Genomic DNA, 72,089 nt, shown 5'->3' on the forward strand with positions numbered 1-72,089 from the left:
TAAAGACTGAATTAGATGGGGCAAGTAAAAATCAGGAAATGTTGAGAGCAGAATTGGATGTATGCCAAAAAGACATGCAATTAAAATGCAGAGACTTTGATACTCAGTTATCCAAAAGCAAGAAACAATTTGAAGATAGTGAGCAAGAATTGACACACTTAAAAGCCTTAGTGGATCACATTAGGCAGGATAAAGATGAGGTTGTTTCAGAAATGCAGATTTTACAAAAAGAACATTGCGAAAAAGAAGGTGATCTCCAGAGTGTAGAACAAGAAATGATTAAAATGATCCAAGAAAGAGACAAGAGAAGTAAAGAGTTCAATGAATGCCAAATGCAAATGTGCGATATGCAGGAGGCAATTAATAAAATGAGTGATGAAAATAATTATTTGCATGATGAAGCCAACAGACTCCTTAAAAAGTGTAAGGACTTAGAACAGCAAATGTGCATTCCCAGGTCCCAGGAGAGGCGGCAGGGCACCACATTCAATGGAGTGGAGGTGAATTCTAGCTCTGCCCAAAGAGCTAGTGCCCCAGTGACTGGGCCGGTGACTGAACTTGGTTGCAGCGCCCTTGGGGGATTTGATACTCCCATTGGGGGCAGCCACCAATCTCATACACCTGAAAACAGGATTGAATCACAAAATAGTGCAATTCCATGCATTGCAACAAGTAGCCCCATAAAAATAATGAAATCCATTAAAGCCCTGATCAAACCATTTAAAAAGGGAGGTGAATGCTGCATTGAGGATCACTTAGAAGCGGTGCATGACATTTTTAAAGCGCTCCAGATACCTAAGGAACAGTACAGACAATATTTTCATTTAACTTTAGATGCCCCGACAGCCAGCATCATAAGGGGATTAAATGAACAGCAGAATATGACATGGCTGGAGTTTGAAAAAGAAATTAGGCGCCATTTTTCTCCTTTTCAGTCATTGCAGGAGGCAAAGAAAGTTGCGTACACTATTACTGCTGGACCTAATACATCACCTCGCCAATTTTTACAAGACTTAAAAAGAGCATTCTCTCGCTTTGATGTATCTTTTGACTCAAATTCCAATGAGTTTAAAACCGCATACTTCTATGGGCTACAGAAAGACATTATATCCCAATTGGTCCGTGAATTTGACCGTGACAAGTCCCTTGAATGGATTGTACATCAAAGCACCAAGCTATATGAGGTACTCTATTGTCAGGGTAGAGAAAGTGATAAAATGAAAGATACTAGGCCTAAATCTAAAGAACACTCAGCCACAGTAATGGAAATCAGGTCAGCCAAAATGTCCCTTGAGTCTGCTCAAAGCCAAGGTAAAAATAATGTGACACCTGAACAAAGGGGTAATCAACAAAGATCGCCATTTACTGTACCAATATTCCAATCACATGATCCTAGTAATAGAGAGAGCTACATCAGCCCTAGATATTTAGGAGATAGACCCCGGGTAAGATACCGGTCTGATATGGCAGGTATGAACAATAATCAGAGACAAAATCAAGATCAAAGAAATGATGGTCCCTACCAGTCATTGGGGACACAGAGCAGATTTGATCCCAGCACCATGATATATGGTAATCAGGATAGGCCCCGATATGTGGATCGATTTACTGATAATGGAAATCAATATAGGGGCCAGTACCCACAATCTGAGAGACAGGACATGAAGCAAAACGTGAACTACAGTCCACGCCAGTACAATGATTCCCCACCAGGGGACTATAATCAAAGGATGGGTGCAACCCGCTCCCCTCCACAAATGAATCAAGAGTTCAGAAACCATCCCAACCGGTATCAATCACCTGAGAGGTATCAGAATAGATCCAATCAGGGGGAAAACAACCAATATCGACCTAGGCCACAGAAAGAGGATCCTAGAGAGGTGGAAAGGTTCCAATGCCTTGAGGCCCAAGTGAAAATGTTAGCTGAGCAAATAGGAAAGCTCTATACAGCGCAAAAACAACCTTCCAAAGAGGGGGCTGATGGCCATAGCAATGACCGGGGGGCTTCCGAAAAGTGACTAAGTACTCATGATAACTGCAGTGCCAAAATGACAGATTGCTCTGATATAATTTTGCATAACGACTCTGAGATGTCTAATGGATTAAAAATGAAAGTACCAGTAAATGAAATTGTGACAGAAAGTGCAAATACTTCTAAAAAAGAGGTACGGTTTAACTTAGAGCTAAATAAAACAGTAAAGATTTGCACAAATGAAAAAGAAACATTAGGAATTCCAAAAGAACAAAGGGACAGATTTAAGAAAAATGACTCATGCATGGGGAATACCAGTGAACAGGGAGTAAGTGGGGATGCCATAGCTTCTTCCCTGGGCAAGCAAAACAATTACCAAACACAGACAGAAAAAGGAAATACTCACAAGGAGGGTACAAGTCAATCACCTGAAAAATTCTTTGAGCCACATATTTTTGAAGAGGCTGAAAGGGCTGGTATTACACTAAATGATCACAAATGCACAGAATTAAAAAATGACAAATTGCTGAATGATATTGTTACACATGTTCAGTTGGAAGGTTGTAATGTGGTCTCTGATGTTACCCAGATGGATGGGCGAACAGTGGCCACACTCCAAAAAACCTCTGAACATGGAGAAATGAATAAAATATCTCGCACAGAAATGGGTAAAAAGGAGGGAAAAATGTCTTTTCATTTACCAATGTGCTTAGCCAAAAGTGAAAAAGACCTGAGAAAGGTGAGCCCTGAAATCAGTAAGAATTCACATTTCTTATGTGTATTAGAGGAAGTTGAGGACAGATATTATGCACCCATCACTGTAGAAGAAAAATGCCACACCTTTGCTATGATTGACACTGGCGCACAGGCCACAATTATGTCCAAGGAGCTGGTAAAGAGTATCAATGAAGGGAGGCCTCCACAGAGTCAGATCACAGTGAAGGCAAATCAAGGCCCAGTGCATAACTTTAATGGGGAGGAGGTGCCCATCATAGGTGTAACTGAGGTTGACATAAAAATAGGAAAGCACAGAATGAAACAAGAGGTATTGATCACATCTATTTGTGAAATTCCATTTCTGATGGGGACAGATTGCCTGAAAAGATTGTCTCCTCTCATAGATGGGGTGAATGGAGTGCTGTGGTCCTTAACCAAAAAACCATTGAGGCCTAAGAAACTAAAATCACAAAACAGCAATATAAAAGAATGTCACACCGTTGCCAAAACAAATGATGCTGTGGAGGTATATCTCCAGAATAGCTGCATACCTAGTGTCACTGTTATATTAAGGTGTCAAGACAAAGATCAGAGCGACAATGAAAAACTACCTGTACAAATATACTTGGACCCAAGGAAAGATTGGCAGACTGCCATAGACGAACACACATTGCGTTTCTATTTAAAAGAGAATACATGCAAACAGAATATTGTTCCTAAAACAGATTCAGAAAAACACATTACCACTCTGGCAGAGATACACATGGAAGATGAGCAACCATGGGTTCACGCTGGTATAAATGATTATCTTAAAACAATAAAAGCCACTTTAGCGCTTGAACATGAAAGGAGTTTCATTAATGAGAAATTGTTGCAAAAAATTATGGAGAGGGAAGAAATCCCAAAATTTAGGATTAAAAACCAATATGTTTCTGGGTTGGACAGTCCAGACTTTGAAAACCGAATTACAGGCAGATGCATGCTTAAAATTAGCATTGGGCAGAAAGCAATTTACCATAATGTATGGATAGTGAGTGGAGCACAAAATGAATTTTACATGGGCAATGACATCATGCACAGAATGTGTATGGTGTTAGATTTCCTTAATCAAAAAATATGGTCACGCCTAGGTGGGCCGGCGCCTGAATTTGGAGACAAAAGAAGGGCTTATCATTGTGCACAACTAGTTCCTTATGCAGTCGAATTACAGATGAGGAAAAATACTATTGTTCCTGCATTTACAAAACAGTTTGCAATAACACTGAAATGCAAAAATGGACAGCAGATGAAAGGCTCTGATGCATTTGTATGCCTGAATGAATCCATAAAACAGCAAGGCCTGGATTATGAATACATTCCATTGGTAGACATTGGTGAGGGATCTGTAAAAATCATGGTAAATAATAAAGGTTGTCAGGACGTTCATTTAGAGGAAAACTCCCCATTAGGAATGGCCATACAAAAATCACATTATACGGCAGATTTAAATAACATGGTGATTGGGAATATTCCTGAAAAATATGTAGATGCCAGGGGCGAGTTACCAGAACACCTGGACTCTCAGCCCAAAGGAATATTTAAAATTCATTCTGTGTATCCTTATGATGCAAATGAGACAGTGTGCTGCCATCAAGAGGATTGCATAATATTTAATTTAAATGAAAATGAAACAGGAAATCAGCCCATTGAAGTGGAAGCTGATCTGCCAAAATATTTGAAAGTGGCAGCTCTACAAAAAGACACAGCCACACAGTTAGAGGAAAGCGCTGAGATTCCTTTACCAGAAGAGTTTCCAGAATTTTCCAGAATGGTAGAAGAGCAGATCTCCTTAGCGGATGCATGTAACAGCGATGAGGATCGACGCAATCTGAGGGAAATATTTATGGAGTTTAAGGATGTATTTGCAAAAGATGCTTATGATTGTGGTTTAACTGATTTACATGTGGCCACACTACCAGAAGGTTGTAGCAGAAATCCAGTGTTTGTACGCCAGTATAGACTACCGCTGGCATGTTTAGAATCATTGGCAGAGATTATTAAAAATTTGGAATCACGGGGAATAATTAGGCCCATTCATAGCACATCCAATACGCCTATTTTAGGTGTGTTAAAGCCAAATGGTCAATGGCGGCTGTGTGCAGACTTAAGAGAGTTAAATAAAAGAGTACCAGTATCTAGATGGCCACTACCATTCATTGATCAGGGCCTAGCTCAGATACATGGTTCAAATGTATTTACCACGTTAGATCTCACATCTGGATATTGGTGTGTGCCATTGGCAGAGGAGATACAACACCTATTTTCCTTTACATTTGACAGGACTCAATATGCCTGGCTTAGAGCTCCGTTCGGGTACATCAATAGTGGGAGTGAATTTGGCATATTTTTGAGAAAGGCCATGCCGGATGCAGCGGAAAGAGGGACAATAGTTTATGTGGATGATGTCTTGATAAAAAATGAAAACCTTAAAAGCCATTTTGATGAAATAAGACATGTGCTTGGCCAATTGCAGAAAGCAGGCGCCAAAGTATCTTTGCAAAAAGCACAATGGTGCAAGAAAAAAGTGAACTTTCTAGGGCATGAAGTGACTGAACATGGGCTAAATCCACAAAGGAAGAAAATAGAGGCCATACAAAGATTAAAAGATCCTAAAAATGTGAAAGGAGTAAAAAGTTTATTAGGGATGACAGGCTATAACAGAAAGTTCATTGAGAATTATGCAGAAATCACTCAACCATTGACTAAACTGCTTAAACTAAATACTCCCTGGAGATGGGAAAGAGAGCAGTCTGATGCAGTGGCTAGATTGAAGGAATGTCTTGTAAAGGCACCATGTTTAGCATACCCCATAAAGGACAGGGATTTCTTTATAGAAATAGGCTTTTCTGAACATTGTATGTCAGCAGTGTTATCACAAAAACACGATTTGAATCACAAAACCATTGCATATGCAAGTAAGGCATTTTCCCAAGTTGAAATGAAATTTAATGAATGCGAGAAGGCCCTATTAACCACTGTGTGGGCGCTACAACATTTTCGCCCCATTGTTCAGGGAGAAAAGGTGATTATTGAAACAAATCATCAACCTTTGCAATTTTTAGAGAGTAAAAGAATTAGATCAGGCAATCTAGCGCAATCCAGAATCACTTCATGGACGCTGGCATTACAAGGTTTTCCCGTAGAAGTAAGATATGGACAAAATAAAAAGAGCCCAATTGCTCAAGGGTTAGCTGACTTACATGACTGTGCAGCTGAACAAATACCAAATGAAATGGAAGTGGAAGCTAGTTTGCAGGAATTTGAACAATCACCACACAAAGCTTTTGATGAAAAAACATGCAAGGATTTGCCAACTGTATATGTGGATGGTTGTGCTTTTCACATTGAAAATGACAGTAATAAACAATTAGTGGCAGGAATAGGAAATGTCTGGTTGAAATGTGAAGGCGTTCCTAGTATAGGGATGAGGATTGGAGATAGGAGCAGTCAGGTAGCGGAATTGGCAGCCATCTATAAAGCAATTGCTACTGCAGTTGATAAAAAGTTCAGTGAAATTGTCCTGGTGACTGATTCTGACTATGCACGGAATAGCTTTGTGGAGTATTTGCCTGGTTGGAAAGCAAGAGGCATGGTTACATACAACAAAAAGCCACTTAAACATGGAAAAATGATACAAGCCATAGACAAATTGGTGTCAGAAAATAATTTAACAATATACTGGAGAAAAATTCGTGGGCATTTAAAAACACCAGGAGAGGATAAGGAGGGAAATGATAAGGCAGACCATCTGGCTAAGATTGGGGCTGTGATGGGAGAATTGCTACCTATTGATTATTTAATGGGTGAAATACAAATTGATGCAGTCACACGTTCTAAAGCACCAAAGGAGGTAGATCAACCGGTGGTGCAGTGGAGTCATGACACGCCAGACCAAGATTTGATTGAGGCACAAAAGAATGATCAAATTTTGGGAATCTATTATAATCATTTGATAGATCCTGAACAAAATCCTTTAACAGAAAATGATTGTATGGGAAAAGAAGAGTTGAGGGTGTTATTAAAGAACAAAACACGAATTAGATTACAGGATGGGCTCATGATTAGAGAGTCCATAACAGGGCAAATACAGTGGGTAGTACCCCTTTCATTCAGAGGACTAATGCTACACCATGCACACGATGCCATAACTGCAGGCCATAGAGGTTCACAAAAGACATTAGAAATACTAAAAGATTATGCTTACTGGCCACATATGTCCCAAGATGTGGAATTATATACTAGAGGATGTCTAGTATGCGCCCAATTTAAACCTGCTTCACCAATGCATAGAGCACCATTGATGAAAAGAGGCCTAACTCTCCCATGGTCAGATTTGCAAATAGACTATGTAGGTCCTTTAAAAAGGTCGAGCAGGGGACACCGCTATATTTTGAGTGTGGTATGTTTGATGTCAAAATGGATTGAGTGCATTCCCGCACCAGATTGTAGTGCGCAAACAGCAGCCACATTGCTGGTGAACCATGTGTTCTCAAGGTTTGGGTTGCCACAAAGAATTGAGTCAGACAGAGGAAGTCATTTCACAAGTACTCTAATGAGTAAGGTATGGCAAATACTAGGTGTAAAAAGGAAACTACATATCGCATATCGGGCGGCGTCTTCAGGTACAGTTGAAAGAAACAATAGGTCTGTTGTGGACATTTTAAAGAAATTTGTGGCAGAAGCAGGTTCCAGCTGGGATTTGCGTTTACCATTGGTTTTGATGGCAATCAGGTCGACTCCTGCCAAAGCATCAGGTGTTAGCCCCCATGAGGTCTTAACAGGTAGGAAAATGGTGTTACCACAACACCTACTATACAGAACACATGAGCAAACTCTAGTGAGTGCATCCACAGTTCATGAATATATTGATGAACTGAGGAGGCATTTGCAACATGCATTTGCTTTTGTGCAGAGAAATCTGGAAAGAGCTGCTGACAGTGCTAAGTCATATTATGACAAAAAGACATCAGTAAAGGAATACAATGTAGGGGATCAGGTGTACAAGTTTCATTTTGGAAAAAGTAAACAGAAAAATTCTAAATTTCTGGCAGCCTGGCAGGGGCCATTTCGAATTATAGATAAAGTCTCTCCTGTAGTGTATAAAATTTTGAAAAATGAAGGTGAAACAGCAATAGAGCAGTTTGTCCATGTAAATCAAATCAAACCATGCCATCCCAGACATGAGATCAGGCAGCTTGAGCATGTGGAAACGGATAGGGTCCCTTGAGAAAATAAATGGGTGTGATCAGGAGGCAGTGACAAAGAAGTTAAAAAAAAGTTGATTGTTATGATGGCACATAAACACTGTAATTTATGTGAAAATATATAATATAAATAAATAAATAAATAAATAAATAAATAAATAAATGCACATATAACGGAAGCTCGTGGTTGGTGTGCAGAGAGAAAGTGTATTAAATATTGAATGCTGTTTTATATGTGTTTGTTTTCTTTTAACTTGTGTTTAATTTCAGAAAAAAGAAAAAAAAAACGAAGTATTTTTACCAAGCATGTTTTATTTTTGGCAAAAGGATGAAGTTAGTATTGTGCTATGTACTTAATCTGTTTATTTTCTATTTTGATTTAGACGATTAACATTATTTGATCGGAGGTTCCGGGATCAGAGGCCACGGGAGACGATGGAGTCCTGGAGTCCCCTGGATGAAGACCAAAAGATGCCTGCCTCCAGGTGGAGGTGAAGACAAAATAACCGGAATGCCAAAAGAGATGACTACTGTGGATTCAAGATTGCCAAGATGAAAGAGTACTCGAATGAACCGAATAACATCGCTGGTCGGGACATACCAAAAGAGACAAAACAAAAGTTCCGGCATATGAAGTTCCACGTATTTATTATTTTAATTATTTATTTTAACTTGTTATATTACTTATTTGTTTTAGTTAATTGTTTTATTTCATTGTTTTTAATTGACTTGGAAAATTTAAACTTAAAGTAATGCCACTTCCACTGAGAAGGCAAATGTGGAACATTTTATGAACTGATGGACTCAGATGAAATGTTAATTGCAAATTTTCATTGATGCACATGAATATTCATTTTGTTGGATTGCTATATTGTAAAAAAAAAATAGAATAAGTTGTTTTTAGGAATTGGCTTGGATTATAGCCAAGTTCTAAAAACAAAAGGAGGGTATATGTAAGGATATTTGGCACGTTACAGCACAGAGTACAGCACTACAGCACAAGTAGCATTACAGCACTACTGCACAAGTAGCATTACAGCACTACTGCACAAGTAGCATTTTTTTTTCAGCACTACTGCACAAGTAGCATTACAGCACTACTGCACAAGTAGCATTTTTTTTTTTGCAGCACCACCACAAGGGTGCGGTGCATTGCTATATGGGTTAGCAGATTAACAAGGAAAGACAGGCTATTCAGTCAAAAAACGATTTTAACATATAAGATGCAAAGCTATTTTTACAGTTAAAAGCACACGTGTTCATTTAAAAATGCACACTATTTTTCACCTGAAATGCCTATATTGCTAGAGACACATTTGAAAATTAACAGCTAACATATTAACCATTAACCTGACTAATAAAACCTTATTTTATTATAACTCACTAATAAAATGTGTTCTCTACTGCAGAATTAGGCATATTTTGAAAACCAGTTAAATGAGTGTGCAGATTTTTCCTCTCTTCTCTGCATGATTATCCGTGTTGTTGTGCACAGTAACTGCAGGAGGAAGGAAGTCAGATTTGCAACAATTGCAAATGTATAAGCGAAGCTATTGTTTAAAAGTAGGAGGATGAGAGATGATGGATTTCATTGGAACACGTCATAAAGAGGGCTGAGAGGAAAGTTTTAGTGGGCAGTAGCAGGGAAAAAGAGAGGCAGACATCTTTCTGCACTACTGGGGAGAAGACCTGGCTGTGGGGGTGTCCTGCTGCAGTCGAGACTGGGGAAAGCTGAAAGAATTACATTTCCACTGGCAGAGGCTGTCCTATCTGAAAAAGCTGAGAATTCCAGGCAATGACCCCGGCTTGAGAAGGCAAGCGTCCCTTTTCGTTGGAGTTAAGCCAAGAGAGCCACATTCACAGAGAGAATCCTCTAAACAGATAAGGTAATTACCTAACTGGGGGAGCTGTGTGTGTGCACGAAAGTATGCAGTCAGTGTAGAAAAATGAAAGTCCCGTGCGTGTCTTAATCAAGTGCTAATGTTGCAATTTAAGTTCTGTTCTCCGCCACTATAATTGCAGTGTGTCATTGAAAATGCTTTGATTGTTCCCTTTTATTGCTGTAAAAAATGAGATCATGTCTAAATGCAAATTTTATAATACAGAAAATATTTGAAAACAGACGGGTGGTTTATTTTCTATTTACCATTACAATGCCAATGATGTGGAGAGATTTTTAAACAGTGCAATGGTCATTTTAAGACAGATGTGTGTATGTCAGAATCAGTATGAATAATTGTGAGTGACTATAGTATAACTTGTTGGAGGTACATGAGCCAACGGGAAGAGAGACTCTCTGAACATAGCTCCCTACCGTATATAAGGTAGTGGAAATTACCACAAGACTACCACATATAGCTCTCTGTCGTAAATAAGTCAGTGAGTTTGCCCATGGTGGCGCACCAACACTATCCCTGGAAATTGTGGTTTCCCTAGAATGCAGGTCTGAGGTCTCTCTAGTGATCACACGAAAAATCTAAGCGAAGATAAGGGATTCTGGACATTGGGGCCACAAATAAAACAAGGGAATTATGCTCACCAAAATACCACCAACCACGTATACCAAATATGCAGGTCTGGGTGCTGAAATAATGCATGTCCATTGTATTATTGTTGCACATGGCCAAATCTGAATACAAAGAGTGATTATTGCTAAGTTATTTCTCGGCGGTAATAAAATACCGTCAGGCCCCAAATCTCCACAAAATACCCTACAAGACCCAGGAGGGGTCCGAGGGCCGACCAACCACCAGTGAGGGACGTGGTGTGGTGGTGGGGGAGAACCCACAAGTGCTGCAGGTCGTGCTCTCAAGGGGTGTCTCTGGCTGCATCTCCCCCGAGCTGTACTCAGGTGTTGATTCGGATGAGACATACGTGCCGTCGCAGGTGAGTGTTCCAGGGAGGGATTCTGTTCTGTCTCACCCACCTGCACCAGGGTCAGAACCCTCCATGGGGATGTCAGTGTTGGCAGCTACGCCTTTGGTGGTTACGGATGCAGGGTCACACTCCGCGACATCTGATCCTGTTCCTGGGCCAGCAGATCAGAGGGGGAATGCAGTCCTGCAGCCTCAGGCAGTGCCGGCACAGCAAGGCGCAGTTCGCCTTGCCCCAGACAGGTGTGGTGCCCGCCGACGTGGTGGCCGTACGCCACCTGGCAATACCGCATGGGAGCAATCCATTTACGGTATGGCAACCCAACAGGCTGCATCATCCGAGATGATGGCTCAGGCCATGGATAGGGTGGCCAATTCCATTGTCCCCCCAGAAAGGCTGATGGAGCGACTAGAGCAGGCAACCGACTCCATCTGCCAGTCACACAGGGAGGACATGTTGGGGTCCAACAGGGACAGGCGGGCGGCACTGGCGACTCTGCAGGAGGCCATCTCCATTGAGTCCCAGGGCCACAGGGAAGCCCTGAGGCAGGAGCTCCTTCACCTCAGGACGACTCTTGTTGAGCTTGAGGCTTCAACACACCAAAGGACAGAACAGCAGCTGGAGCGTCTCACCTGTACGCTCTCAGCTGAGATGCAGGCAACGAGGGCGGACGTCCGGGCATCCCGTGAGTTGTTGCATGGGGACCTCCGCACACTCATCCTCCAGAACCAGACCTACCACACCCGCATGCTTGCAGCCATGGAGGAGCAGACTAGGGCCTTGCGTGGGCTGCCTCCCATAGTGCAACCACCTCCGGATGCAGCTGCACAGGGTGATAATAGCGACAGCAGTGATACACCCACAACAGGGTAGCCGTGTGGGCCATGAGCCCATGGAGGTGTTTTATTTTCCCAGGATCCACGCAGGTGGGTTCTGGTGTGCATCCTGTCCTCGGACCGCCTGGGTGGCCTCCCCATCCCCCCCGGGCCCATCAATGGCCATTTTTGATTGTTTCTTATTTTTATTTTTAGTGTTATTTATTTTATTCCCTATTTTTTTGGGACGATTTGTTGGCTTCCGTGGTTCCTGTGGGCATACGCTGCATTGTGCCTGGGCACATGCAGGCTTGTAATGTATTTGGTTCAGATGCTTGGGTTTGAGTCACACACAACCCTCCTGCTTCCCGTTTCCATGGGCTTGCAAAGGGTGTGCCCAAGTGACAGTGAATTACACAGTGACGTAGGACTCCCATGAGCTGTGTGGGCAGTCTGTAGTCAATACTGTGTGTACATTCCTAGTGCATATTGCTGTTGTGTTGTACACTGCATGTTGCATTGATGTGTAACTCATCTTCTGTGTCTACCTCCCAATTTGCAGGTCCCTTCCTCATGTCTACACAAGGACCTCTAGTCTGGAGATGGGGTCCATGTTGGCAGCAGTGCACCTACAACTCTACATGGCGCCAACACTGCACAGTTGGTGGTGGTGGGAGTGCAGGCATTTCCAGGTGGTGAGACTACTAATATGTGAAATTTGTGATGTCATGTTAATGGTAGTACGTGCTCAAGTATGTTGTTGGTCCGGCATTGCTGTGAGCATTTCAGGTGTTGCAGGTTTCTAATAGGGACACTGTACATAGTGACACTAGTGTCATGTTGTGGGGATTACTTTGTTTACCTGCAAATAGCATGACATGGTACGGTGTGTCGTGTGGCGGTGCTGGGGTTGGGTTGGCTGACATGGCACTGTCCTCTTGTTGCATTTTGCAAGTGGGTATTCTTTTTAGCTGCTTGAATGTGTAACTCCACAAAACTGCATTGGTGGTGTCTGTGTGGGTAGGGATGCACACATTGTGACACTTCCAGGTGAACAATCTCAGGCTGATATGGTATTCACGGTTCATTCTCCAGACATTCAGGATCAGTGTCAGGTTGAGTCATCATTGATTGTCAGATGGAATGTGCCAGGGCAGTGTGCACTCCACAGGGGTGTGATTTCTATGTGAAGTAATTAGCCACTAGCTGTGTACGGGCTGCCTCCCCACGTGCCCTTTCCCCTCCCATGCGCAGCGGCTGTGCATGTGGTTGGGGATGTGGGGCCACCACCATGTCCACGGCCAGGCCCCGGCGTGTTGCAACGTTGTGCAGGACACATGCTGCCACTATGATCCTGCACACTACTGGGGGAGCGTATAACAGCTGCCCGCCGGAACGGTCAAGGGAGCGAAAGCGTGACTTTAGCACTCCGAATGTGCGCTCCACTATGCCCCGGGTTGTAATGTGGGCTGTGTTATATCTTACCTCGGGTGGCGTGGTGGGGTTCCGAATTGGCGTCATCATGTGGGGGCTGAGAGGGTAGGCACTGTCCCCTGTGGAGGTGGTGATTGGTATCATTGGTGGGGTTGTGACCTTGCTCAGTATCCAACATGCATGCATGTGCAGTGGCATACATACTCACCAAGCAGCCATGTATCGCCATGCCGCCCAGCATCTAGGTCCCGGCATAGGGCGGACATTCGGTAAATTAAGCTGTCGTGGGTGGAGCCGGGATAGTTGGCATATACTGAGGTGATGATTCCCTTGGCATTACATACTACCTGCACGTTGATGGAATGCCAGTGCTTGCGGTTCCTATAGATGTGCTCAGATGCCCTGGGGGGACGTAGAGCCACATGGGTGCAGTCGATGGCACCTAGCACTTTGGGGAATCGTGCCACACCGTAAAAATCCAGGGCGGCAGCATGCCTTTCTGCAGGTGTTCTGTGCAGGTATATGTGCCTGCGGACTGATGGGCGTGCAGTGATGATGTTCAAGACCTGGTGTAGGCCTTCCAGCCATCAACTCTTTTGTTTTGCTAGCGTGACTGGGTGGCCTGTGACACCCCACCCACTATGGCACTTGTCCGCTGAAATGATCCAGTGGCTAAGAAGTGCAGTACATTGAGGACCTTCTCCAGGGGGCTGAGTGCTTGGGAGCACAGGGTGGGTGATGTGAGGTCATCCTCCCACTCACTCACCAGGTCCAGTATTATGTGTGGTGGAAACCTGTACCTTCCATACACCTGGTCATCAGGCATCCCGAAAAGGCTGGTTCTGGGTGTGAATATTCTGGCCCTGACTATCCTCCTCCTCCTCCTCCTCCTTTGGTAGCCCACTGCCACTGCTGCTAGGAACGGTATGTTCATCCTGGCGTCTGGCTTGTTATTGTTAAAGTGCGCAAAATCATGCTTTGCGCGTGTTCTAGGCGAGCGTGTGACCCGCGCACCCCTGGAATCCAGTTCCCAGTCCAATAGCGTGTGGAAATTCACACGCACAATGGGATACAGGTGCGCTGACGTACTTGCGTGTGTAAGTGCCCGCGCACCCCTGAAATACACGTACATAGGCCAATCGCGTGTACGCGCACTTTTGTCCAATTACACGCGATGACACTCTGACGTGCAGTATTTACACGTGTGCTCCGTCATCACGTGCTGGGTGGGGAACACCCGTGCGGGTCACGTCACATACGTGCTTACGCGCTGAGGGACTCTGGACCAATAGAATCGCGTATGCGTGCTTACGCGCTTACGCGCTAAGGGCCTTTCCTCGGATTTCACACTGACGTGCCGAATTTTCACGTGCCAAATCACTCCGTATCAAGCTGGCCACGCGAAAACACACGGAAGACCACGCTCCTGCCCAGAAGGCCGAGTTACTGCCCCCCAGTGCCCCGAGCAGCCTCCCACGTGCCATCTGCTGCTGCCTGCCTGCCTGCCTGTCTGCTGCCACCGTGCCCTGCCATTTGGTGCCTGCACATCAGCCATCTGCAGGGGTCCAGTTGCTGTGTCCACCCCTGCTGGAACTGAAGACTCCCGACTGGGATTACATCGCTCCACAGCCCAGCCCCAGGACCCAGTTGCCCACCCACACCTGCCTCTGGGGTTGCCATGTCGGGCACTTCCACATCTGGCACCAGTGGCAACCCCAGGCCAGAGGGGCAGAGGGGCACCAGCTTCACTGCCACCGAAGTTGGTGTCCTGGTGGAGCATGTCCTGGGGCAGTATGATGCCCTCTTTGGATCGTCCCGCGCCAGCAAGGATGGACGGGAGAGGATCTGGGCCGACTGTGTGGTTGCCATCAACGCGGAGGGGGTGGCAACCCGCAACGTCCAGAAGATCAAGAAGCGCTGGGAGGACTTGAGGTCCAGGACCCTTGTGAAGGCCCGGCGCCTCGTGGAGGGGGGCCAGGGCCGCATGAGTTCCATCCAGATGAGGGTCCTGGAACGCGTACGCCCAGCGCTCCACGCCCAGATCCTTGAGAGGGAGGCCGTCTGGAGTTGAGCGGTAAGTGTCCAAGCATTACTGTGTGACACAGGGCATGTTGCTGTGTGCTGGGTCTATGATACTTGCCTGTATGTGTGCCATAGGCCATGTATGCATGTATGTGTGCATGGACATCATGGTAATGCATGTGCAACCAGTGATGTGTGACCCACATGGTTGTTGCATGTGTTCAAATGCTGCATGGGGACCCCTATGCAGATTTTGAACATGAGAGCATGCCAGTCTCTGTACCGGGACATGGGTGGGGGTGAGGGATGGGTGCTGATGCCAGGTACATATGTGGTAGCCATGTCTGTGTGGCTGACCTGCGTGTCTGTGACTTGTGCATGCCATGGATGCATGACACATGTGTGTGACAATGCACAGATTCAGTGAAGCAGCCAAATTGCCCTTGTATCCGCTGTGTTTGTTGTGTTTGGGGCCAGATGGATGTGACTGAGGTGAAGTGTGTGCATGTGAAACGCATGAGCCATGATGCATGTGAGTTCCATATCATTGAATGTTTCAAGAGTCCATTGGACATGCATGGAAATGTCCATGGCATGCAGCATGCCTGTTACTGTGTGTGTTTTGCCTGGACTGACCCATGTGTTGTGGAGGGACATGATGGAAGTGTATTTTGACAGTGGTGGTCATCTGCTATTGCTACCTGTCTAGGGGACCATTGTACAGTACCCTGATGCTTGTGTTCTTTGTCTCCCTCTACGCAGCGGCTAGTGAAGAAGAGGGCGGAGACGGCGCTGTTGAGCAAGGCGGCGGGGATGCCCCCACGGCTGCAGCGGAAGGGGTGGGTGAGCCCCCACAGGGGCCTGCTACGGTGGGAGACGGTGAGGAGCCATCCAGGTTGGTGGTTTGCACAGAGGAGGAGGAGGCCGCCACTGGGGCACACATGGGGCCTGGTGGGGGCATCCCTGCTGGTGCAAGTGGTGCAGTCCAGGGCCAGGGGCAGGAGGCAGCACAGGTCACCGTGGAGGGGCCTGTGCATGTCGCTGTCCCTGACCCTGTGAGTGCACCACCATGTACCAGCAGGGATGCCCCGTCCCAGGCCCGTCCGCGGGTAGAGGGGATGTCCATGTCACCTGACTCCCCGCCACCTGCGGACGTGGGAACCCCTGGCCGTGCGGAGAAGGTCCTGATTGGGGTCGCGATGCGCACGGCTGTGATTCGTGATGCCGTGCGTGCTTCCCGGGAGGAGCACGCACGTCATCACGAAGTGCACCGTGCCGACGTGGCCCAATTGGGATCGGCCATGTTCGGGGGTTTCCTGCATGTGTTGGCCAATGTGGCGGCCCTCTCCTCCTCTGTGCAGGCTATCCACCAGTCGTTCTCCTTGCCGTCTTCCAGCCCAGATGCCACCAGGGCCCCCCGTGGACCTGCCCCGACCAATGCAGCCAGCTTGGTGGGGATCCCATCCCTGCCACAGTTGGGAGTCGGAGGTCCAGCAGGGGTGGACAACACAGCAACTGGACCCCAGCAGATGGAAGATGTGACAGCATCATCAGGCAGGGCACGTGCACGACGGCGTCGGTGGTTTCCATCAGCCTGGATGCCGTCGTGCTGGCAGAGGCAGTGGCGTCGGAGCCAGCAGCTTGCTCGACGTGGGAGGCATCATGGCTCGGGGCCATCAAGATCAGAGGGGCAGGCATCGGCCGGAGGGCAGGGCAACCCTGGGATGGTGGTGTCTTCCGTGTGGGAGCAGTTGGTCCAGCGGATAGGTGCGGAGCGGCAGCGGGCGGAAGAGGAGCGGCTCGCCATGGTCAGGGCGGAGTTCTCCATACGTCGGGCGTTGAGGCGGGCTGAGTGCCTCGAGGAAGCTCGCAGGGAGTTTGAGCTGAACATGGGGTTATCCCTGCAAGACCTCGGGGCCAGGACAGAGTCCCGCCTCCAGGACATCGACATGGAGTTCGATGATGCCCTGGCCAGCAACATCAACAAGTGAGCCGCAGGACTTGCCCGCTGCCTTTGTATATAGTTATATAGTTAGTTAGTGTTAGGTTTCCTTTATTTGTTTTTATTAATTTGGACCGCTCGGACAATGGCCACTTTTTTGTATATATTTTTTTCATTAGGTAGTAGTAGGTTTCCTTTATGGTGTTGGGCTCATGGACCCTGGTACATTCCTGTATTTAGTTTGTTTTTTGAAGGAACATTTTCTTTTTTCATTATTGTGTTCACCATGTGGAAATGGTTTTTCATTCTTTTCCTTCTACTTGATATTGCTTTGGTCAACATTTGTTTTTGTATTCCTTTTTCTTTTTTTGATTTTTACTTTTGTTCTCCGACATGGACCATTTATTTTGTTATCCACATAGTTGTATGTTTGATTTGTTTACTTATTTTTAATCTTTAATACATTTTTTATTTTTACTTCCACTTGTGTTATTTTGTCTTTGGTTTCATACATGTCATGATATGGGTTTTGACATTCACTTGCAGCCATTGTGTATGTGTGTGTGACGGACATGTGTTCATTTACATACTTGCCATTGGGGTTGTGTCATGTAATTGCATTCACTATATGGGTGGATGCAATCCTTGCCTGGGTGTTTGTGCTGGGTATGCTGCCCATTACTGCCATGATTGTGTATCGTCAGGACCTAGGGGCAGGGGGACATGGGTGGGGGCCTGGTGGAGGCTGCCCCTGCACTGCTGGGCGTGGGGGTGGTGGGAGACATGGGTGGGGGCCTGGTGGAGGCTGCCCCTGCACTGCTGGGGGGTGGGGGTGGTGGGAGACATGAGTGGGGGCCTGGTGGAGGGTGCCCCTGGTGACTGGGGGGGTGGGGGTGGTGGGGGACATGAGTGGGGGCCTGGTGGGGGCTGCCCCTGCACTGCTGGGGGGTGGGGGTGGTGGGAGACATGGGTGGGGGCCTGGTGGAGGCTGCCCCTGCACTGCTGGGGGGTGGGGGTGGTGGGAGACATGAGTGGGGGCCTGGTGGAGGGTGCCCCTGGTGACTGGGGGGGTGGGGGTGATAGGGGACATGAGTGGGGGCCTGGTGGGGGCTGCCCGTGCACTGCTGGGGGGTGGGGGTGGTGGGAGACATGAGTGGGGGCCTGGTGGAGGCTGCCCCTGCACTGCTGGGGGGTGGGGGTGGTGGGAGACATGAGTGGGGGCCTGGTGGAGGGTGCCCCTGGTGACTGGGGGGGTGGGGGTGGTGGGAGACATGAGTGGGGGCCTGGTGGAGGGTGCCCCTGGTGACTGGGGGGGTGGGGGTGATAGGGGACATGAGTGGGGGCATGGTGGGGGCTGCCCGTGCACTGCTGGGGGGTGGGGGTGGTGGGAGACATGGGTGGGGGCCTGGTGGAGGCTGCCCCTGCACTGCTGGGGGGTGGGGGTGGTGGGAGACATGAGTGGGGGCCTGGTGGAGGGTGCTCCTGGTGACTGGGGGGGTGGGGGTGGTGGGAGACATGAGTGGGGGCCTGGTGGAGGGTGCCCCTGGTGACTGGGGGGGTGGGGGTGATAGGGGACATGAGTGGGGGCCTGGTGGAGGCTGCCCCTGCACTGCTGGAGGGTGGGGGTGGTGGGAGACATGAGTGGGGGCCTGGTGGAGGGTGCCCCTGGTGACTGGGGGGGTGGGGGTGGTGGGAGACATGAGTGGGGGCCTGGTGGAGGGTGCCCCTGGTGACTGGGGGGGTGGGGGTGGTGGGAGACATGAGTGGGGGCCTGGTGGAGGGTGCCCCTGGTGACTGGGGGTGGGGGTGATAGGGGACATGAGTGGGGGCCTGGTGGAGGCTGCCCCGGCACTGCTGGGGGGTGGGGGTGGTGGGAGACATGAGTGGGGGCCTGGTGGAGGGTGCCCCTGGTGACTGGGGGGGTGGGGGTGGTGGGAGACATGAGTGGGGGCCTGGTGGAGGGTGCCCCTGGTGACTGGGGGGGGTGGGGGTGATAGGGGACATGAGTGGGTGCCTGGTGGAGGCTGCCCCTGCACTGCTGGGGGGTGGGGGTGGTGGGAGACATGAGTGGGGGCCTGGTGGAGGGTGCCCCTGGTGACTGGGGGGGTGGGGGTGGTGGGAGACATGAGTGGGGGCCTGGTGGAGGGTGCCCCTGGTGACTAGGGGGGTGGGGGTGATAGGGGACATGAGTGGGGGCCTGGTGGGGGCTGCCCCTGCACTGCTGGGGGGTGGGGTTGGGGGGAGACATGGGTGGGGGCCTGGTGGAGGCTGCCCCTGCACTGCTGGGGGGTGGGGGTGGTGGGAGACATGAGTGGGGGCCTGGTGGAGGCTGCCCCTGGTGACTGGGGGGGTGGGGGTGGTGGGAGACATGAGTGGGGGCCTGGTGGAGGGTGCCCCTGGTGACCGGGGGGGTGGGGGTGATAGGAGACATGGGTGGGGGCCTGGTGGAGGCTGCCCCTGCACTGCTGGGGGGTGGGGGTGGTGGGAGACATGAGTGGGGGCCTGGTGGAGGGTGCCCCTGGTGACTGGGGGGGTGGGGGTGATAGGGGACATGAGTGGGGGCCTGGTGGAGGGTGCCCCTGCACTGCTGGGGGGTGGGGGTGGTGGGAGACATGAGTGGGGGCCTGGTGGAGGGTGCCCCTGGTGACTGGGGGGGTGGGGGTGATAGGGGACATGAGTGGGGGCCTGGTGGGGGCTGCCCCTGCACTGCTGGGGGGTGGGGGTGGTGGGAGACATGAGTGGGGGCCTGGTGGAGGGTGCCCCTGCACTGCTGGGGGGTGGGGGTGGTGGGAGACATGAGTGGGGGCCTGGTGGAGGGTGCCCCTGGTGACTGGGGGGGGTGGGGGTGGTGGGAGACATGAGTGGGGGCCTGGTGGAGGGTGCCCCTGGTGACTGGGGGGGTGGGGGTGGTGGGAGACATGAGTGGGGGCCTGGTGGAGGGTGCCCCTGCACTGCTGTGGGGTGGGGGTGGTGGGAGACATGAGTGGGGGCCTGGTGGAGGCTGCCCCTGCACTGCTGGGGGGTGGGGGTGGTGGGAGACATGAGTGGGGGCCTGGTGGAGGGTGCCCCTTGTGACTGGGGGGTGGGGGTGGTGGGAGACATGAGTGGGGGCCTGGTGGTGGGTGCCCCTGGTGACTGGGGGGGTGGGGGTGATAGGGGACATGAGTGGGGGCCTGGTGGGGGCTGCCCCTGCACTGCTGGGGGGTGGGGGTGGTGGGAGACATGGGTGGGGGCCTGCTGGAGGCTGCCCCTGCACTGCTGGGGGGTGGGGGTGGTGGGAGACATGAGTGGGGGCCTGGTGGAGGCTGCCCCTGGTGACTGGGGGGGGTGGGGGTGGTGGGAGACATGAGTGGGGGCCTGGTGGAGGGTGCCCCTGGTGACTGGGGGGGTGGGGGTGATAGGGGACATGAGTGGGGGCCTGGTGGAGGGTGCCCCTGCACTGCTGGGGGGTGGGGGTGGTGGGAGACATGAGTGGGGGCCTGGTGGAGGGTGCCCCTGGTGGCGGGGGGTGGGGGTGATAGGCGACAAGAGTGGGTGCCTGGTGGAGGCTGCCCCTGCACTGCTGGGGGGTGGGGGTGGTGGGAGACATGAGTGGGGGCCTGGTGGAGGGTGCCCCTGCACTGCTGGGGGGTGGGGGTGGTGGGAGACATGAGTGGGGGCCTGGTGGAGGGTGCCCCTGGTGACTGGGGGGGTGGGGGTGGTGGGAGACATGAGTGGGGGCCTGGTGGAGGGTGCCCCTGGTGACTGGGGGGGTGGGGGTGATAGGGGACATGAGTGGGGGCCTGGTGGAGGCTGCCCCTGCACTGCTGGGGGGTGGGGGTGGTGGGAGACATGAGTGGGGGCCTGGTGGAGGGTGCCCCTGGATGCTGGGGGGTGGGGGTGGTGGGAGACATGAGTGGGGGCCTGGTGGAGGGTGCCCCTGGATGCTGGGGGGTGGGGGTGGTGGGAGACATGAGTGGGGGCCTGGTGGAGGGTGCCCCTGGATGCTGGGGGGTGGGGGTGGTGGGAGACATGAGCAGGTGTGCAGGGTAGTCCCCTGTTTTGTGGGCTGCCTGCAGGGGCCGTGGAGGGTGTACAGGGAACACCTGTGAGGACCCACCCAGCCTAATCGCGTGTGTAACTTCCCACGCACCCCTGTAATACACATACCAAGCCAAATCGCGTGTGATAATTCCCGCGCACCCCTGAAATACACGCGCCCAGGCTATTCGCGTGTGGAAATTCCCGCGCACCCCTGAAATACACGTACCCTGCTGTAATCGCGTGTGGGACTTCCTGCGCACCCCTGAAATACACGCGCCCAGGCTATTCGCGTGTGGAAATTCCCGCGCACCCCTGAAATACACGTACCCTGCTGTAATCGCGTGTGGGACTTCCCGCGCACCCCTGAAATACACGCGCCCAGGCTATTCGCGTGTGGAACTTCCCGCGCACCCCTGAAATACACGCGCCCAGGCTATTCGCGTGTGGAACTTCCCGCGCACCCCTGAAATACACGCGCCCAGGCTATTCGCGTGTGGAACTTCCCGCGCACCCCTGAAATACACACGCCCAGTATATTCGCGTGTGGAACTTCCCGCGCACCCCTGAAATACACGTACCCTGGCTAATCGCGTGAAAAACTTCACGCGAACCCCTGTAATACACGTAGCCCGCTCCCCCAGGCCCGATCGCGTGAAAAACTTCACGCGAACCCCTGAAATACACGTAGCCCGCTCCCCCAGGCCCGATCGCGTGAAGTTGTACCCTGCTGAAATAGCATGTGAGACTTCCCGCGCACCCCGTATACACCCCGTATACACGCACACGTATTTTTTGTCAGCGGGTGTCCGTGTTTGTGGGTACCCCTTTGCACGTCATTTGTCCTGGAGGGCCACAGTATAGGACATTCATCATGGCAGTATATAGGTGCTATTTGTTGGCGCACCTTTTGGCGCACATTTCTTACAGCCGCAGAGACGCTACCGCCTGCTTTCTTGTGGCGGTCGTGTTTGTGCCTGTGCGCTGGTTTGAGCGTGCGCTTTTTTGCCCTATTCTATTCCATGAATACGTGTTGTAGGCGAGCGTTTGGGCGTTCCGCGCACTTGTGCCCTGTACTTCCCCCGTGACGCCCACGTTTTTGCAAGTTGTTCCCCATTCCGAGTGTTACGCCCGTGTTTTCCGCCTACTTTTGTTGCGTGCGCCGCGCTATGTGCGAATTTCGCTGTGGCCTGTGCGATTTTCGCTGTGACCTGGCGCACGCTGTTAGATGGCCTGTGCGCCAACGTGCGCGGCGCACTTTTTTATCGCACACCCGCTGGTTTTCTCGCGCACGGACTTCCATGAATCGACGTGCGCTGCTTTTCGTGCGATTTTCGCACTTGCACTGCGATTTTCGCTATTCCACTGCGATTCGCACGTTTTTGCCCACTTGCGCCGCGCTAATTATTCCATGAATCGGCCTCATAGTGTTCAAGAAATAAGACAAGAATTGGACTACTGTGCTGGAATAGTGAAATTCACTATAGACTCACAAGAAGATCCGCAAGAATTTCTAATGGACTTACTACAAGTACTGGAAAACAAAAACATACCTACAAATGAAATCTTCCAGATTTCATACATGTGGAAACATACATGCACTCTGTGCAACAATATGCAACACGAAGAAATCCCTAATGAACTTTTTGTGTATGTATCCATACCTAACTGTGAATCCGTTCCATTTCATCAACTTATATAAAATGCAAACCATAGCAGATTATGTACTGCCTGCAATTCAGATAATCGCTCCACCTTACTAATACAAACACATAGTGAATACGTAATACTAATGCTTCTACGTTACAATGCAAATGGTACTAAAAACAACTGCAAGCTGACTGGATTCACACATGGTCAAGTATCACTTGGTAAGAAAACATTCACAACAATAGGTATAATCTACCATGCAGGAACCACAACCAATGCAGGTCACTAACCTGCATATATAAAAAAAAAAATTGTGGATGGTTCGAATGTAATGATAGTGCCTTTACTTTAAAGCAAAGATTAGCAGCAAATCTTAGAAACGCTTATTTAATATTCTTAAAAACAAAAATTAATTGGGTTGAGCACCTTAACCATAAATACAGGACTGCTACCACAGGCCCTGTCATATATATTCAAGTAAATAACTTTAGTTGCAGGGATGTTAATTTGAGAACGTAATGGAACAAAACCCCTGAAATCCAGCTAAAGCCACCTTAACTTTGCATTCCCTGTTGTGCAGCCTATGACCACAAGGATGACATCAAAGATTGCATCACTGAATACATCACTAATTACATTACAACAGTAACTGACATTAAGCAATGGCCTTCAGCCATGGTCAGTGTGCATGTCAAAATATATTTTAACACATGTATGGGTACTAGTCTCGGTCTTCAGTTATGGACAGTGATCACAACCTTCAGCCATGTGCACTGAATATTTTTTAAAAAATAAAAGGCTAGCAAGCATAGACGTTGATGTTATAATAATTTTATTTTTTTTCTATTTTCCAAAGCTGAGCAATTACAGGATTTTGCTCATTAATTAATTGCCATTCCTTATTTCTTTTTTTAAAAATAGGTATTTCTTGGTGACTTACCGGTAACATGGTGCCGAACAGATGACATCAAACTATTCACGCACCCATCTGGTGTCACAGGCCTTGGAAAGCCATATCTGCACTGAGAGTAGGACTTGTCTTTACTTTTGTATTTCCTCTGACAGTACTTCCACATGAGTGCCTTTGAAATCTGTCCACCTGGTTATGTAGATCAGCATTCACACACTGAACAGGAATGGAACAAGTAACATATTTTCCTATGAACTCCATCACACAGCCATCACTTTATTTACCAAACTAAGGAGCATCTTTAATCGACAACAGCATATGTATATGCAGAACCCTACCTGCCTAGTACTCTTTCCTCCAAATGAAATGTTCCAGAGTGCCTAGTAGACCATTTTCTATATTACATATAAAGTGTAACATGGCTACAAATCTGTGATGAAAGAACCACAATACACTTACAGGGTCCATGGAACACAATTCTCTTGATGTCATGTAATCTATGCCTTTTTTCAGTGGATTACTTTGACAAATCAACTCTGCCAGTTCATCCCACCCATACTTAGCAGCAACTTAAAGTCACAAACCAAGTTGGAGAGCACAAGTTTCTGATCATGCATCTAACCTCAGAGTGTCTCTTATGCCAATATTCATCGGTTCCTCTCATTGTTGCAAGAATATTGGTAAGTTTAACCTCTAAAACTTAATTTTTTTCTTTCACCTGTTGCAGCATCCCACATGCAGAAAGATTTTGAAATCTAGTTCTTGTCTGAAGTGTATGAGCAACAGCATAACATAATGTTGAAAATTCACTTTCTTACAATTAGTGCAAAAAATATATTCAACATCGGTGAGGAATCGGGATTGTTGAGAATGCATTCTTGTACAATGATATTCTGAAGAATAAAATTGAACCTTCTGATTACCCAATATGCCTGCTTTACCAGTAGAAATAAGCATAGGGAAACAAGTTTCTAACATCTTTTCCCAGCCACTGGGCCTCATCACGAGTTGGGCTGTATTCCCGGCTGTAATACCGCCGACTGTAATAGCCCTAGCACCGACCGGTCCGGCTGTATTACCGCCGGATCACGAGTTGGGTGTTAACGGTAAATCCCCATTCCCAATTGGGTCCATTCGATTCAATGGGGTATTTTCAGAGCTAATTATGCGGGCTAATACAGCCGGCGGTAATACAGCGAAAACAGGGGGTTTTCACCTCCAGAGAAAGGCTGGAGGTAAAACAGCCCATTTAGCGCCCAACTTGTGATAGGGCCAGCCCTGAAATGCAGCTGTAATACCGTTACCACCGCATTTAAGGGCTACAGCCCAACTCGTGATGAGGCCCACTGATTGGTGCACATTTCATTGTTTCCATTTGATACAATTCTAAATGTTCGCCCATGACTTCATGTGAGTTTAGAGGATCAATAGTGTTGTGTTTAGACAAACTATTCCCTTCTGCAAAAGATAGACATTGGAACTGACCATCACTGCTTTTGTTGGTTGACTCAACATCAAGCATAGACAAGTCTGGTATAGTCAATCTGCCTTTGTATAAAACATTGTGCTCCAATAGAAACACCAATTAATTTTTCACCTTTCCAATCTCTATAAGCTGTTGCCAAATCTACTTATCTTTAGTGACAAAACCATTTAGTAAAACAAAGAATCTGCAATGTCACGATTCATTCCTAGAGTGCTGACATTTTCTTCAAAATTTAGAGCTAAATACAAAACTTGACTCTCATAGCTTGCACAAACTATTTTTTCAGGCAGGTTTGACATCTTTGTTTGCAATCCAACAATAACTTGAAAAGGATGAAGACAATGCAATGCAATCACTTCAAAAATTTTCAATTGTTGAAGCACAACAATGATATCCGCACTACCGTGTCATTCAAGACACTTCTTTCAGGAATATGTGTTTGATTATAAAACCCAACACAGTGTCTACAAACATAAAGTGGCTCACTTGTGCCAAATCGTTCTTCTAAAAACATATACAAATAAAGTTCTGTCCAGACTTTAATTTTATCCTCAATGTACATTAGTTGGACTTGAGACCTTATACAAAGTGGGTTGACAGGATACACAAATAATGCCAGGTCTTCCAGTAGACAACTACTCCAACATTGCAATACTTTGTTCATACTGCTGAAAAATCACAAACTTTGGAAGCATAGGATCATTAATTAAACATCCTGTAAGTGTTTCATCTATGTATATTTTCTCTTTTAAATGCATTATATCTATCATTTTGAGTTTTCAAACCAAACTTTCTACAGTTCCAGTCAAATGTGTTTGTTTTAAACGTGCAAGAGACATACTTGGTGTATTGCACTCATATAGTTTCATGATAAGGTATCTAATTTTAGTATGATGTGCAGCCAGCATCTGTATATGATGAAACTGACTCTTACATCTACTTTTATCAAGAGAAGCTAGCGAGTGACCCAGAAGTCCTGTTTTTTCACAAAAGTCACAGTCATCTATTCTTTGTAGTATCTTGATATGTCTTTGAACATTATTACTGTTGTGCAACATTTGCAAACATTTCTTGAAGACTTTACAAGAAAACACATCAATATTGCACCAAAAATTGCACGTCCATACCTCACATTGCTTTTCAGGTTTTATTATAGATGGACCTAAGCTTTCAATTTCTGTATGATTAGACCTTAGCTTTTCTTCTTTTTTAGTAATCACATCTTTTTTGACTTCATAGCTATGCTCTCTCATCAATAGCAAGAGGCACATTCTTTCCTTGAATGTAACTCTCCTCATTTAAACATATTTCCGTATGTGAAGTTTGTTCCCACTCTCCGCCAAACATGTGAAAAAAGTTGTCACAAGTAAGTACATGAATTGTTTATATATTTCAAAGGAATTGTGTAGTCACTTTATTTAATTTCTGAAGTTTATTCGATACAAAAATGTACAATATTCTGTTCATATGAAAAGAATGTTTAACCCTTTAAGTGCCATTGTTTCCCCCCCCCCAGTGCCACAGGGTTTTTTTTTAAATCGCGGTACCCACCGCAAAACCCGCCCAACATTTCCCCCGTCATTAACCCCTTAAGTGCCACCAACGAGCCGGCTCGTCGGTGGCAACCTGGAGCAGTTTTTACCGACGAGCCGGCTCGTCGGTGGCATTTAAGAGGTTAATTATTACTTTTACTTCTACTTGTTTTCTTTTGCAAAAAACAACATATCTAGATTTTGGTTTTACACTTCTCCAAAGATTTCTAAAAACTTGAGTGGTACATTTCCCTATATATATATATATATATATATATCTTTATTCTACAGTTTCAGATTGATAGCACATTTGCTTTCCTTTCTTCTAAAAATCTATATTTTTTACTTACTACGAAAGCATTTGATTTTTTTTTCTTTTATTACTTTGACTAAAAACATGTTGGGTTCCGTTAATGTGTTCAGTTGGCACATCTCGTATTTGAATTGGCAGATTTTCAAAAGTATAATTGATATCAGTTATTGATGTATTATCTACAGTTTTTGTATCTACAGAATTGAGAACACTACTTTTTAAAATATTATATTGTAAAACTGTACTTCCCTGCACACGATTCCTGCTTCTAGCATGTTGTTGTTGCTTGCTTAATAGCATCTTAGAAAAAAGCTGTAAAGAAAAAAAAGGGGATGGTGAAGGTCAGTGATTGTGTTTTTTAAATATTTTCAATGTATAATATACATTGTTGTTTATATAAAATGTATTCAGTATATTTAGTTTGTAATTTAGTAAAGTTTATAGGTATTACTTGGAGTTTTCATTCTTTTATTTAAGTGTTATCTGAAAAGGGTTCCAACAAAAGTTCATGGTATGTTATGGTTAAGTGTGAGAAAAAAATAATTTCCCATATCAAATGTCCTTGCTTCTTTTTCTATAGGTATGTCCTGGCAAATCCCATAGTTGATGCACATCTTTGCTTCATATCTGCATCACTTTTCATCAATTCTATAGCTGTAAAACAAATGGTCACTATGATATATACACATAGCTCAAGTTTCATTGAGGCTTATCATCTTTAAAATGTACTGTAACAACCCCAAATGCATCGCAAACTAAGAAACTCAGTTACCAACCATTGAAACTATAATTTGTTCATCTTATTTACACTGCATGCAATCCTGCACATACTTTCTCCAATCATATGAGGCTAATCTACCAGAGGTATGTCACCCTAGTAGACAAAAGGCATACCTTCACAAGAAATGTTAAAGAAGGGCACATGGTCTTGTCCCTCTACATTCATTCATCACTATAAATTGAACATGCAAAGTGGGCATCTTAGACCTGGGCACAGTAAACATGGCATACATTAGCATAACGTGTTAATTCACATTCATAAAGGTGTTGCAAGATAATCAGTAACACATCTTTGGTTTAATGTACCAACCATTCATGCATCTTTGGTCTGTCCTCAATTCATGAGGAAGGTGATAAGGGAGGGGAGCTGCAAAGTAATGCACTGCCACTCAGATGCTCCACCCAGATCCAGTTTTCACACCTTGCAAGCCTCTACTTAAGGACTGCAGTTCAGGTCCATGCAGACAGCATTGAGTATACTGGCCACGTGACGGAGCACTGCCACACACTTGCTCACTCCACCACCCATTTAATCAGTCCTCCTTAGGCTTCCTCATCAAAGGACATGTAAAGACAAGCACCTCACCTGGTTGTACCTGTTCAGGCATCATAGGGCCAATGGCCTGACCCACTAAACTGCATTTCACCTACAAACTAATAAACACTACTCCTACTCAACAATATATATCACCATGTATGTCCTCCCTCCACAGCCCATCCTCACAGCCACTAGGGTTTGAATGGCCAAGTGCCCTGCTACCCTAGATAACCTCATCAATAATGCCTTTGCCCCCATCCCAGTGAACATGTCTTCAGTAATACCTGGCATACTGTAACCATAACTTAAGAGTACAGATCCCAAACCACTTCTAAAGAGAAGACATGTTCAATGGAAACTTACCAATTGAAATTAACTTTCCCTGTACAATGGCAGAATCCATGAATTACCACAAACAAAGAAAAATAGAATTTCCCAACATCAAAACCAAGTTAGCATTTATCAGCTTTACTCCATCATAAGACTTGTCATATTTCAAAATCATCCGCAAATTTAACACAAAAGGAGTTACAAATATGGGGTCATGGTGAAGAGCCTGATATCATATTTTGATGCACAAACACAGCTGCAATATTTTTCAAAGGCAGAGGTATTCTACATGTTTAATGATACAATTTACTATGCAACCCTATTCATTTTACATCTCCCTATGTCTGTGCATTGTGTAACAACATAAGTGATTACATCACATGAAACCCAAATAGGATACTGCCCTTCCAAAGCACACCATTTCCAAGCAAATGGTGTAACTACCACATATGGTTGCTGATTATTATGTATAAATTACTACCAACATTTTTTTTTGTGTACCACACAGGTTGGACTTGTGCATGCATTGGTGCAGAACATTTTAATACCCATACTGTTCTACATACAAAACAGTGATGGAATCTACTTTCAAATCTGTGACCAAAATACTAGACTCAATTTCACATACATTGGGAGTGAGGAAAGCTGAGCTACTTAAAGCAACAATTAGATGAGAGTGGAAATACTGCAGTATAAAAAACATTTCCCATGTAGACCTCTGCTCTAAGTGCTTGAGTAATGTCGGATGGTATTGAGCAGCTCATATAGCGTAAATAAGATGAGCAATGTAGAGTTTCGCTAGGTGGGCACTGAGTTTGTCAGGTTGTGATAGATCTGTGGTTGGCACGGTACATTTTTTGGATGATAAGCCTAAATAAAAAGCGAGCTAGTATTATATGCCACAATATCCATTTCTTTCATAAACTAACAATTCATTATAAAGCATGCACATATTAATAGAAATATATGCATAAAGCATGTGATTTTCAAGGTCCTATCTATATAAAACTAAGCAAACACATTTAATGGATTACTGCGAAAAAGATGAAATGCAAACTATGAATTGAGTACAAGTCTTAGCCCAGCTCCTGTAGTGTCTGCTTTGTTAGCTAAGTCTAAAATGGCAGCACTACAAATCCGGAGCATATTTGGACAAGTAAAGTTTGTCTATGTGAACCAATGTTGGGTTTTAGAGCTATTAAATTCTGTGATACCTCTCTGATTTATACACACTAATGATATACACATTGTAGACATATGTGACTCTGCTTGTAGAGTTGAAACAGCAACCTCCAATGTCTTCAATTTTACAGAGGGAACACTATCTTATGTTCTGGAACATCATCAAGCACTGCTCAAATTGGGCTACGACTGTACAGCAGTTGAGGTTTTTGCTCATAGATTTGCAGATGGCTCTTGCTTTTGTGAGGTAACAAATAGCCATAAAACCAAACCCTAAGGAAAGTACTTTAAGAACATATGCCAGGTTAACATCTAGATATACAGAAACTTTTGAATTTTAATATTCTGACTGTCAGTGAACAAAACCACCTGGCTTAGATATGTCAGTGAACAGAAACAACTGGGCCAGATATGTCATCAATGGCATGTGTGATGTCATCTTTGATGTTCTGGGAGTTAGTTTTAGCAGTGCACGGTGATGGCACAAGTTATGGTTGCTTAGCTTTTCATAACTGGCGAATTTCTGAGGGTTTTCAGTTTTACCTATAGCCATAACGTCCCTTTAACAAAGTGTTTTCATTGAATATAGCACATCATGAAAAAGGAAATAGAAGAGTTAGATTTTGTCCAATGAGAAGTTGCAATATTAACTGCCAATTGGACAGTCACTAGGGTCAGCACGTAGCCATGACAGAAGCGGCCCACCCCAGGATAGCCAAGGGGGCCAAGCCAATCAGCAATTGATTTGTATATGAGACATTTTAACATGTCAACTATCCAATTAAATGTGTGTGAAACTGGATGATCCCACTATGAGATCATTACAATGAGGTAGTCATTAGAATGCTCATGAGGAATAGGAATGGCAAGAGGGCTAGTCATTGTATAGAATCACCTATGGAGCAACCAAGACTGATCAATCAGCGGATATTAATTTTAATTTGTTTTGAACCATTATGTAAACTCAACTTTTCATTATAAATGCATCCATTTTGTGATATTACTTCAAATAATTTGTGGTTTATTCCCAGCTGCGGTTGCATGTAATAAACATTTGTTTTTCCTGCTCCCGTGCAATTTTTATTGGCTCATTGGATTACTTTTATAATATATAATTTTAGGCCTCACCCTACACAAGGTTATCTGTTATCTGGGATCTGTTATTCACTAGTGCTAAGGTTGTGTACTCAGGGCCACTGAACATAATCTCCTTCTAGTTTCAAAGAATTGTAAGGCTTTTTGAAAACAGGAAAAAATAATGTTCTCTGCCCAAAAACTGACATAACAAAGTGGCAGACACCAAAACCCTCTGCTGCCTACCAAGAATTCTGATATTTCAGTATTCACAACTGTGTAAGCAACATTTGTTTTGTTTTTCCATAAAGATATCCTATTGATTTACAGGCATTGTATATAATATCCTCCTGCCTCCAAATAATTATAAAACGTTTAGTTTCTGTGCAAGCAGAAACATTTACTCTAGCCACAAAAAGAAACATATTTAGTTACACCCCCTGAATTCACTTGCATAGCTTTATAGAATTATAAGCTTACTTCGTTGACAGAAACACATTTATTTCCTCGCCATAAAAAGATAAGACACTGATTTGCAGTACTCAATGTAATCTTCGATAAACCACTGCCACCAAACAATGATGTGTTGTTCTTCTCAACCTAACACACAATATTGCATGTTTTTATGGCATTCAAGGAAAGCAAAAGTGACAAAACATGCCTAGCCTATGTTCAGGTCCTAACTGTCCCTCAACCACACCCTATTTTAATTTTCAATGCCTCCCTCAACTAACTAATTTTTTAATGTTCTACATTTTCCCTCTAGTAAATCCTATTTTAATGTGGCGTTATGTACCCTATTCCACAGGCAATACCGTGGGTAACGTCCTGCAGCCCCAGTTAATGGCATGAGTGAAGGGCAGGCACTTATTGTGGGCCCAGGGCTGTTACCCCCCGGTGTTGCCCATGGAACAGGTACATAAGGCCATTAGCACCCCGGGTTATCAAAGCGGCAAGCGGGGTGCTAAAAAAAAAAGATTTTCCATCCTACAATGGGACAACATGCGTGTCCCTTTGTAGGAAGGAAAATCATTTACCAACATGGCTGCCATGGAAAGGGAAGACAGGGCTTCGGAAGGAGCTCCTCTTCCCTTTCCATGGTGGCCTAGGGAAGCTAAGAGGAAGTTGTGGCTGCGGCGGCAAGGGGAAGAAAGAAAAATGCAGACAGAGGGTGGGTGATTATGGTGGCAGGGGAGCCGGCCAGCAGGCGATTTGGGCCACCAGCAGTTCAAGCCTGCATTCCTAGCCACCTGATTGGCTGGCTCCCCCGCGCAGGGTGTTAATGTTTTATCACTCCCTTAAATAAATCCTATTTTAATTTTCCACCTCTCCCGCAATTAATTTCAATCAATGTAATTCCTACCCCTCAACTACAGCCTGTTCTCACAATTGCTGTGCAACCTCCTGCTTAGGCCTAATACATCTTTTTTTTTTATTGAATATTGCATGCACTATCAATATATATATTTTTATTTTATTTTTTATTTTGTTTGGCTGATTCAATCAACCTTTCAAAATTACATTTTTTAAACACAAAAAAGCAAAAAAATACAAAATCTCTAACACATACATAATTCACAATGTAAAACAGAAATAAAATGATCACTATTAATATTATGTTGATCGAAACCACTTCAGCCAAAACAACCACTACATCAGTCATTCATGCTGTGCCAGATTGTGTTCACTCAAGTTTAATGAAAAACATGGTTTTACTCTCCCTGGATCAAAACATTTGTCAGATTGCTGTTTTTAGTAGTTATGTTTCACTCACTCTCCATGGACATGATATTCAATGGATTGTGACATCAACCTAGTACTCTCTTTTTTCTGGATTGGGCTGATAATACGGATATTTCCTTGGAATCATTATCATACACCCTTTTGCAGTTGGTTCCTTTCAAGAGAGGCTCTTGAATTAAAAGGCCGGTCACTTTCCCCTGAGCGAGTACATTTTTCCATTTTCCAAACGACTAAGGCTTAGTGTAGGTAGGTATAGTGCCTGGCTTTTCCTGATTTCCCAAAACTTTGTCTTGCTCAGTATCTTAAATGTTATGGAACAGCTTCTAAGGATATGAGACATTTCTCTACTTTAACTGACCACACAAGCCGGTGCCCATTGTAGGGTAGGACAATGGGTTCAGTGTGTCCATTCATAGGCAGCCATTGACTATTATTTGGGGAAACTACATGGCTGGGAGGTGAGGCTGGCATCCAAAGCACTTTGGATGGGTGCATGGTTTGAGGACATCCACAATGCTGCGCTTTTCTAATGAATCTGTCTTCAGCACTTTTATTTTCTGTTAACCCGTTCAGCATGTTTCAACTGTGTTGTTATCTACGCTTTGAACCTTCATAATAAGAGTACCTTTGCACTGCCATTCAATGGTGATTTTGCGAGGGATTTTTGGAAAGAGGAGATTTTATTAAGGGCGTAGTGGCACATATTAGTCATTTTTCCATCCTTAATGTTTTTTTTATTTTGTTTATTACAGCTTTGATTTCGGGCGATGGTGCCCCTTGAAACTTCTGAGATGTATGGGATTATCAGAGCTATTGCTTGAGTTTGGATCAAGAATGAGGTCATGAAAATGGTACTCTTGAGATGCACTGAGGTGACCATTTACAATCATGGACTACAGGCATGGCAGATCATCTATGATTTTGGCGAATGATGATGGGATTTGGAGTCCAGCATCATGCTGGCAAGTTTTCTTCTGTTTTTACTATAAATGTATTTGTTCCTTTCAGAAACAATAACGAGGTGACTGCGTACCACTCGCCTATGTGCCCTTTTTAAAATCTCCACTTTCTGTCCATCCCTAGAAAAATAGCCATTTCATGCAATAAAAAAGCGCAACACCCCGGACTCTGATCGGAACCTTTCGTACATAAATCCGAGGTGGCCACTCTAATGGTATTCAGCCAGAAAACATGCTTAATGCGTGTTTGTGTTTGCCTTAGTCTACAGTAAATCAAGTGCTGTGATAAATGGAGGTGGTCCCGGAGGAAATATCTTAGCTTTAAACCACTAAGCATTGAAGGATATTGATATAAATGTATCATCCATTTCAAATGCTCTTTTATGCACACTTCACGTCTACCTTGCTTGAATTGTAGCATACATATAACTTGATTTTATATGCACACACACAGCAGTCTGGACTGCAACTTTAATTTGATTGTAAGAAAGAAGACATGAATTCAATTTCACATTCTCAACCTAGGCACTTTTTGAAACATTGTCTGCATTTTTCAGTCATTCCATGCCATGCATTTAATCATTATTTACACGTTTCCCTCTCACATGCCTGCTGATGCAGGCATGCATATAAATTACAGAATGGATAGCTGGGTGTGTTTTTTTTCTCAACTTCTTCAAAGCGGTCTGAGCGCGGATTGCTGAAGCAGTTGCAATGCAAATCTGAACAAAGGAACACAATCATCCCATTAATCCTTGTGACAGGTTAATTTCATTCACTTTCCCAGAACATGGTGGAAAAAATCAAAAACCTCTATATCAAACATACAGAATAAAGACTAATTGAGTGTGTTAGATGCCCACTAATAACCTGAAACATTTTTCAAATTGTAATCGAACAGCTTGTTAACTTTAAAAATAATGGTCTTGATAAAGAAGGAAGTCAAACGTTTTGAATATTGCAGGGAGAAAGCTGCTCTACCATAATAGTCGTGTCCTTACCCGTTTCGACATTTATGATAGAAAGTACCATAACTGTAATGATAGGGCAACTGGCAAATAACTGTTGTATGTAGCCAAGAGATCAGCTGGTGTATTTAAAGTAAGGGCACACTTCTTTTTACATACGGCTGAGCATACGCCACACAAGTCAACTGGCCCGATTTATAAACGCTTTTTTCAATGGGAAAGTCAGACTAACAATCCCTTTGCATAGCATGCCCAATCTGTTTTTTGTAAAGTGCACATTTTATTTTTGTTTTGTTTCCATGAACTGTCATCATATGTTCAGCGACATGGCAGTAACAGCACATATACCAGGCACTCGCACCTTTTCTTATATATTGACATCTCGTGCACAGATGTTGCCATGGTTTGCCCGATATTTGTATGATATGCCTTGCTACTCGTATTATACAGCATGCCATCATACGCACAGGCACGCATACCATTTGCCAGCTATGGCCGTAATATGCTCAGATAATCCCAGAATATTCCAGGTGTCACTTACACAATGTGCCCGATATTCCCATGAAGCACTGTTAAAACCCTGCTCATTGCCAAGCTTGAACATCATCTGATGGATATTACTATCATATGCCATGTATAATTGTTTGCCAGGCAAAGTCACGGTATGCCCATCAAATGAAGACATATTTGTATCATACGCTGGATATTGCCACCATTAGCAAATTGTACAATTGTATGTGTGGCACTCCCACATGTTGCCAGGTATCGCCATCAAATGCACAAGAGCACCATGTACCAGTTATGTCATGCATATGGCATGCACCCTCACTATATGCTAGGTTGTGCCATCATATGTATCGTTATTTAGATCACGTCAGGGCTTGTGATCACATGTCCAAGCATGCAAACCCTTTGTCAAACTTAGCCATATTATACCAGTGTCTCACAAGATGTACCATGCAGCCATCAAATGTTCAAGCACTTCTACACTTTGTAGAGTATTGCCAGCAAATGCTCACCATATGCCATATTTGGCATTCAATGAATACATATTCACACTAAATGCCAGGTGCTGACTTCATATAACAATTGAGTTACTTACACTATATACAATGCTTTCACATATGTCCAGTTACTTACACCATAGACACGCAGCCATCAATACTTGGCATACAATCCGATTATCTAGGCAAAGGTTTGCGAAGCATGGCACGAGTAGCTGGGCATTTGATTGTGAAACATTGTTATATGTGTGAATAATCGGACATATTGCAAAACATTGTATGTGGTAGAAGCAATTCATTCTTCAAATGCATTCAATGATGCCAGCAAAACACTGTCAGACTGCAGAATCAACATGTTTAAATACCCCTCTTGCCTTCCCCATTCACAACTTTTTCCATGCAATCCTACCTGAGGGGCCCTCTCTTTTCCCGATATATCTGAATGTATATGTTCACCTGCGGCCAGTACTGATGTTGTGTTTGATTTTTCCTTTTTACTTTGGGCTACTTAGCACATTAGCACCAACTGTACGTCAATTGAGCACAGATATGCCAGAGACAATATGAGTCGGGTTGCACACAGCCTGTGTTATTTACCCATCTAGTGACAGCCAATGGCCATCCTTATTCTTATGGTCATTCCAACCAATTGCCCACGCCTACCCAAAAGATCCCATCTTGGTGTCTCGCTGCAAGCCCTATCATCCAATAAACATTCTGCTGTGTTATTTCCAAGCAGTCTTCTTAAAACGAATGGCTTAATTGTGATTACAAATGAGCTCTTGCTGCATTATACATGTCAAGAGGGCCTTCAGCCACTTCATTTGTAGGCAATATGTGTGTCCACACATCTGTTTTTGCACTGAAGTCCTGATAACAATACAAGCATTGGCAAAGTCACCAGTTTTCAGTTCTGTTTGTATTTTTATTAGATAGCCATTGTCCAGGCACTGATATGTAACCAGGTACTCAAAATATGTTCCAGCTTTTGCCATCTTATGTAATTTAAAGTAAATTCGTCTTCATAGCACCTTTTAACAATGCTTATTTGGCTCACTGCGCATGGCTCTGTAAGAAAAAGAGGGAGGGGCTATTAATGGGATAGCAGGTAAGGCAAATGCAAAACTTGTAGTTTTGATGGGTGCAGGTCAGTAGTGCCCAGTACCTGAGTGCCGATCTGCTTCTATGTATTGTATTGTATTCATTATTTATATAGCTCTCTTTTTCCATGTGTATGGTCTCAATGTGCTTTGTGGTTGGAATGCCTTTGGTGACCGCAACCAATGTGTGGAAGGTTCTAAGAGTTTAGATTAAGAGATGCTTGTGTACATTTTCGCCGGTTTAGGGCTTAGGTGTCTGGCTAGGCTCCAGTAAGCATTCCAGAGGTCAAGCACGTCTGTGGGCACTGTTGGTGGTTTAGGATAGAGTGCTATGTGCACTGCTAGACCGGAATGGCATAGCCATAGCTGCATTCTAGGGTGCATGGAAGGATGGTTGTGCCTGCAGCCTCTGTCCACAGATGTGGTGTAAGGTATACGTACCATATGCTTTGATGTAGTTTGGCTGCAGCGTTCTTTTTCTTTGTCCATTGTGGATGGCATGGTCTCATTATTCGTGGTCTCTCCTGAGCGAAAGGCTGAGCAGCAGGCGAGTCTCGGAGGGGGGAATGCGTGGGGGATAAGGACGATTGTGTTTTCTGGATAAGCTTGAGAATATTCTCTCCAAGGGGAAGGATTCAAGACTTACACAACAATACAGTTTGTTACCCACTGATGTACGGCAGATTGCTAGGGGTAAAGAGGAGAGCTTAGCTATAGCTAGATTAGTGAAGCTGCACTAACGGCTAGGCTGTAACAGCTGTCTATGAGGATCTCTATGTGTGAGTGTAGTTTAAGGTAGAAGGAGAACTTGTCAGTTAGTTGACACAAACAACTGCTGTCCTCCATGCACTCCTAGCTCTGCCCTCTTGCAGAAAGGTCTGATGCAATGTTCTTATTTTGCCAATGTCAATCTTCTCTTTCTCTCTACTATTTTTCTCCCTTTCTCTCCCTCTCTCTTGCCCTCTCTCTTTCCCTCTCTATCTCTCTCTCTCTCGGATACATTGTACCCCATCTGCATTAAGGATCTGGAAACTGGAAGATGAGGGAAGGGAGCAGTCTGTTGAGTCCTCTTATTACCATGAGCTGAATGCTGATAGTTATGGGAGGTGACACATTTGCTTCAGAGAAAAGGTGGCTTGAAATATTAGGATCTCAAGCACCCATTTCAACTTCCTTAGTATGCTGGTTGGCAGGCTGAGAAACACTTCAAACCTGACTATAACTTGATCAGGTGTTGTGCTCAGTGGACTGCTGCAAAAGCCTGATTGGGCAGTGAACAGCATTTTCAAAATGTTCGCCAGACAATCCTGGGTCTTGATGCAGCTTCATAACTTTGGTGACTCACTGCAGGGTTAGTTCAATGATGAAGTTAGGGACAGGAAAGATAAACGGTGGAGTGTGGATTGCTATGATATAATGTGGCAGTTATAATGTGGCTATACACAAGTGTTTCTTGGTGCAACAAGGCACGGGAGGGGAACAGAGAGAGGACAACAAGAGCAACATTACTAGGCCTAGTGACATTAAGATTGTGCATGTCCAGGGGAAAGGAAGGGGACAGGAGAAGTGCCAGTGGATGGAAGGAGGGAGGATGGACAAGGGGTGGACAAGGAATCAACATAACCAATAGTGCAGCCAACAGGTGGCAAGTGTGAGTGTTAGAAGTGCAGACAACAGGTGTCTAATAAGTGCAGACAAGAGGACTGTAGGGTTACAGATACAGACCGCAAGTGCAGGGGTTGCCAGGAGGCAGCACGGTTATGCAACTGGATGGGCAGGGACCTGGGCCCAAATTCAAAGGGTAGCCAGGTGAGCAGCGCAAGTGTCAGAAAGGAGATCAGCAGGGGAGAGGAAGAGAGAAGGCAGAAGCAAAGAGGAAAGTCTTGAGGTGCTTTCGGAACCAGAGATGGTTCTGCTCAAGTTTCATAGAGGCAGGGAGGCTGTTCCACAGGAAGGCACCAGCTGAAGAAAGAGATCTCCCCCCAACTCATAGCTTGGAAAAGCAACTACCCTCAATGAGTTGGAGGTGGTGGAGCGAAGAGCTCGAGTAGAAAGACATTTTCATAGACAGAGTTGGAGGTATTGTGATCCCAGGCCCCAGAAAGCATTGTGGACAACGCAAAGGGTCTTGAACTTGATCCTTGCTACCACTGGGTGCCAATGGAGAAACTTCAGAGCTGGAGAGATACAATCCCTGGGCTTCAGGCCAAGGGAAATTCTTGCAGTTCTTTTCTGGATGAGTTATAGAGGAGGGAGAGTAGAGGCAGGTAGATTTAGAAAGAGGCTGTTGCAGTAGTCCAGCCTAAAGAGAACCAGAGCTCCAGAGACAATGAGCTTCTGGGGGAAAGTGAGGAAAGGAAGTGCAGCTGGTAGTTTCACTTCTTAGAGATGCCAGAGATGTGAGGAGAGAAGGAGAGTGTGGAGTCGAAGATCACCCCAAGGTTCTTAGCCTCACAGGTGGGAGGAGGAAGAGGTCCCAGAGTGGGCAGCCAGAAAGTGACAGGAAAGGAAGGTGCTGGTGAGCGGATGAGGAGGATCTCTGTCTTACTAGCATTAAGGCAGAGATCATTGGTGGCACACCACTCCTGGATTACGGACAGGCAATCTGGGATAAGAGAAGGAGAAGAGGCAGCTGAGGGCAGCCTGAAAGCGAACTGAGTGTCACCTGCATAGCACTGAAAGTTGGAGTAGAGAGCAGCTATGCGGTGGGCCAGAGGTCCCAGGTATTGGTTGAACAACCATGGAGAAAGACTATACCCCTGGGGAACACCACAGGTCGAGAGAGAGATAGAGGAGAGGCTGAACACGAGTTGGACCCGGGAGGGTCGGTCAGAGAGAAAGTTGGTCAGCCAGGCCAGGGCCAGATCAGTGATACACATGTTATCATGGAACCTTTGAGCAGGATGGCATGGTTGACAGTATCAAAAGCAGAAGTGATATCATGTAGAATGAGGACAGAAGGGTGGTCAGTATCCAGGTTTGTGAGCATGTCTTCATGCGTGTTCAGGAGAGCAGTTTCCATAATTCTGACCGCTTTGAAGCCAGACTGATGGTCGCAGAGACAACCAATATATTCCGTGTGAAGGTTAAGCTGGGACATAGCCAGCCTTTCCAAGAATTTGCCCAGAAAAGGAGTAATGGAGATCGGGCGATAGTTAGCCAGACAGGAGGGGTCGGCAGAGTGTATTTTAAGAAGATGGTGCACAGGAGAGTGCTTCTGAGGGGAAGGGAAGGTTCCTGTTGAGAAAGAGTGAATGCAAAATCTGCCAAGGCTGGAGCGAGGGTATCAATGTGCTCCTTGATGGTTTTGGATGAACAGGGAAGAACCTGTTTTGACAAGGCTTTCATAGATCAGACTTGTCTAGAAACCTTGTTAGGGGTGAACAGAGGAAAGTAAGAGATTGGAGGAGGTGAGGTGGGCACAGGAAGGCCAGAGGTAAAGGAATAAGTAGAGGAAGAAGAAGGGGATAAATAGAGATTGGACAGGATGTCCTGGGTTTTGAGATACGATGTGAAGCCAGGGCCATGCAGAGGGACTGGGAGGGGACAGGAGAGGTAGATTTTTAAAGAATTTGGTCAAGTTGTTAGATGCCACAGAGACACAGGCTTGGATGTGAGATCTCTTCTTAGTTTGGACAGAGAGTCAGTACTGCCTTTGGAGCAGGCGGCAGGCCAGTTTGTCAGAGGGTGAAAAAGATGCCCGCCATTTCCTCTTAGCCACCCTTCACTCGTTTTTAAGGGTGAAAAGGTCTGAGTTGTACCTAGAGTTGCACTTGGCTTTGGGCTTCAATCGGATCCCCATGATAGGGGCAAGTACATCATGAGTGTCAGAGATAGAAGAATGGAGTTTGGAAAGGGCTGTGTCAGGATGTGAATCAGAAAGAAGTGCAGGAGGGGGAGAGGAAGTGGCAGTGAAAGCCTCAGCTGACAAACGCTTCATGGGTCGGATTACTTAGAAGGTGGGTGGCAGTGCAGGGGTTGACTCGGCCTGAGTGGTAGAGAGAGTGCTATGAGAGGAGAGGAGAAAGTGGTCACTCTAGGAAAGAGGAGTGGTGAGAGGAATAGAGAGGGGGAGGTCTTAGGAGATCAGAACATCCAAGGTGTGTCCTGCAGAGTGAGTCGGTCCAGAGCAAAGAATATAGAGAAAAAGAGAATAGCAGAGGTTGCAAAAGAGTTCAGAGGAGGGGCAGGAAACTTCCAGGTGGATGTTGAGGTCTCTGAGGAGGAGGAGTTGAGTGGTCGAGGCCAGGAGGGAGGAGGCGAGGTCCACCGACTCAGAGAGGAAGGAGGTTACCTGACCAGGTGGCCGGTAAATAGTAGCCACATTGAGGGAGCGGCCAGGAGAGAGAGAGAACCTGCAAATCAGGCATTCACAGGAGCAGTAGACCTGCATAGGAATGATAGAGGCAGGGATCTACTCCACAGAGATCAAGGCTACACCCCCACTGGGACAGTTGGATCTGGGCACAGAGAGGATCTTGTAGCCATCAGGGTTAGAGTGTCAAAACATGTGACAGATCTGGCCGTGAACAATGTTTTGGTAAGGCCGAGAACATCAAGGTCAAGATCTTCCATGGGGACGGCATATATTGGAGGAGTGTTTGACAGCTCAATGAGAGCTGAAGTGGCAATGTGGAGATGGTTGCCACCCTTGAAAGACTTCTATGGAGGGCTACAGGTCAGAGGTACACTCCCTTCAGAAGTGTAGAGGGAGCCCGAGAGTGGGCAGAAGAGGAAGGAGGAGAGGGCAAGTAGGCATAAATGAAGGCGCCAGAGAGGTGGCAGAGGAGGGAGGCAAGGGAGCTGGAGAATGAAAAGAAGTGATAGCAGGAGAAGAAAGAAGTTTATGAGATTTGGGAAGTGTCTATCAAAGAGGAGGAGGTTGGCACGAGGGCCTTGGACCAAGAAATTAATGATGGTCTTGGAGAAGTGGGAGGGGGCCAGGAGAGCCTCCGATTGGATGCCACATTAATGGGAGAGGAGGAAAAAGGAGAGAGCACAGAGACCATATGTGGAGTCCATAGGTCTGGTGAAGATGATGTCAGTGAGGGTCTGTCTGGAGAAGGCGATTGTGTAGGTACCAGCAATGAGAGGGCTGGCTGGAGACTGGGATTTCCCTTTTGAACTTCTTCCTACCAGACTTAGTAAGAAGGACAGAAAGTCAATAGAGAAGCAGTTAGAGAAGATAGGCGAGACAGAGAGCACCCTACAGAATACAGAGGGCGGGGAGAGGGGAGAAAGGAGGAAAGGGGGAGTGGGAACAAAGGTAAGGGGAGGAGTAGAAAGTAGGGGTGGGCACAAGGGGAGGGGTGCAAGCAGATGAGACAAGAACGAGACAAGAACAAATTAACAAAATATACAATGGGCTGATTGAGACTATAAGAGCAGTAAAGTGGATGTGAAAACAATCCAATTAGCAGAGTAAGAATGAGGGAACCTGAAAGAAAAGGAACATAACAGGGATCAACCAGGCAGAGTGAGGGCTAAGTAACAGAACAATGATCATGGAAACCTAAGGAAAAGAGTGAAAAACATTAGAAGGAACACAACCTGGAACAACCAGGCAAAACGAGGACTAAGTAACAGAACAATGATCAAGGGAACCTAAGTAGAAAAGAGAAAAACATACAGAAGTAGGCAGAACAAGTATACAGCAGTCTAAAATGAAAGTCCCAAAAACAGTGGAGTCAAGCAAAAAGGGGCCTATAATAAGAAAAAGCAGCAGAGCAAAGAGTAGCAACAAGGGCTGGGATGGGGTAAAAGGGCAGGGGTGTGGGGCCCTGCAGGGCGAGCAGGCAACACGCAGGGACACGTAGGGGCGAGTGAACAAAGGATGGAAGGGGTGCAGAGCACACGTGATCTGGGATTTCAAGGGAACCACACATGCAGAGGATTTGCAGGCGCGGTAGAGGCCAAGGATGGATGGGGCGCGGAGCACACATGATCAAGGATTGCGAGGGAATCCGCCAGGCAGAGGACATGCAGGCACAAGTGTAGCCCGGGATGGACGGGGCACAGAGCACACACGTTCAAGGATCACGAGGGACGCACACAGGGCAGAGGACACGCAGCACTAGCATACCCACAGATGGAAGGGGCACAGAGGACACGCGATCGAGGGTTGCGAGCGAACAACACAGGAAGAGGATGTGCAGGTGCGAGCATAGCCAAGAAAGGAAGGGGCATGGAGCACATGAGATCAAGGATTGTGAAGGAACCATGTGGGCTGTGGACGCACAGATGCAAGCTTAGACAGGGATGGAAGGAGCATAGAGCACACGCAATCGAGGATTGCGAGGGAATCACGTGGGCAGAGGACGGTCAAGCATAAATGCATCCAAGAAAAGAAGGGACGCCAAGCACACGCAATTAAGAATTGCAAGGGAATGATGCAAGAAGAGGATGCGCAGGCGCGAGCGTAGTCAAAAAGGAAGGGGCACACTGCACATATGATTAAGGATTGCGAGGGAACCATGCGGGCAGTGGAAGCGCAGGCGCAAGCTTATCCAAGAATGGAGGGGACACGGAACATAAGCAGTTAGGATTGTGAGGGAACCACGTGGGCAGAGGACACAGAGGTGGGAAGACAAGGAAGGAGGGGCAAGGGAGTGCAACGCAGGAAGAGTATAATGGAACCACGCGGGAAGGAATTGACAGGTAAGGGGGCGCACCCAGTCTAGGGGCATGGGCAGAGGGAAAAGTCACTGTGCGGAGGGGGACACAGGTCAAGGGAGAATGGCACAGTCAGAGGGTCTAAGAAGTGCATAGCAGGTTAACTCCTCACAACTTCTTACCTGGCGGCTCAGACAGGAGGATGAGTCATCTGCACTCACTGTCTATGCCGTAGAACCCATCAACGCCAAACGCCTGCGTCGCTCAACACTGCACACTTGTCCTGTCGAGGGCTTTGCTGCAAAGGGTCAGAATCTTGGATTATATAGGCTCGGAAGCGTGGACGTAGGAAACGTGCTACGTTTCGTCATGCAGTGTTTCCTGCGCACCTGCATCACTCAACACTTCGGACTTGTCCTGCGAGGGTTTTGCCGCAGCTTGTCCAAAACTCAGTTTATATAGGCTCGGAACTGTGGATGTAGAAAACGTGCTAAGTTTCGTCGGGCCTCGTCTCCTGTGCACCTTTGTCACCCCACACCTTGGAATTGTCCTGCGAGGGCTTTGCCGCAGAGGGTCCGAACCTCGGATTAAAACTCGGGTACTATCCCCTGGCCTAAAAGGGAATGCAGAGACTGCTAGAAGGTGAAAATAAGTATATGGATAGTGACAAAAGGGTGTTTGGGTGTCAGGACAGGATGGACAGTCCAATCACATTGCAATCTTGAATTTAAAATATCAAACAGCCCTGGTAAACTTTGTGAAACAGCTAAATAATGAAACCAGGGCAAATCAGGCCTGCTATATTGATCAAAATGTATGCCAATGCAGTATCCACATGGCAGTGACGATCTTGTAAAGGGGGGCTATTTGTATTCTGTATGTGGCCATTCTCTCAGGAATTCCCTTCTTATTTGTGGCAGCATCTGTCATCCTAATCAAAAGGCCATGTTGTTCACTTGCATACAGATGCTAAATTATTGCAAATGGTTCATAGCCTGTGACCATTCCTGGGAACGAGTAGCCTAAGTGCATGCACCTTGGCATTCACAATTCCTGTGGCTCCTTTGGAGTGAGGCAGACACACACTCAGTTCTCTTTCCTGGCCAACACTTACCATCTTGGAGGGTTTAACCTCAGTGGTTCCTGCATCTATGAGTGCCCTGTGGAATAGGGGTCATTGCAGGGCTACGCGATCCATGGTCACTGCCATCTTTCTCTTTTTGTGAAGGTTCAGGGGACCAGTGCCATGCTGCAGGAAGAAGGATCTGATTCTGGTATTGTTTGGTTCTGGCCTTTGCCTGCTGAACTGTTCTTCCTGCCCATCTTTTGGGTGCCTTGCTGCTCTACTTCCTTACCGTTTCCTCTGCTGGTAAAGTCCAGCAAGTCACTTGTGTTTCCCATTTAGTACTGTGTGCTGTCCATACACCATGTTAAGACTGGGGCGCCATCCCCTGGTGCAGGGATTCCTTATGCATCTGATCCAGCACTGTGTTCAGTGATCCTGAGATTGAGGAGAAAGACCATCAATCCCACACACTGACCAAATTCGAAGAAAATGAAATACGACACAGAGGAGATGACGTTTTCACACCATGTTATCTGAGGGGATATATTGGGACTCTAATCTCAAATTATTATGTACACTAGTTCTTAATATTCTGTTCTAGTACATTATCCTGTGGTTGAAAGCTAACAAATCTCCAATTGGATCAATGGTTGCTTTTAATGAAATTTAGATGAAATACTGCATTTTTTTACGGATGTGCCTGAGTTGGATGTAATTCCCATGGCAGCTTGTGTGACACAGTTAAGTAAGTCTGTATTATCACATATATAGAAAAAGTGGGAGTATTAGTGTTGGGGTTTCAAGTAGAGCGCATTGTCTACTACTATATATAAGATTAGATCTGGTTGTTATCGCTAGGGAAGGGAGCGCCCACTTTAGCTTGTTTGGCTAGCTGTTCTGGCCCGATTCAAACTAATGCTGGCAAGAATAACATTTGTTGGATTTCTGTAAATTTGCATTTGGCCATCCAGTTTCTTTCAGCAATTGATCCTTGGGGGTATACTGGACTTAGTGACAATATTTGGGGACAGAGCAGAGCGCAAATGATTCCTCTCGTAGTGGATCCTGCCATAGGCCGGCTGAGACAGTGGCTTGTACTTGTTTATTGATGAATACCTTCATCTTGGAATTATATCCCAGAGCTATATTTGAAATATTAGATGTATCCCTTGAAGCTGCACCTGGCCATCATGCGCAAAATAACACCATGCTGCAGAGACATACGTTTGATAAAGATTTACGTGAGGCTAAAATGTGTCTACGCAGAGATTTTTGGTTTATTATCTCCATTAATAATGGTAGCCTTGTTGTGGCCCAACTTTTAAAAGAAATAATTAGAGAGATGCCAAACATTGATTAGTGTGGTGCACACTAATAATCACAGATAATTTTGGCAGTGGACATGGCCACCTAATAAGCCATCGCTAATAGTGTTTAACGTTTCATATGAAGACTGGGAGCATTTATCAGCGATAGCCGTGATAGGACACCCATTAACTACTTTGGCATTGATTGAACAAAGGTGAGTTGGACTCTGTCACCTGCTGACTTGAGTAAAATTATTTGCACTTTTAAAAATTATCAAGCCCCTAGACCGGACACGCTATGCAATTCACTTTTAAAACTGAACCTGTTAAGGTGGTGGAATTTGTTTTTTATCCTTTTTAACTCTATTAGTTTTACTTACATCATTCCCCTATCCTGCAGGAAAGCATAATTGTGCCTGTACATAAAAAGCACTCCAGAGACTGAGGCTAAACATGCCAGGCTATTTGCTATGCTGGACGTGCTGGCAAAGCCATTTGCTCAGGTCTTACTGCTGGAATTGGCTTCTTGGGCTAGCAATGCTAACTTTATTCCCATTATCAGACTGGCTTTCTCAAGAGTGCTAGCACTTCAACTAATCTCCTGACAATATTAAATATATAGGCTATCTGATACAGGTGTTTCCACAAATCATATAGACTCTATTATTGGGTTAAATGAAGGATTCATTTTTGCTCCCCTATTATTTAACTTGTATCTTGCTGATATTTCTGAGGCCTTGGCCACAGATAAGGCATGCCTGCCATGGCTGGGCTCTAGTTGGAGTCCTTGGCTCGTTTAAGCCGACAACTTGGTACTTTTAGACTTCACACCTTGTGGACTCCAACATGAATTAAACATTAAAGAATTTACAACAGTATGATTTGCTGAATGGTCTTTCTATTAATGACTCTAAGAATAAATCCAATGTTTTCTCCATTGGCAAAGCAAGCAAGTCCAAGAAAACACTATTGTTAAATCGTGATAATCTTCCTATTGAACAGGTCTCCTCCTATAAATATCTTGGCATTATGTTTGAGTGCTGATTATGCTATGACACATATGTCAGCAAAAGGAGGTCATAATTCGGCAACTAATGGGTGGATTCGTTCACTTGACCAATGAACACGCTGGTTTCTCACTCATTACAATTTTCAACTTATATAAGGTAAGCATAAGGCCAGCAATGCATTGTGGAGCCGAGGTGTGGACCAAGAAACAGGTGATCGACTGAGCATGATGGAGAAGGGATGTTTAAAATCTATCCTAAAATGATCAATGTGCACCCCCATTGAAGTCATACTTTTAGAAGCACAGTTGAGCACCGTTTCTAGTGCTTTGGTAGTCAATCAATTGAATTTTTATCTGAAAAGGCAGTAATCCCTTATTGTGTTTCAATGGGCTGCTAATTGCATCATCTTCCTTGGGTTGGGGGATTGTTAATATCAAAATGTTACACAACAATCTGCCCATTTGGTTTGCCAGATTTGGTACGGCACCAATTGATTATTCCTCCCTCAAGGTAAAAGCCATGCAGAGGATGATTCTGATCTGGAACAAACCCCGACAAATTTGGCAACTAAATTGCTGTCCCTGCTATATATTGGTCAAATTCAATTTGGTTGGTACTAATGAAGTTGTTGGGGCAGCATGGGTTGAGCCAGGAATTTGCGCAGGTGTAGACTGTGTGGGAATTGTAATTTGGAAACAGCTAAACACCTGATGTTGGACTGTGAAGCCTTGAAGTCTATTAGAAGCACATCCTTCTTAGCTTGTGGTATAGACAAAACCTATGTTAGTGCGACTAATTTATGGTTTACATATTTTGAGTGGAATGATGTTAGCATAATTATCATTTAGCAAAGTTGTGGGGTAGGAAAGAGTACATTTTTAAAATCTTATGTTGTTGTTAAGTTTTATATGTTGGTGAGTCTATGTGATATTGCACTGAAAGCTGTATTTTTGATTTTTCAATGTTGACTTTTAACTGTTGGTGAGAATGTGATAACTGTAAAATATTTTATCAAGCTGTAATGCACTATATTAAAAAAGTACAATACATAAATATATCATATATAGCTAGTGTGGTGAAGGTAGCACTCATGACTCAATGGCTGTCTATCTTTGGAAGTCTATCAGTCGACCTGCTGTCTACGTGGGGTTTTGTGGGAAGTTTAAAATCACATGAAACTAATAAGAACATTTTGTATATTCTTGGAATGTTGGCCCTCAGCGTGTGGGTGTATATGTTCATGATTGTGAAGGAATTATTCTGTATTGTTAGATTTGCAATTATAAATCTCTTGTATGGATCAGATAAAATGCAATGAAATTGTATCTTGAGATCATTACCTATCAAAATGTAGACACCTCCTTTTCTGTCGGGTACTATATTTGAAAGGAAGGATGCAGTCCATATGCACTGTTGCTTCGCCACTTCTGCAGAATCCAGGTGAGTCACATGTACCAAGCCAAACTTTTTTAATTGTTCCTCGCCCATGCAGCACATAACACATTACATAGGAGAGTATATAAAACCATTTAAACATCATAAACAAAGCTTGTGCAAATGACAATTTATGTAACTGATTCAATCATCTTGACAGTTCTCAAAAGCAGTGCAGAAATCAGATTTAAGATTGCATTATATATATATATATATATATATATATATATATATATATATATATATATATATATATGTATTTTATTATTAATTTGTTTGGCTAAATGTTTCATCCTTTCAAATTTACATATACATATTATGCTGAAATTAGTACAACGAGAGAAAAGAAAAAGAAAGAAAAACTCAACAATTAAAAACAAAATACATGCAATTTCCATACAATATACATTTCAAGTAGGTAGAACCACAGACATAAATTGAATCAATGCAATATGCATTAATGTTCTACAACTAGTCAATAGACTGCTCCAAATCTCCTCTTCTGATCTATCACAGAGGAGATGTAATAGATTCTTAAAATATTTTTGTCGCAGAAAGGTTAGCACAGGGCAGCTAATTACTAAATGAGATAGAGATTCTGTCTGCATGTTGTTTTTACAAAAATTACACCAATTTTGAGTTTTATGGCACAATTCCCCATCTAGCAAGAATTTCATTTGTAGGATACCGATTTAATCATATTCTTAACATTTGTGATCTGACATAGCTCGATGGACATCTTTGATAATACATTTCCATAGAACCCAAGCTTGTATGACCAGATAGTAGGATGGAGTAATCAACATACTTTTTACATAAATTTTGAGTGTTAATCCAATCTTGTCGATAGATAGCCAACATAGCTTTGGCTGGATTTAGAATCAAAAGTTCCAATGATACATTGGCATCATCTATCGCAGTTAGGACACATTTATACCAGGTATTAGCCCGAAATGTGTCCACCGAGGTCGGAAGATAATGTGCTATCGAATTTAGAATATTTTTCGCTGAGGCTCCCATCAAACATTTTCTAAAAAAAAATACACATTTTCCAAATTACTTGACAGTGTATCGATAAAGCTCCTGATTCATAGATTAGAAGTGAGATTGCTGTACATCTAGGTAATTTGAAAACTGCCTTCCAAAAACAACCTTCATATCGATCCCAATATTTTCTTGATTTAGGCAATTGTGTTTCAGACCCATATGAAACTATTGGTATCACTTTTTGTTTATAAAAGGTCGTTGTATGATTAGTGGTAAATTTACCATACTTACGCATCAGAATGGTTGCTTGCGATGCTAAAGTACGAATTTTAGCATCTAGCGTCAGAGAATTTGAAAGATCACCTAGATATCTTGTGAACGGCAAGGCTAGATATTTGTAGCTATCCACAACAGATAGATTCTGCTTACCCAAGGACTAGCTTAAATTTGATGTAATCTTTTTATTTTTTTTTGACAAATTACAACTTGAGTTTTTTCTATATTAATAGTCAAGTTTTTTATGCTGTATTTATTCAGACAGTCAAGTAGATTTTGCAAGCCTTGAGGAGTTTGAGATAAGAGCACCAAATCATCGGCATATAATATCCACATTATTTTTTGAGAGCCTAATTTGGGGGCATCATTCACGATATCATCGAAGGCAACTCCAAAGTCCAAAATGAATAGATTAAATGAGGCTGAAGCCAAAATGCACCCCTGCTTCACACCTCTTTCTGTCTTGATACAAGACAACAGACACCCTTCCAAGGATAGCTTTATTTGAATGGTAGTGTCTGAGTGTCGTTTTTTGATTTCTGTTAACAGAGTTAAAAAAGGAAGGGCAGCTATATTGCTTCAGTTTATGAAAGAGCAGCTGGCGAACGACCGAGTCGAACGCAAAGAGAAAGTCAACAAATGCAATATATAAGACTTGGTTATGACTGATATATTTCGACTTTACATGTTAAGAGTTATCATATTAGGTGCAGTGCCAAGACCAGCAACAAATCCTGTCTGAAAGGGATCTCTTATGGTATCAGTATTCATTCACACATTTAATTCTTTCAGCACTATTCGGGAATATTTCTTTCCGGTGCATCTCACAGAGCAATAGCTCTGTAGTTTCTGATTTGCACCAATCTCCTTTTTTGAAAAGTGGAACAATTATAGAATGCTTCCAAGATAACGGAATAGTCTGAGAGAGATTGATTAGTTTAAAGATAGAGAATAGAATGTTCGTCCAGAGTTCTGGATGTTGTTTAAAGATGTTATTAGACAGGCCATCAGGGCCAGGAGCTTTGGACTGACTGGCTGCATTAATCAAATGCATTATATCTGATTTGTCTATGTTGAGATGAAAGAAATCGGACCCATTCTCTATTTGGGGCACACATGTTACATCGAGACGAGCAAAGATCTTACCAAAGTAACCCACCCAAACAGCTTCAGGAACATTCTGAACCTGCTTTGATGTTTGTGTTAGGAAAGATTTCATAATCGTAGGTAATTTTCCTTTCATGTGGCAACCCCCAAACTTTTTGCTATTTTACACCCTGATCTAGACTTTGCCAGAGAAGCGCAGCCTTCCGCCCCACTCCTCTGGGCTTTCGCTCCATTCTAACAGGGAAACTCACATGCCCTTAAGAGAGTCAGTATCGGGAGACTTAATTTCCCTTAGTCCTTTCCTCATGTTGCAGCTTTTCAGCAACATGAAACAAGGGTGCACCGTAACTCTTGGGTTTCTAGTCATTCCAATGGCCCTAGAAACTCTCGCTGGACTTATCGTGAAATGTTCAAGTGTGTCACGGATGGGACTGGTGGCAGCTATCGTTTCTTTGTGTTTTGAACCCCTTTTTGCCATGTTAACCGCGCTTCCCACATCTGGCCCAAATGGGTGGCCTAACCTCCAAAATGGCCATGCCACGAGGTTCTTTGTCCTGTCCGCTGACTGTCTTGCCTCTTCACCTTCCCCCAGGCCGAGCCGACCCGGGGCAGTCCTTATTTGGTCATTGCTTATTTCCCACGAAACACAACACTTTTGCGGGCTTCTGCATGCCTTGTGCGTGCCTCCAGGATGTCGGCTGAGATGTCTGTTCCCAATACACATCCTGGGTGCCAGAGAGTCTAGAGTGTCCTGAATGCCTAGGACCACCATGGTCCGTGATAGGTCCACGTATGGTGTGAGTGTTTGTGAGCGGATCTCCCGTTGGGCCCTCTCCGTTTTGGCGCAAAGGGAACTCTGGATAAGAGGAGGCTGAAAACCCCACTACCATGTCGATCTCCTGAGTTCTCACGAACAAAGGCTAAGGAGCCAAGTATCCTGCAACTAAGAAGCTGAGTCGAGGAATCACTTGTCACCCTGCACTGCTGTTGTCCTGCAAGACCACTCAGCCTCTGATCGAACGAGAAGGTCTGCAAAGGCGCTTTGACGCTTTAGAATAGTGGGAACAACTATTCTCGGCATCTTCACTAAAACCTGTACGTAAGCCTTCGGAAGCATCCCTGGGCCATCCAGTGGACTGACCAGCCTACACAGGAACCTTGCTCTGTCACCGCCGTCTGGCTGCTGCTAAATTCTGAGTCCTCGGCACTCTCACACGATTCATACACTTGGCGTTCCCAGGTCTGAAGTGAGACGTGTGCTTTCAGACCAGAATACACGCGGTTGCCGAGTTGCCCTGCTGTGGTAACAATCTGTGCGTGTTCGCTGCATTTAGGGACACCCTCGACCCTGACTCCTGCTGTTGTGGAATCTACACAGCGTTGAGACATCCTGCTGATCACATCTGAACTTGCCAGTACCGAAACGTAACCGGAGAAGCCTGGGTCTGCCTGCATTGGCGACCGGTGAGTAGTCTAACCGGTCGCCCTCTCGCAGGAGCCTGTGGCTTTCCATCGCTGTCGTAACTAGCAACCCTTTTCCGCACTCGCGCCCTGCTTCTGCCCACAAGTGGAGGCCGCGCTTGAGTAGCCGGGAACTGTTCATCATCGTTTTGTTCACCTCCCTGAACTGCCTGATTTCCCTGAAGAGACTCCCCTTTGCCCATTGGCACCCACGTGTGCAGGTACTTTTGAGCACAAGGCTCCACTCTTTGTAGGGCTCGGACTTCCTTCTAGTTAGGTGGCCTCGGATGTCGAACTGGGTCTAACAATTACTTGCACTGCCTGTTTTCCTCCCCATCTAGGTGGTCTGCATATTTTGTGCTTCTAATTCCTTAGACCCCTTGGTCTTGTATATATATTGTATTGCTTGTGATGTGTTGGTTTACTGGAGTTTTAATGTGATTCTTTACTATGGTCGATGTTACAAAGGCCTTGTAATAAATGTGTCTATATTTTTAATATAACACCTGTCTGGAGTAATTTGCATGCGTCCTTGCTTTGTGTGCTCATTGCAGGCTTTCAGTCACCCTCACCCCTCTTGAGACCTAGTCTTGACCGCCGCCATCGCTACCCTGATTGGTCTGGCTTGTCCAGAGGTTACCCTGTTCCAAGAAACTAGGCTGGCCTTCTGAACCTCTGTGCCTCCAGGACAGAGATCAGAAATCCATCTTAACAGTTTGCAAGGAGGAAGTTACATTATTGATTGCTTGCCATATGCGTGCTGTGTTGTTATCTCTCATAATTTCTAGCATTTTTTCGCCATCAGATTTCATCATCTGTGCATGATATGCACGCATCCAATTTTTATAAGTTGTTTTTACGTGCTTTAGAATTTTATAGCACACACTTATTGGAAGATTTGATGCTTCATGTGTATCTTGGCGAAAGAGCTATTCTTTACTGCCATATCAAAAGCATGAGTTCTACAAACATAGGCTTTCCATTTTGTATTGCAAGATCCAAATTTTTGGATGATATCATAATAGGTGGAAGAGCTAGATACCTGATTGGATTTGGAGTGGTTAAACGCATCATTCAGCAAGTACCTCATTGTGATATTGATTCTTCTGTCCACTACACTCAATTTGCACTATTGTTAGCAAATATTGTTCCCGGCCATTTTTGTCTCATTTGTGTTAAATGTCATGCTGTTATAGGCCACTGTGCACATAGCATTCTATGATCACTACACACTGTTCTTTCAGTTTGAAACAATTTGACTTTCGAAAATAGATCACTATCTACATATATGTAGTCAATGATGCCTTTTATACCTCTTTGTGACCATGTTGCTTGTGGGGGCAATTACAGGTGCCAGATCCATTTAGCATCATCAAACCTCGCATTTTCATCAGATGATCCCAAGGAATCCGTCTTGTCAGCTCATGTGTCTTAGTGTGATCAAAACAGTGCAGATTTAGCTCCAGCTACTACCGTATAGGCAATGTTTAGAACAGAGGCAATGTAATCTAGCAACAATGACACATCATTGATAAATTGCAGACTTTCAATCCCTTTGGGATTCCAGTATAAATTGACTAGAGCATATAGGGTGTAATTTATGGAGACAATTGTCACTTGAGAATAAGGGTTTGGTGAGTACATTTGAATTATAGAGATATTTGCACTGGTCTTTGTGCATGTAATGAGGCCAGCCATTGGGCGGCCTCTAGTACCCTTTAAAGCAGGGGTGATATGTCATTTGTGATCATTCCACAGCAGAGAATCAGTGATCCAAGTCTCCTGCAACATAACTATGCTAAATTTAGATAATTCACAATTTTTGTTTTTGATTAAATGTCGGATGCCACAGGTATTCCAAGAAACTAACAAGATCACTAGGTTTTCTTCCCCATGCTCTAGTTAACTTCTGGACTCCACACAATTACGTGAGCAAATTTGTTTTTTATGACCCAACATTTCCTGGCCACTATTATTTAGGGACCATGACACCGTTGTTTGCCCACCTCTTTCAGTAAGGTGACGTCATCCACAATTTACAATGGACCAGATAACACTAAAAATCACATTTTGAACAGTTCATCTTTAGATTGCCATAAGAGATTTCTCACCACTCTCGAACGGGACCATAATCCTACAGAAATTAGGAACTTTGTATTGATGAACTCTACCTGTTCAATGTCCAAACTATTGATATCATCAAGCAACGGGACATCTGAAAATAGTTCCATAATGCTATGACGATTTAGATCATATTGCGGGTAAGGGTCAGGCCAACAACCAAGAATTAGAGATGTCATATTTTTAAGATTCACATTAGTTTGGTTCTGCATCTTTAATACATATAAACATTTGGCAGGCTTTAAAGATGACAATTATTCACTCAGTTTCTCCGGATGTTTTGGCAATAAGGCTTGTAACATGTGGGCTATCTCTGCACCAGGGCTCTCTACGTGAGTTGCAGGATTACTAGACCTGAGTTGTTATTTTCTGGAATTCTGATGGACAAGTCAGAGTTCATAAAATTATTGCTACAAAATGAATTTTTAGTAGAATTGGACAGCTCACTCATTTTGGCAACCGTGTGTAGTGATGTATCAGACACGGAAGTGTACATATTGCAGACCCTCATTTTATCTACATTAGGAGGTGGAAGTGCAGGCTCAAGAATCAGCCCATTGGGGAGGAGAGGGTGCTTCAGATCTCTAGGTTTTGAGAATTGAGACATATACGCATCAACTTCTCTCCTAATCTCTTTGCGACGTAAATGTTTTTCTTTTTGTTCATCGCACTGCAGGTGAGTCTGAGGCCAATCACAAGGTGGGCTAGCACCTAAGTCAATTGGTTTAGGATTGGGTAAGCTGGTATGATGTTGAACGGCTTTAACTAAGTTGTCTAAAGGCTCATATGGGACAACCAATTGTTCCAAAATCCCTAACACACTTAATTTGTATTTTCTTGCTTGGGCCAATATCATGTATTTTTTCGGGACAGCCGTGGACACTATTTGACAAGTAGTACCAGGCACCTTAAAAGTTTTAATAAATTGTTTAGAGGCAGCCATCATGGATTGTTTGCCCCCTTTGATGTTTTTAGTTTTCTTTCCCATTTTGCTTATGCCTTTTTTAAGACTACTTTGTTTTTCCACATGATTTGTTTTCGAAAGAATTGTATATGCAGTTTTTAAGTTTGTCGCAAAGGTATTAGGGAAACATGGAAGGAAGGAAATAGCCTGTAGCATATTGGCACTTGTATTTGCATCAGAACACACTGCCAAATTTGCCAAGGGCGAGGAAGCTTTATCTACACACTTCGTAGTAGCCAGGTCTTTACACAAATTGACTGGCATCACACTTCTTGTAAAGAGCAGTGTATCGTGTGTTGTTTGCCATGCTATAATGGAGGCAAGTTGGCTACTTTGTGCATTCATTTTATCATTCAAGGTGTCAAATAGTCTGATTAAAGTGTTCATAGTAGTTTGCATTGCCTCAAAGGTTACAGCTAATAGTTTAGGCATGCCATCATTTACCTGTTGCATTCCATTACCATTTTGCTAGCGAATGGTAGGAACTAAGAATGAGGATACCGCACTTCTATTTCGATGAGTGATTTCAGAAATATTCGGAGAAAAAGACACGTTTGGCGAGAAGGATAATTTTTCCATTAGGGCTTGTTTTGAGGACTATATCTCTGATGCGTTTAGATCTATAACTGCAATATCATCATCCCTCTCAGATTGTTGCCCGGACACATCTGCGGCTACAGGTGCCAGGGATTCACCCCTAGATACAGTACTGTCAGACAAGGATATATTACATAGAGATAGTTCAATTACATCTTGTTCATCAGACACAACATAGGGGGCCACTTTCACATTATTACTACTGTTTAAAGGAATGTCTTGTAATCTGCCAATAACCGTAGATGTCTCTTTGGGCGCTGTTGGCGAGTAAACAGTTCTAATGTCCGTAGTGTTAACATCATTGTCAAAATTCCTACCTCGTTTCTTGCCGTATGAACGAGGTCTCAGGGTTGAGCAGGCTGGTGGTAAGCTTGCTATGTTTTTTGCTGCGATTTTAGCATTTTCCGTATCGGGAACTGTACACCATGCAGACTGTGGCGGCAGCATGTTAGTTTTTAAAGAGTTAAGGTTTCACATGATTTGACTAATTCGAACAGTAAGTCTAAGGCCACAATCTCGTGGCACAGTACAGTCGTAGGAGGAGGATAGTTATTAACTCACAGCAGAGTAGTCAAACCGGACAAATCAGACCAACCAAGGAAAATAAAAATAATAATATTACAGATAAAGCACACTCAGAAAGCACTGGAGCCCCGCAAAGCCGCAGCAAAGGGGCAAAGCAGTGCTTTCCAGGTGCTTTGTGCTAGGTGCGTGTGCACTGGTCCACGTAGATGCGTCTTTTTAAGAGTTAGTGAGCACAGGGGGTGGAGCTACACGCCTGCAAAGTAACAATATCTAAAAAACAAATAAAAAGGGTGTAAATATAACTGAAAACACTAAAGTAAGTACCACTTGATGCAAAAGCCAAGGAAAGTTGTTGTAGAGCATAAAATACCAGTGTTATTTCCAAAGCTGAAACGACTGTTAGCACTGCAGCAGCAGGGTCTGGTGCAAAGCAGTACTTTCCAGGTGCTTTGTGCTAGGGGCGTGTGCGCTGGTACATGCGGAAGTCAATTTTTAAGAGTTTGTGAGCAAAGGGGGCAGAGCTACAAGCCCACAAAGTAACAATATCAGTGTTATTTCCAAAGCTGAAATGAGTGTTAGCACTGCAGCAGCAGGGTCCGGTGCAAAGTGGTGCTTTCCAGGAGCTTTGTGCTAGGTTGAATTATATTCATTCAGTCTTACAGACCATAGAATACAGAGCATCAGGACACAATCTTGATGGTGGATGGTTTAAGACTAGACTTTGAAAGTATGCTATAGTTGCCAACATGTTTGAATGGCTCACTAAATTAGCTTGGAAGCATTTTATGAAGTAGCCTCTCTGGAAATTGAATATCTTGGTTTACTGATTGATCTATCTCAATCAAAGAGAAAACATAAGTATAATTAGTCATGTATGCAATGCATGACCTTGTTTGTATTTGTACTATTCATGGTTTGTCAGTAAACATGCATATGTTCAGCAACATTATTGCTCGTATTGCTCATATTCTGAAATACCTGTGTGTTTAAATGTGTTGCATGTGCCTATGAATCTAATCTATCTGAACCTAGCTGTAGCAAAGGGTGTGGGAAAGTGAAAATGGAAAATGTATTTCAATACATCAATTCAAAAAGACAATGACATAGTAATAATTCATTTTCACATGAACAAACACATATATACATATAACACATGTGTGACTCATATGGCAAAAAAAGGGACCTCTGATTGAACTTTTTTTGTATTTTGGCCGTGAGCTATTTAATGGCTCTACTGGGATCCTACCTCAGTGAACCCCCTAAAAATGAGAGGGCAAAAACAATGTGCCTGATCCCTGAGGTAGGATCCCATTAGAGCCATATAACACATGTGTCATTTGTATATATGCGTTTGTTCATGCGAAAATGAATTATTACTATGTCATTGTCTTTTTGAAAAGATGTATTGTTGATTTGTGTAATTTTGATAAATATTAAATTATGATTATATTTTGTGATATCCATGGTTACTTGCCCTCATTTATGATGAAAGGGTGTGACAGGTTTAATTGCTAAGACAAAGTAAGCATTCAGCATAGATAAACTGGTGATCTATTACAGAATTACCCAACCTAAAATGGCCGCTGCGTGATGACATCATCGCGTCTGAAAAACGCAATTGTGTCATCGTGCAACTATAAACATGGCGGCCATCATAGAATCAACATGGATTTCATGCACGTGAACGCTCCTTACTGTGAAGAAAAGCATCTGTAATCCACAGCTAAGTACGAAAATTGAACATCTTTTTGAGATAGCAACCAGATAAACTAGCCCAACAGCTTATTCATCTGAACCTGCCGCAATCGAAATTTCTATTACCTTTGCAGATTCTCAACTCGAATTTGTGCAAAACTATTGAATGGTTTATACAATTTCCATCTGTAACAACAAGTCTAGTGTAGACTCCCCTAAACTAAGTAAAGTAAGTATACATTTAAAAAAAAATGTAATTACTGGTTTAAATTGGAAATTACAATCTAGATGATTTAAAATGCTTTACAATGCTTAAAGCATAATCTGAGTATAATTACATTTAGAACAAATTCTAAAATTAGTTACATATTGCATTTCAGACAGATGTCAGACTGATGACAAAATCCTCCTGAAGAACCGCTGCTATTTTCAGCGGGGAAACATGTGTCGAGGACACATTTCTTTAATGAGGATACAACTTCTAAAATCAATCAAATATTCCTCTATGATACACAATAGAGGCAAGTCAAAAACGAGGTCAACTAAGAAATAACATCCCTCTATGAAGCACAAGAGTGTTGTTTGAAAATTCTAAAAAATGCAGCAATCACTGCCCCCTCTACAAGCACTTTCCCTTTCCGCCTCCCCTGCACTTGCGCAAACTCAATGTCACCTGTCCTAGTAAGATTGTTGTCTCTGTCTTCCTTCTCTTCCCCCGCCATTTCCACGTCGCACTTTGAAACACTTGTGTATAAGCACATTATAAATGCCATATCATACCATATCAGGTATTTGAAAATAACTAATATAGGGGTGTGATAAGGTTTATACTTGTACAAGAACTATAGTTATTTTATTTTCTAATGTTCCCTCAACACATTAAATGCAATAACAAACAAGCATTGCAAAGCCAACAGTTTGGGATTATGTGTAGGCATGAGAAAAGCACATGCCAGGCACTACCGTAAATGTATTAGCTGGCCGCCGATGGTAAACGTTGCAAAATGGTGCAAGTATATGGGCATCTAACAGCAGTTCCTGGCAAATGCCTAAGATGCATACACAAGCCAAAACGGTTGGCTTTACCAATGCTTTTTTTTGACAGGACTTCACTGAAGGACACGGGTAGTGCCTTATAATTTGAGTGGCTGAAGGCAGAGCTGGTAAAGACATTTCTATAACACCCATAGCTCATTTACAGCTCCAAATATGTCATTAACTCGCATAAAACTGCTTTGAAAAAACACTAGCAGGGATTTCAAGTGCAAAGTTTGATTGATTGAAGACCTGATTAAAGCAAGCTGAACGAGTTATTTTGGGGAGAGAGGGGCAAGTACTGAGTGAGAATGGGCATAGGGATAGCATAGCCATGGGCAATCAATGGGTGGGTTAAAAACCAAACAACACCTACAAGATGTGTGTTCCGCCTCAAATACCATTTCTCCCTATCTGTACTCCAATGCAATAATTTCGGAATATAGCCCAAACTAAAAATGAGTTAAGAGCCACCCCTCGAGCATCCTCTCAAATGTGTGCTGAGAAAGGTTGTGAATCAATGGTATTTATATGGGTGGGCCACTTTTTGTCCTCGTAGTGGGCCCCTGTTTTATTTTCAGGCCAGGCCTATTAATTGTCCTAGTCCCACCCTGCATGTTCTCATAGGAAAACAAGAGACTAGATAAACCCAGAAATAAAGCAGTCGCATGTTGGTAACTCATGGGAGAAAACTGGATATCTGGAATCCCTCTGCTTCATCTTCATCACCAAGGAGTCCAGCTATACCACGTCAGGCCTAGAATTAACATTTACATTACCTACAATTGCGTTTGCACTTCCCTCCTCTCATTATTGCTATCCTCAACTGTGTTGACAATTTTTCAAAACCTACAATTTGAATCTTGGAGAAAACACAAGAATACAGATGAATATAAACATTCCAAGTATCAAAGAAGGTCCTTGTGGCAGTACAGTTTTAGGTATCTTAATATCTGGCTGGTATGTAGAAACTGGCTCAATTCTAGTGATGGCGGTCTATGCTTACCCAAGTCATCAAGACACTACGAGGCCACTCTCTCCCATATTTCGTTGCCAGGATGTCAAAACTGTAAAAACATTGCTTAAACAATGTGTTCAACGTCCACATTTCCTGATATGAAGAAATAGGTTTTAAATCAAGAAAATAATGGCAATCTTATCACTGAGCTTGGATGCCAATGCTGCAACATCCAAGTTAATATTGCTAAATATAGTGGCTGATGTTGATTAGATGATGTTATAGGTTTGATTCTAAGGCAAATGTGGGAGGGGAAGATGGCATCATTCCACATCATGTATCCTTGTGGTTCATTTAATACTCATCAAATTCAGTTATAACTGTAGCTTCAGTTTGAATCTATCTTGGACATCTCAAATGGCCAGCACCTTCAAAAACTTTAAAGACAAAACAGAAATGATTGTGCTATTTTCGGCTGCGTTCAACAGTTAAATATGCTTTGGAACCCCCATTCTCCATTTCTTCTCCCCAAACTGCATTTCAAAATGATCTACCTTGCTACATCATAATAACATTATTAAGTGATATCAACTGAACTCCTTTTATCATTTTCTTTTTTTCCACTTTTTAACATTCACGTCCTCTACTTACAGCAGCGAATTGGAAGAAGGAGTCAGGCCACTTTTTGTCATGTTAAGGGTTTTTATTCAAATAAAAAGAAAATTCCTATCCAGCCCTAGCTCGATGAGGGAAGTTACCTGCATAGTAAAACTAAATCTAAGGGTGCTAGTCAAAGTCCAATAATAAATAGTGCTGAGAGCTAATCCTAGAAGCTAATTTGCCAAATTATTAAGAAGAAGAAAAAAATAAGTCCAGGGCAATGACCTCTGTCTTAAGCTTCTGCCTGGCCCAATCACTTGGCTCTCCTTTCCTTATGTATAAAGTTTGGCAATATCCAAAAACCCATTTCACAACCTCTCTGTAGGTTTGTCTGCCAAACGTTAATATCTAATATCTTTCATACGGTTTCCTCTTCTTCAAAATTAAGGGCTTTTTCATACAATTTCCCAAGTTTCGTATAGGTGTTTGAAACCTTCCAGGTTCCCTTTCTCTAAAGATCTCTTTATTAAATGTTGTGGTTTTCAGACTCTTCAAAGTCCCCTGGTCTTTTGACAGATTTACTCTCTCTAGGTCTGAATGAAGCCTCAGCCGTTTGGGTCTGCTTGGTTCCCGCAATCCAGATGGCTCTCCCAGCCTCAAATGTTACAGTCTATTTGTTTGTCTGGACTCTCCAAATTCCTTTAGCTTTCTATTTGCCTTGTTGCAAATTGATTTATATAGGGTGTCTGCCCACTCAGGTTCATCAGGCTCCCGTAACCTTGTTGGGTTCCCTGGCCTTGATTATCAATGTTCATACCTCTCACTTGCATTCTCTCCTCAGGGTCATTTGCTTCTCTGCTGTTGCTCCAATTAGTCGCAAATGCAGTTCTTGTGCAGAGCTCTGGGATCCAGCCTCCTCTATGCAGTCTGTTCTTGGTGTCAGTTACCAGATCCACCACGGCTTGCTTGTGGTTATGCCACCTGGTGAGATGTTTACTTTCCCATCTCTGTCTCTTTCCTGACCTTGGCTTCCCAGTTGGTCAGGACGTCAGCCGTCTTAGCATCAGGCTTGCGATTCGCTCTCTCTCCACAACACCTCTGGCTCTGTAGTCTAACATGCCTCCGCCTCTCCAGGATATCTTCTCATCAGATATTTGCCACTACCTAGGAGTCACTCTCCTGAATTTGTAGCAGTTTCTCTCTGATTCCGAACCTCATGGTTTTATTCATGTCATCACAAGCAAAAGGCATGTGCCCTTCTTCTTTGACTGTGGGTTAAGGTGCACTCCAAAATTACCTGAAGTCAAAGAATTTGAGGAAACATCACTATTAAGTGGATCAAAAGTGATGCACAAATAAAATGATTCTGTTGATGCTCTTTGGATATGGAGTTCAGGTGAGATCCAGCATTACCTGAAGCAAAAGACATAGAAGAAATGTCGTTTTTTGGAGGATTGAAAAGACAAGTAACTGCAGTCTTTCCAGTTCCCATATAGGCAGATAACATATGTTGGACTGGGAGTTCCTTCTTGGAATGGGAGTCTTTGCCCCCAAGAGGGGGGTCATTCTCAGTGAGGCCCTACTTGCACAGACCTGTAGGCAGGGTCTTGCTAAGCAGGCTCAACTCCCTAGCCAACAAGTGGGTGTCTCACCTCTGAGCAGAAGCGATGAATTGTCCAGATTTGTCACATCACTCATAAAGTTTCTCACAATCTTGTTCTGTTTGGATGTGTGCTCTTATAAACAAAGTGGAGGCTTAGGTGGGCATTGCTACAATTAGTTTTGATAATGCTTTCAGTATCATCAATGTTGGAACATGCTTAATTCTCATGAGAAGTGTTTCAAATGGCATATCCATTTCCATATTCTTGTTTTGGTACTTACTTTAATGGTCAGGGCATTGTTATAAACATAATATAAGCAAATCTCAACATCACCGGTTTAATTTCCAAGATTACCCCTCAATTCTATTTGGTGTGCATACCATAGGGCTATATTGTTCCTGACTGTTGGCTTTCTTTGTTCAACTGCTCCCTTATTTGTCAACTTCGTCTATCAAGGGAGGATGCTATATCTTTCTCTCTCTTCATTTCAGGGTCCTCATTCTTGGGCCTATTTTTGGAGGAGAACTTTTTGGGCTTATGTGTTTTGGTTGACCCCTAACGGGTTGAATTGTTTTCCTCTACTTTTTCTTAAATTATTTTACGACCAAAACATAGATGGTGGGTTGTCATCAGAATATATTGGTTGGGGTGCGGTGGGAGTATGAAGAAATGTGAAGGGTTCAGATACTACACAGAATGTGGGGGGAGACATCAACCCCCTCTCCCCCACCCCTACAAATATAGCCTGCCACAAGTCACCGTATAGGTTTTGGTGGAAAGCAATTCAATGTAAATCATAGAACCATCTTGTTGTTTCAGAGTTTCCCTGGTGGTTCTCCCTTTTGCTAGATTGCAGCTGTTTGTAATAGTGTAGTGCTTTACAGTAGAGCCCAGTTATTCAAATTAGGTGCTAGCTTATGAGCTTCCAAATATGTAATGTGAACAGTCATTTATGTGCAATTAGTGTATTTTTGTCTTTACATTTCATGTTATTAATATTGCTGACGGTTTTGGTTGGTGAATACTTTTTGTGACCTATACAACTTCAAAGAGTCAAATAAATGTAGGCTTTGACAAATGGCAGACAAAATTATCCCCCATAGATTGGACAATATTTTTGGTTTTGTTTCTTGGTCTCTGAAGGTGGAGCCTAATCGTTTATGGTGACACATCTCTTGTGCTTCATTACACACCCGGCAAAATATCCTGTTAGTCATGATTACATTTTCCATTGTGTATTTTAAGAGGGCAATAGCTATCACAGATATATTTAAAGCCTTATCGCTTCCAAGTTAGAACAAAATTAGAACGTATAGAACCATCATGTTGAAAGCATTCATCTCCCATAATTAAATAATGGTCTGCCATCAATTAGCCGGTTGCTGAGATTTTCTTCTGGTAACCATTCACAAGTTGCATAACAGTATCAAGTGCTGACATCAGAAAGCCTGACATGAGATGTAAGAGCATTTGGGTGACGATTATTCTCGAAACACTGCAGAGCAAATCATTTGCCAAAGTGGCAGAACAATCTGAAGACTACAAGGATGTTGCGTCCCTCTCAAATTCAACCTCTGCCCTCGGCTACTCCCAACAAATCCTTATGCCTACCCACTTCCTAGGGCACGCTTTGGATTGGCTTCTGACCACAACTGTAACATCACAGTCCTGGACCAGGCCACCATCTAATCTCCTTCACCAGCCCCCACAAACAAAACATACACCTTAGACTCACCAAACCTCTCCCATTCTCTCCAGATGCACGCTGAATGTCCCCAGTCACCGGCTACGGCCATGGCTTGCTCACCTCCTCCCACCCAATGCCACGGAAGTGGACCTCCTGGTTAACCAATACAACACCGCTCTCTCTCAAGCCATCAACCTGCTCACCCTGCTAAAAATAAATACGTGCCCAAACATGCCAATCAATCCATCCCATTGCTCTACCCCGAAACTACAAAATTTGAGAGCAGAGAAACATGCCATTGACTCCTCCTGGTGCAATCGCCCTTCATCTAACAACAAAGCACGCTTCACAGCCATCTCCAGGACCTTCAGAAATTCCATGCAAGCAGCGAAAGCAGCCACTTATGTAATTCCCATATCGCGAATGCAGAATCCAACAACCGAGAATTTTTCGATATTCCACGTGAGCTTGAATAATCAGTGCCCCCCCCCCCCTCCACTGTCATCAAGATTGACACCTGGCGTAATGATGTCCAGACCACTATGCTTGGGAAAATCAACTCACTACAGAATAAGATACAGCTGAAACTCTCTAACATCAACAGCACCTCAACCGGTTATATCCATACCACCCGCCGACCCATGAGACTATTCCACTTTTACCCACTCACTGACTCTGAAGTCAACAGCCTCCTCAATGGCCTCAAAACTTCCCATTGCAACAGTGCAATCTGCCCCGCCCCACACCTCTCATCAAAGAAACAGCTGACCTCCTACTCCCACACATTACTGCCATCATTAGCACCACCATCACCTCATGCACAGTCCCCTTGGCACTAAATGAATCATGGATCCCTCCCCTTAGCATGAATCCATCACTGGACCCTGCAATACTGACTAATTACCAGTAAATATGACAGTCCAATTCTTGCAGAAAATATTACACCAAGCTTCTAATGTCCAAATCCAGCAACACATTGAGCTCAGCCACATCCTCAGACCCCAGACATGGTACTGAAACTGACTTACTCGACATCAAGAGCCAGCTTGATGACTCCAGAGAATACAGCAATCTCTGCCTCCTCATGCTCCTTGACCTTACTGCTCCATTCAACCTAATCAACCACTCTATCCTATGTAACCAACTCACTGCCTTTGTTGCCTTCACACCAGATGCCACCAAATAGATCACATCCTTCCTTGCTGGCTGTTCCTCCTGAGTATTCCTTGACAACCACGCATCCAGCCCTACAGCCTCCAACTTTGGAGTTCCCAGAGGCTCCTGTGTGGCACCCACTCTCTATAATGTTTACACTAAGCCTCTTTCCGACCTCATGGACTCACTCAACATCAAATACACCAATCACCATACTGACTATAGGAAAGTCACAGCTATTTATGAAACCATTCAAACATGGATGGACCCCAACCTCCTTTGCCTCAACATTGAGAATACTGAACTTCTTCTGATTGGCAACCCATCTCTCATCTCAATATTGAGCCCAGACTAGCATGCATTCACTAGTGACAACCACACAATCCAAATATTTCCAACTGTAAAAATGCTTGGTGTCCATCTCGACTCTACCTTGAACATGTCCCAGCATGCCAATGCTATCGCCTCATCAGCAGTGTACACCACAAACCTGATCAATGCCAGCAGACCATTCTTATCCTGCAGCACTTGCATCAACATTGCTCGTGCTCTAGTTGGCTCTAAAATAGATTATTGCAATAGTCTCCTGGTAGGCACTTTTTAAAAAACTATCCACATTGCCAACAATATAGAATAATGCACTTAGAGCTGCCCCTGGCCTCAATAAAGGAGGCCACATTACTGATGCCAGAAGAGAGGCACACTGGCTCACTGTCAGGGAAAGAACAACATTCAAAATCCTATCCATTACTCATAAATGCCTCACCAACACCGCCCCAGTTACCTGGCCAAAACACTATCCAGATCTTCATCCAGCAGAGCTACACGACTGGCCCATTGCAGCATACTATTGATCCCATGATACAAAAGAGCCAGAGCGGCGGCTGCCAGAATCCCTGTGACTACCCCCATGCTATGAATCTCCCTCCCTCCTGCACTGAGAGGTGAAACATCCTTCTTCCAATTGGAGAAAAAGCTAAAGACTTATCTGTTCGCATAGACTCCCCAATGCAATGTTTTGCTCTCCCTCATTTTGTACTCTCTGTCTGTAACTTTTCTGCCTGCCTGTAACTAGTGCCTGGACGCCCCTGGGATGAGTGCACTCCTACAAATGTATAATAAATACAATAAATAAATAAAGACAACAAAAGTTCTTGTCAACACTGATGACCACCGGGGGAGGTGGAATACGATTATTGTTTTATTGACGCTATAAAGGAAATAAGATTACTATAAACATAAAGGACATTGGTAAAGTTATTTCTTATTATATATGTGCCAGAGAGTTTGTTATGTTTCTTTTTATTATAGTCGACAATTGATAGGGCAATCACAACGTCTTTGCTTTTTGGCAATACTTGCTCCAATAGCTCCCTAAAACAGATGTTAGCTGAAGGTCTGTTGAAACAGTGCTTTAAAAGGCTCTCAGGTGCACGGGGTGAATGCCACATGGGCCTCCATCTTGGATTGCTCTGGCTTAAACCAGGTTGAACAATGGGATCTTATTCTTCACTGGAAGTGTGTCAGGGGGCTTTGGCCCCATACCCCTTACTGGAGGAGGTCTACAATGGATATCCTCTAAATAGAGTGAATGGCTTGGAAGCAGTTCTCACATGATGACTGGAGATGAGTGGGAAGCAGAACATGGACTTCGAATGTGTACAATGAATATTATTGTTATATTGTGGGGGCGGGGAGGTCAAACGGATGTGATCTATATTATGAGTGACCATGCCATGAGGGAATATAAGGAGAAGGCGGCTTGGAGGCAGGTTGGGTTAGTTTGGGTGGTGTGCTTATAGGGTGCTATCTGTTTGTATGGTTTGCAAACCAGCAATAAAGGATGCCTTGCTTTGTACATTTCCAATATGACTCCTGGTTCCTTTTGTCTGATTTTACATTCACATCCTTGAGAGTGCTCTTGCTATAATGCATAGTACAATGAGACATTGATTAATTGTTCCTTACACTAGTTATGTCTATCATCACAATTCAAAAACGTGCATTCTGAAATGCACCCTGCAACACAATGCAACAGCATCCATGCATTAAAGTTATCAATATCAAAATGCTAAATCGTGCATATGTGCAATGAGCAAAACAAACTAAAAACATACATGCTCATATGCAACGTGCATTATGACACAAAGTCGAAGTAGTATGCACATGATTAGAGCAGCAAACACAATCAGTCCGCATCTTGAGCAACAGCCAGCATTAAAACCCAGGACAGACACAGAAATTAAACTAGAAGCTGAAACAAAACGGTTGCACATATGTATGTAGCTCTGATCATGATCTAAAACCCTGTTAACTGACCTTCTACAGACATCACATTCCAAAAGTGCACAAACTAAGATGTAATCAGCTTCAAAGTCTAATAACTGCCATTATGATATTCAACCGAAATGACAGTCCATCAAAAGCAAAAACGTTTTGCTTTTTGTTTTGAACAGGTTTCAGAGAGCCTGGGATGTTAATGAGATGCAAATGCAGTGGGCAGTGACCAGGGCACTCAGGATTGGTGCCCTGGAGTTTGTGATTCTCGTGGTGAGCAGACTGTCAAAGTGTTGCACAATATCAAGCTTCTAACACAATTGTTGCTTCCTCTTATGGATACAAAGTTAGTTTCAATGGGTTTCATCATTCTCCTGAAAGGATTGCAATATTAACATATCGTTAAATGATTCTTGTGGCAGAGACATTTGTCAGACAAATGTGAGATGTGGGGTATAGGATTCAGGTCACCGTGGATGAAGGTATTTCTAGATGTGGAGGTTATCGAGCCTAATCAATGTTCATCTATATTGTTTTGCCAAAATGCGTCCTTGCTTCGATAGAACAGATCATATGTGCATATGTGTGCCAAGGTTACAAGCATCACAGAATTTTCAATGTCTGGACGTGGAGAGTGGTCTATTTATTTATGTGGTTGATAAATGCGGCAATGACCTCTGACATGGTTTGTGTTTGCCTACCTCTAATTGTGCCAGTTTAGATTGCGAGAGGACTGGCCTTTTTTGGCTGGCGTGGGTTGAATTGTAGCAAAGATGTTTGCAAATCATCAACTCTGGTGTTGCATTCCAAGTTCCTTTTCCATCACAAGCTTCAGGTGGCAGATCCTGCAGTGGAGAGAGTGGGGTTTCTGCATTTTAATCTGTGCGATCTGTGATCCCCAGTAAAGCATTATTAATACTGCAAGTGTTACATTGCATATCATATGTATTAAGACTATTTCAAATTACCAATATTTCATAATGTATTGACAAGATATGTTAAAGGATATCTCTTCAAACGTCAGTAATGTAATGAGATAAACAGAAGAATTAGTGATTCTCTGATTACAGGTGGTAATCCTCCTAACTCTTACTCTGTCCTTCTCATCACATTACATTTAGGCTGACACAATTGTACTGAAGACTTTAGGGAAGAGATCTGATTTCATTCCACCCAGGCAAATGTGGCCCCATTCGTTTTCTGTGTTCACCTATTTATTGTAGTGGTGGAGACATTAGGCATAGGTCTCGGGTGGAGTTGTTTTGTCGAGATACAGTGTTAAACTGTATCACTATGCATAAAAGCAATGACCATACAAAAGAACATTATTAATAAGTTAAAAAAAATAATATGGATGTTTGGTTTCTGTGGTCAGTGACTCTTGTGGTTGCAGGATACCGTTGCTTTCATCTCCATGTGCGCCTTCTGAACTAAAGGAGTACTCCTGTGCCTTCCCCAGCACAGTCCTACTAGTTGTTCAAGTTAGTGAGAGGCCACTTTGCACAGTCAAAGTTCCCGGAGTGCAGTTCAGACCCTCTGAAAGGTAGCAACATCACTCCAATGCAGGAGGATTGCTCCTACAAACACACATCAGGTATGAAGATAATCTGCCGGTAATGGGAGGCACAGGCACTGCTCCCGGGTGTTCACCACCGAGCCCATCCCTAAATATGTTTCACAGATTTAGGGCCTATACTCTCTCAGGCAAAGAATATTTTGGATTCCCCAGGTCCTCTCTCTCAGCTGCTGGCTTCTGGTCTTGACAGAGCATGCTGAGCAGGGGAGGCTGTTGCTATTGATAATTTCTCTTGAATGGTCAAATCAAGGCAAGACTGGTGAGAGGTATTGGCCTCATTCTAGAAATTAAGAGTCTACCTATCAGAAGGTACCAAAAATCTCCTACATCCTCTTTACCTGGGCTTCACCTCACCATCTTTGTTTACTCATCTTTTCTGTACATCACATCAGCAAGACCATGAACCATATCTGGCATATTAATAGGGAATCAGGCTCCTGGTGTTACTCAACTTGTGTGTATGTGGGCAATTGAGACCCCATCCAATTTTGATCAGATAAGCAACAATAATGCTTTTATGTGAAACCTTTGGATCAGATCACAGCTGGGGGGAAATGTGACCAATGCAGGACATAAAATACAGGGACATTTCGACACAGTTGTATCTTATTCTTTGCAAAATAACTAAAATGTACCTTCTTCCCACCCAAAACATGAGTGAAATAAGACATCACATGGATGTCATTGTAGAATGGGCCTCTGGGAATAACCTCTTGTTTAGGCTCTGCTGTGTTAAAAAAAAACAAAGTTTCTGTCAGCGATATTGTTAATAGCACAAATTAAGCAAAGTAGCAACATTGATGAGTAATTCGTAGTACATGGTGTTAATGCCAGGAATTAACTTCTAAGATTACCTATGTAACAATTGTCTGCAAAATGTGACATGGCCATAACAATAATCAGTTAGTATTTTTGTATGAAGGATAGACACATCTGAGCTAATACTAATGCGTATTTGTTAGTCAAAATGCCACTGTATTAAAGGTAAAGTACACAAGACTGTGAGTGATATTCCTACATTATCAACAGTCACTGTGGCTATACGAACTCTGTATGGATCACTAAGAAATGTTGTGTTGTGTACGGTTGAAGAACAGCACATACCTGTCTGCCTTTATGTGAGGGACTTAACATAGGTGTCTCACAGAGTTTGATTGATCAGTGGCCCCTTTATGTCCGTTTTAGGGGGTACATCTCTGTTGTTCCAATTTGGATGAACATAGTTGTGTGACTGCCATTTAAACTGTAATGTAGAGGTCTGCAGCCAGAAATCGTTCCTGGTTGGAGTGAATATGTTCTAGGTGCAGCAATATACTCATGGCTCTAAAGGGCGAGGAGTTCTAGGGATCTGATTGGGGCTTATGGTCCTTATTCCCACCAAAATTACTCCACAATTATTCCAATATAGCCATCCACCAATACAAAGATGATACTCAGTTGCACATGAGAATAAAAAGCCCACAGGACATCAGTCGTTTCTTCAATTTCCTAGCCATCATCCAGTCCTAGATGTCAGCTGCCTACCTCAAACTTAACACAGCCAAGTCCAAATTCGTCCATATTTGAACCCCTCCTAAACAACAACTTGTTCAACAATGGCCCAATGATATTCGACTAGAACTCTCAGATGCAGCAAAAGCCTTAGGCTTCACCATTGACACCAGCCTGTCCTTCCAGAAACACATAGCCAAAAAAATGCCCCAACAGACTGGCTCCAAATCTCCACCCTTCACAAAATCAAACCTCTCTTCCCACTGCAGGACTCCGGCCCATAGTGCATACTCTTGTACATCTCTCCAGCTCTGAAATCTCTCCACTGTCTCCCAGTGGATGCAAGGATTAAATTCAAAACCCTCTGCATTGTCCACAAGGCTTTCTGGGGCCTGGGCCAAAATACCTCCAGCTATTCCTCCGTAAATACCTCCCCCCTCGAGCTCTTCGCTCCTCTACCTCCAACTCACTCAGGGTCAGTCGTTTTTCTAAGAAACGAGCTGGGAGTAGATCTCTGTCTTCGGCTGGGGCCTCCCTCTGGAACAGCCTCCCTGCCACTCTAAAACTTGAGGAGAACCATCTCCGGTTCCGGATGCACCTCAAGACCTTCCTCGTTTCTTCTGCCTTCGCTCCCCCTCTCCCCTGCTGATCTGTTCTCTCTTGGCACCGTGCACCTGGCCACCCTCTGTCTTTTGGGCCCAGGTACCTGCTCATCCTGCTACCCTACCGCACTGCCTCCAGGCCACCCCTTGCACTCGGGTCTGTATCTGTACCCATACAGCCCCCCCTTTTTCTTCCTGCACTTATCAGACATACCCTGTCTGCTGCCTTAAACCTAGCACTTGCAAATTACTGGCTGCATTACCACTGTTTGTTGCCTTTATTATTTATTTATTGTTATTTATCTGTTTCTCCTCTGCTTCGCACTTTCCACCTCTCCCCCCTTCAATGCACTTTTCCCCTACCCCTCTCCCATGCACTTGCACGTTCTCAATGTGACTGGGCCTAGTAAGATCGCTGTTTTGTTCCCCCTGTTCCCCTCCCTTGCCTTGTCGCGCTCTGAAACACTTGTGTACGAGCGCGATAGAAATAAAATATCAATCAATCAATCAATATGGGAAATGCCTCCTGACAGAGCTCCCAGCTGCTCACTTGGCTCCCCAAAAAGCCGTCTACCACACTGCAGCATGTCTCATTATGGGTGCGTTGAAATTTGACCAAATCACTCTGCACTACGAGAACTACATTGACTTCCTCTAGAGGCCAGGATACTATTCAAGACTGTATTTATCTTCTACAAAGCAGTCAAGAGTAGCACACCAGCATACCTGGCAGCTAAGCGCTGCATATCTGGTGGTACATGCTCCTTGCACAGCAAATTGACTAACCGTCTCAAATCACAACTAGTCCGCAAAGAGAGGACCTGCAAAGAACCCTTCTTTTCTCGCACACCCACCCTCTGGATTACAATCCCAGTACTTACTCTGAAAGCCCCCACAATTCTGCAATTTCACAAATCTCCCAAAATGTAGCTTTTTCAAAAGCACCCGACCCTAGGCTAATCCCAGTGGATGCACATACTGCAACTCACAGTACCGTGCCACTGTAAAAAAGATTACAGCCTAAATGACAGCTACCCAAAAAATGTGCAGCTGTTTGCTACTTTTGAAGTTGGTCCGCGCTTTAAACAATAATAAAAACAAATGCACAAATCAATGAGGAAGATCTGCTGCAATTTCTGATGGAATTCATTCAGAAAAGTCTCTGGACATGGATATGCAATCTGAGATCCCATTAGACGTGAGGAATTCCTGCTGGAATCTGCAACTTTCCAAAAAATGTACTGGATAATCTCTGCTTGCTGATTCTTGGTACCATTGTCTCACTACTTGAGTGTGGCCACGGGTAGTGCTTGCTCTCTTGACTGGATAGACCC

This window comes from Ambystoma mexicanum, chromosome 12 (assembly GCF_040938575.1).
Source record: "Ambystoma mexicanum isolate Mex_15411 chromosome 12, UKY_AmexF1_1, whole genome shotgun sequence".
NCBI classification, from domain to species: Eukaryota; Metazoa; Chordata; class Amphibia; order Caudata; family Ambystomatidae; genus Ambystoma; species Ambystoma mexicanum.